At 35.5% G+C, this 72089-nt stretch overlaps 4 protein-coding genes across 5 annotated transcripts; 2 read left to right on the top strand and 2 right to left on the bottom strand.

The window, feature by feature from the left end:
- Window positions 1-12291: 12291 nt before the first annotated feature.
- Window positions 12292-20741, top strand: LOC131625733 (F-box/FBD/LRR-repeat protein At1g13570-like). 2 transcript variants are annotated; one of them, XM_058896573.1, is made up of 4 exons: window positions 12292-12556; window positions 19253-19994; window positions 20102-20257; window positions 20337-20741. In XM_058896573.1, the coding sequence occupies exons 2-4, from the start codon at window positions 19260-19262 to the stop codon at window positions 20631-20633; spliced, it is 1188 nt and encodes a 395-aa protein (XP_058752556.1). In that variant the 5' UTR covers window positions 12292-12556; window positions 19253-19259; the 3' UTR covers window positions 20634-20741. The 2 variants fall into 2 exon arrangements, with proteins under 2 accessions (XP_058752556.1, XP_058752555.1); XM_058896572.1 differs by lacking the exon at window positions 12292-12556 and adding an exon at window positions 18849-19170.
- Window positions 20742-27895: 7154 nt separating this feature from the next.
- LOC131625734 (haloacid dehalogenase-like hydrolase domain-containing protein At2g33255) lies at window positions 27896-30252 on the top strand. The gene is made up of 4 exons (XM_058896574.1): window positions 27896-28355; window positions 28436-28539; window positions 29111-29245; window positions 29746-30252. The coding sequence occupies exons 1-4, from the start codon at window positions 28046-28048 to the stop codon at window positions 29908-29910; spliced, it is 714 nt and encodes a 237-aa protein (XP_058752557.1). The 5' UTR covers window positions 27896-28045; the 3' UTR covers window positions 29911-30252.
- A 6555-nt stretch (window positions 30253-36807) lies between these two features.
- Window positions 36808-39115, bottom strand: LOC131625735 (pentatricopeptide repeat-containing protein At3g12770-like). Its single transcript, XM_058896575.1, has one exon. It carries the CDS (start codon window positions 39003-39005, stop codon window positions 37125-37127), a length of 1881 nt encoding a protein of 626 aa, XP_058752558.1. The 5' UTR covers window positions 39006-39115; the 3' UTR covers window positions 36808-37124.
- A 17440-nt stretch (window positions 39116-56555) lies between these two features.
- On the bottom strand, window positions 56556-57871 carry LOC131625736 (myb-related protein 305-like). The gene is made up of 3 exons (XM_058896576.1): window positions 57646-57871; window positions 57352-57481; window positions 56556-57231 (listed from the first exon to the last, which is right to left on the bottom strand). The coding sequence occupies exons 1-3, from the start codon at window positions 57800-57802 to the stop codon at window positions 56733-56735; spliced, it is 786 nt and encodes a 261-aa protein (XP_058752559.1). The 5' UTR covers window positions 57803-57871; the 3' UTR covers window positions 56556-56732.
- Window positions 57872-72089: the final 14218 nt, after the last annotated feature.

Below are 72089 nucleotides of genomic sequence, written 5' to 3' on the forward strand. Positions count from 1 at the left end.
GAATACCATAACGGGTCATACATTAGACCATATATGATAGAGGACGTCAGAACGAGTCATGCTTTAAACCATATCTGCAGGAGAATATTAGATCGTATTTGTTGGAGGGTGTCAGAACGAGTCATGCATTAGACCATATCTGATGAAGGATGTCAGAACGAGTTATTCATTAAACCATATCTGAAGGATAATGCCAGAACGAGTCATACATTTAACCATATCTGACTGAGAATACCGGAACGGGTCATACATTAGACCATATCTGATGAAGGATGTCAGAACGAGTTATTCATTAAACCATATCTGAAGGATAATGCCAGAACGAGTCATACATTTAACCATATCTGACTGAGAATACCGGAACGGGTCATACATTAGACCATATCTGATGAAGGATGTCAGAACGAGTTATTCATTAAACCATATCTGACTGAGAATGCTTGTACGTTGCCGTTGATAAGTTATTTTGATGAAGTTTTGGAATATAAAAAAGGCTTGTCAGAACGAATCTTCATCTCGATTATATTTGAAAGGAATGTTTGTCGAGGCGGAACCTGAAAACAAAGTTAGAAATATGCAATGTCATGATGCATGTATTGTATGACGAGTTTCTCCTGTATGTTTATCATAAAATAATGTATGCAAAGTATGAATATGTATGTGATGTATATGATGTATGACTGATGTTGTTCTGAGAAAACAAATCTATGTATCCCTGTGGATTGGATATTTGATCTTGTTTTGAAGATGTGTAGCTGGGGATTTATGATTTCTGCTTGGGGATGATCAGTAACTTGATGTACCCTGACTGGGGATAAAAGATATTAGTAAGCCATGTTGGAGAAGAACAAAGTGTCGGTGGTGTTGAAGATGTCAACTCTGTTGGGGATGTGATTTTATGAACCTGGCTCTGCGGGGATGTGATTTTATGAACCTGGCTCTGCGGGGGGACATGGGTGTCTTGAGAGTTGCCCCCAGTATTATAGCACTTGTCATTCCTGGATCTGTGTTGATTAGAACGTGCCAATGAGTGTTGATCGAAGATGTCAAACTGGACTTGCATAGATTTGCCCCAGTTAGCAGGAACTTTGGTAAGATTCGCCTCGCGAGGACTTTATGAAAGGTACACTATGGGTGATATGCTCCCAGCGCTCATAGGCTCAAGACAATGTCCCATGTTGATTGGGGGGTATCTTTAGATATACTTGGATGCGTGCCCCTGATTGCTCGAGTATCCATAAGAGATTCTCGGAATCTTGACTGATTGCCCCAGATTGATCGTGACATAGTTCGAAACCCTCTTGCGATGTATGCCTCTTGACTTTTTGGCATTTGAGAGATTCTTGGAATCTTGACTTGATTGCCCCAGATTGATTGGGCAAAACATGTCATGCCCCTTGTATACGTAAGAGACATGGCTTCTTGGAGTGATTTTGTTTTGTCGGGATAACTTTCAGTCATTAGTTGTACTCCGTGCAAATTTATTCTGATGCTAACATTTGAAATTACGTAGCAGAATATGTTTAATAATGAATTCATGAGATGCAATGCATACGTTTGTCTTGAGTTTTAAAAAAACATTAAAACAAGAGATGTAAAAGCATGATATTTGTAAAACATGCTATTTTTTGTAGAAGTGAAATATCCACTCAGCATTTTAGTAAACCTTAAGGAGTCGGGATACCTTTTGTTGTGACAGTATGCTTTCGAACTAACCATGCTTCAATTAGGACTTTCAAGGGTTGTAACGTGGCTTGGTTCAAGGTTTAAGAAACAAAGGATAAAGGCTCAAAATTTGATTGTACCCACCCCTCTTCGTGATGATCTTCAATCCTAAGCTCAGTTGATTCGACTTATGCATTCAGGTTCCAAGAGACTTTTGGATTTGTACCTTTGATAATGATGATGGTTCGCAAACAAAGAGAACTTTTGAGATGGCAGTCACTTCTTCCTTTTGGCAGTCACAACTTTGAGTTGTTCAAGAATTTATTGACTTCCTTTTTTTTCATCTTTTTGATATCCCTAACTTTTTCCTGAACTATCTCTTTTGAGTTAACAGTCAGCGGGACGCCTTGATTTTTGCCTAAGTCTTCTTTTTGATTTTTGATTTAGCAGGCTTTTCTTTGTATATATGTTTTTTTCATTTTTTTCCTTTTGAAAGATATTGACTGCGTTGCTTAATGATTGATGAACCGTCATTGTCTTTTGATTGACATCTCCAACACTTCTTTGATGTGTTGTGCGGATGAACGCTTGTGATTGAAACTTTTGTTGAAAGGTGTACTGAATGATTCTCTTAAAATAGACTGCACAACCAAATTAACTGAGAACTACCCTGCCCCAGGTTATGATCAAGGGTTTTAATTAATACAAGAAAGAAACTTCTACTTCTTAGGCTCAAGGGGGTTGACGAGGGATTAACATCCTTATATCTCCACTGTTTAGGAATTGAAACAATGCCTGTACATCGTCAGCATAGTCTGTTCAAAAGCATACTATATGAGGTTGCGGTATCGTCTTCGTCATCCTCCCTCAAAAGGCTTACAGCTTAGCAAGAGTTGAATAAACATAAAACATATGCAAAGTAAATACGCAATTTAAAATGAGCGATAACGAAATAACGTACTCAAGACAATCATATGCAATGCACTGATGATAATTATTAAAACAGATAATGTCTATCATAATTCGAATGTTTAAACAAACAGAATAGAAATTGCAAATGAAAGTAAATCTAATGATCTAAAAAGTTCATCCTTCTAGCCATCCATAGCATTAGCAATCTTGTTGTGATTAGGCATGGGAGCAGTGATCACATTAGGAGTTGCAGGGGTGTCGAACTCAATTTCGCCAGCGTCGATCATATCTTGGATCTTGTTCTTCAACGGCCAACAATTCTCTGTGTCATGCCCAATACTATCAGAGTGATAAGCGCATCTTGCATTAGGATTATATTGATGAGATAAGGTGTTGGGCTTCAGAGGAGGATCCTTTAAAGTAATCAACCCTGTTTTAAGCAACTGTTGTAACGCTTCGGCCAAAGTTATGTTGATCTTTGTGAATTGCCTTTTAGATGCACCTTGTTTACGTTGGTTGCCCCTTTGTTGTGTCGGCACTTGATTGGAGGCTAGGACCGTCCCCACAGTATTAGATTCATTCCTCTCATTGTGCGCTTTCTTTGAGGTATTAGCATACGTAGCCACTTGAATTTTACCGCTTCGAATACCGCTTTCAACACGTTCCCCAGTCAGTATGAGGTCAGTGAATCTAGATGACGAATTTCCCAGCAAATGACTATAGAAGGGGCCAGTCAGTGTATTCATGAACATATCTACCATCTCTCTGTCGGCCAAGGAAGGTTTGACTCTTCCAGCTAGATCTCTCCATTTCTGCGCATACTCCTTGAAACTTTCCTTAGGTCCCATAGACATGCTTTGTAGTTGCATGCGAGTTGGTGCGAGATCGGAATTATATTGGTATTGCTTATAGAAGGCAACAACTAAATCCTCCCAGGTATGGATGTTGGTACTTTCTAGTTGATAGTACCATTCGAGTTGAGTTCCAGATAAGCTTTCCTGAAAGAAATGGATCCAGAGCCTCTTATCAGCAGTGTGAGGCTGAATCTTCCTTACATAAGACCTCAAGTGTAGTTTAGGACAAGAGACTCCATCATACTTAGCAAAGGCGGGAGTTTTGAATTTTGGAGGAATAACGACCCCAGGCACAAGTCCAAGCTCTTCAAAATCCAGCCCAGGTACCTTCTGAATTTCCACACTTCTCAGACGCTCTTCTAACATCTTGTATTTGTCATCAGGATGTTCATCCTCATGGTGATAGTCCTCTTCTTCTTCAGAGGGTTTGGCAGAATCAGGGTTACTTTTTGCATCGGTTTTGATACTAACATCATCATCTTGCTCATCCTCATCACTATCTTCAGAGGGTTCAGCATCCCTGAGTTGCAAGATTGGTCTAAGCTTTTTTACTCGAGTCTTCTTACCCTTTTTCTTCTTCTTTCTAGTCAACATGGCTTTCAGCTCTTCTTGCCCTTTGGACAAATTCAGAATCAAGGCTTGGAACTCGGTGTTTTGAGCTTGAAGATCCTTAACTGATTGTTCGAGATTCATGATGCTGAAATAAACAGCGAGGAAGGATGAGAAACCCATCATAGGAAACCTGTTATGCAATGTTATGAATGCAAATGAAATGTTTTCAAGGATCTTTAAGGAATTTAGTTAGCAACTTTAGGAATTTAATCAGTCACAGCTTCGTCTGAAGAACCTTGGCTTTCATTTTTAAGCGTCCTTCTTTAAGAATCAAGCTCACCATATCGAGTGGGTCATCGCCTCTGATTCGGGATACTTCTGAATTTGAACATGCATGGCTAGAGGAAAATAAATCCTCTTGCCCCTTGATTGGTACTGTGTCTTTGAATTGGAAGGTACGTGGCCAGAGGGAAATAAATCCTCTTGCCCCTTGATGGGAGATCAGTCTTTGATAAGAGCACCTGAAATTGTGCGCCCTAAATTCCTAAGATCCTTGAAAGGGTTAGTTAAATCATGTTATGCTTATGATGTCATGATGTCATGGATGTTATGTGAATGCGGTTCATTAGGCATAGTGTGGGGTAGTAAGGACAAACAAGTCCTTTTAACAAAACCTGCAAGGAAACGAAGGTTAGTAGCAAACACCAACAAGTCACGCAAGTCACACAAGTCACACAGTTTTGCCTTATGGTTAGGCTTGCACGTGGTCCAGAGGTATGTACCCTTCTTCCTTTCGTTTAGTTGGTTCATCCTGTCCTAAAAAGTAACCAGGTTCTATGGTGCTCATATCCCTGATCTTTCTCGTGGGCATTGTCTCAACATGACACTCGATCGGCCAGCCAAAAGCATCCCTAGAGTCCAATCTCAATGAGTGTAGCATCGAGTATCAACCGGCTTCAGTCAGGAACCCCAAAGCCAGCTATCTCGCTACTTCCTATAGGCCAAAGTCAAGTTCAACTAAGGTTCTAAGGGCGAATTAGTGCTTATGACACCACGCGGTAGCCAAATGTCTCCTCGATCAAATTCAAGGGCCATCAGGACAAACCAAAGTGTCACACTAACGGTGGCCACCAGCTCAACCATAACGATACATGTCGTACAGTCTCCCTGATCTCATGCCACATACCTAAGGTACTCAGATCCGGGTTAGGATCTTTCACACAACAGAATACCCAAAACAGCCCTGCAAAAGTAAAGCAAGCAAAACAAACAATAGAAAACATTTAAGTGAATCCTAAACTTTTAAGGTAACCCCTCTTAATCGAAAAATCCCCAGCAGAGTCGCCAGTTCTGTAATACGGTGAACTGACTTTTTATTAATCGGAATGTCGCGGTAAGCAAGAGTCGCCACCGACTTTTATTTTATCCAAACAATATTCGGAAAGGCAAAAAGAAACAGAAAAAAACCTTTAAAGAAAATCTAAGTTCGGGGGGTAATTTATGCAAAGGGAAGGTGTAAGGCACCCTTTGCATCCATGGTTTTCCATGGGCTCTTAATTGCTTTGCTTGCTCGTTTGTCTTTAGAAAAAGTAGATGAAAGAAAAAAGTGGACTTTAGCTCGTAAATGAGCGTAGCCAGTTTTCGAAGAATTGTGAGAAAGAATATTAAAGATGAGCATTGCAAGGCAATTAGGGGCAATTACCTTAAACTCAGATAATAGGTCTCTTTTTAGCCTTTCAGAATGAAAGGGTCTATCCTTGCCATAAGAGGGCAGGAAGCCTTTCGTTTGGAGGTAGAAGGGTCGTCGAAGCATCCTTTGCCATAAGACTGTCCCATGCCATAGAAGGGCAGGTAATCTAAGGCAAGGATCAGAATAAGCCATTTTCGTTAGGCAACCAGAAGATACCTCAGCCTTTTTCCGTAGGCAACTTCCGAGGGTCGAGGTCATTTGTGTATCGAAGGCAGCATCATTTAGGGTCGTGACCTTTTTATCGAGGCAACATGGCTGAGGTATCCTCGTATTCGAGGGACTTGGCTTATTCTGCAAAAAAAACACAAGGCAACAGGCAACAAGGCAACAGGCAACAAGGCAACAGAGAGGTTACCCAAAAGCGTGCGTGTGTGCACCAATCACGTGATTATATTCAATTATATTATCTTGTAAATTAGTGATTCTAGGTTAATTACAATCTTGCACTCCCTAAATTACTAACCACACAATAATATAAAGCAATAAAGGGGGTGGGAAATTGTAACCAGCGGATCCCTTATCAGGGTTTGACACAAGTAATAATAATAAAAAGCATAAATAAAATGAGATTTAGGGTTACCAACAACGTAGCTTTGGCAATTGACAAACCCTGAAAAGGAAAGAGACAAGACAGAAAACATATAGTGAGTGCATTATCAAATTCGTAGGCAAACCTCATTAACTACAAAAGAAAATAGGATAATAAATTAAAAATAGAATAGGGAGAAGGTACTTAGCTTGGCATTTGCATGACAGGGTTGAGGGCAAGGGTTTGCCAGAAGCATCGACTCTGACCATTAGGAATGAGCAAAGAAACAAATAAGGCGTGAGTGTATAGGCAGTTCATTGATATTTAATTTTATCTCTAATTTATTAAGGAAACAGAATAAAATAAAATAAAAAAGAACGATTATTTGAATTAGATACGAGATAATACTTAGCTTTTGAATTTGATTTGATATGGTTGCTAAGGTGCCTTTAGGGTTGATCCTGAAAAAGGCAAGGCAGAAGGGATGAAAGCAAAACAAACCCTAATATCAAAATAATCTAGATATAATTTAAATTAAATTAGAATTAAATTACTTAACTTCGGGTTTTCTGAAGGTGCGTGATCGGGATTAATCATGTTGCTAACCCTGAAAGGCATAGAACAGAACCAAATATTTTTCAGTGTATTATCAATCCTGGTTAAGATTCAAATAGAGTATAATGATAAATCGATTTAATTAATTATTGGTCTCGCGACCTAATTAATTAAATCAGGTTCAGAAAATTAAATCGAGAGTAAAACAATTTTTATGAAATTTTTGGGATTTAAATAAAATAATTAGGATTTTTTAAAGATCTAAAAATAAATAGATAAGGTTTTTAAATAAATATAAAAGGAAAACAAGTATATATGAATTAATTTAAAATAGTATATTAAATAATAAAATAAACATGTAAAATATTTTTATAAAATTTTTTATATAATTTTTATATAGCTTTTATATATTAAAAATGAATTTCATTAAAAAAACAAAGTGTATATATAAATAAAAAACAAAGGCTGTATAATTAAAAATAATAAAAAAAATTGCAAAATACTTAGCTTTTATTCCAGTGTGGACGCGCGCGTGAGAACATAGTGGACCGGCAGGATCTGGCGCATTAGATCTGCAGCTTGATGAGGTGGACGATTGAGATGGTGAGGGCGCATGGTACGCTCGTGTGTCTTAAAGCGCAAAATCATCCTGGGGGCCCAAAATCTTTCGCGCGCGAGGCCATTTGAATCTGGCCAATCAGACTGCGCCACGCAGTCGTCTTCTTCACAAGGCCAACCTGCAAAACGTTTTTTACAGCGCTTTTTGGCTCGATGCGCTGTAAAAAGCCTTGCACGAAAACTAAAAAAAAATAGCGAATAGGACTAGCCCAACATAAAAATTTGGCGCACCATGACCATTGAACTCGTCTGATCATCACGAACATGGTCATGGTATTGGCTAAGCCTAATTTTACCTGTGTAAGAAAACCCCAATTCGAGAGGTATGAACCCTAACATGGTGATTCCCTCATATCAGCATAAAAATTCGATTAAACATCCAGGATTCATCGCAACATCACACAGGACACAAATATGCAAACGAAAATCATTTATCATGCATGAATCATGGAAAACGAGAGTATGAAAGAATGAGCAAACCGTGATGAATTGTGCGTGATTCTAAGTGTTTCAGCCTTGGCAATTGATCGAGAATCGTCCACTGGTGCTCCTGGAACGTGTAGGGATCCTTAAAACTCTTTGAATCCTTCTGCAAACAATAAATCGAATTGGATTTTTCTTGAGTTTTTGGTGCTCGAGTTTGGTTCTCTTGAGGCTGCAAATTCGTCCCCCTAGGGTTTTGATGAGTTATGTACTTATATGTGAATGATTTAGGGCAACAAATTTGAAGAAAATCCAAGTGAATCTTTGATTGAAAATTTTAGGAAATATGATTGAAATATGTTTCTAAAATTGATCCAAATTCCATATTTTCCAACCAATTTGCCCTTGCACGAATTTGGCAATAATTAAGACATATTTTGATAATTGATTCTAATTAAAATCAACACCAAATCAAATTTTCTTGTATTTCCTTCAATTATATGATTTATATTATATTTTTCATGAATTAAATTCAATAAAAAATCCAATATTAATCAATAAATCGTGGCAAATGAGTTTAGGGCCTTGGGTATCATAAACATGAAGTTTGGGTCAAGAAACATTGGGCCTCTTTGCAAAAAAAAAAAAATTCAATTTGAATCTTTTTTCTTCACACTTTTCCCTCCAAAATGGTCCGACTTTGACAAAGCCTATCTCTCTCAATTTTTGAGGTATGGAAGTGTTCTAAGACATTTTGGAAACCTTAGAGAATCCTCTAACCAATGTCTTTGGTCTCGTATCAAAATCATTTTCCATTCTCCTTTTATGACCTTTTTAAAAAAATGTCTTTTTGTTGTCTTTTGAAAAGGACCTATAATGTATGAAGCCATATCTCTTAAACCATTGACCTATGAGCTCTGTTTCTTGGACCATTGGATAGAGGAATGAATTCCCTTCGAAATGAGCTTTGGTGGGAATTTTTCTGATGAAGTATGAATATTTGGTGAATTTTTCAAAGTTTGGTTGACTTTTTCAGTTCATGCTCAAAATAGTAACTTTTGACTTTTGACTTTTCTGATCTTTCCTTGCATCATCATGATCAACCCTTGATCAAATGATGATTTTTGAACTTTGACTGTATTTTGACTTGAAATGACTGTTGACCTAATCAGGATTTGAGGGACCAAATTTGCTCTGTTTGACTTGAAACTTTACATGGGGATACTTTGGGATGTTTGTGACCCTATGGATTCCACCTTGAGCCATTGATTCAATGATTTTCTTTTGAATGACCTAAACCCTAATTCAGGGCCTTGTATAGGAGAGTGTATTTTGGAGCTTTGTGTTTTGATTTGATTTTGTGCAGGAGAAAATGTATGGGCAAATTTTGGGGTATGACAATACCAAATTAATCAATATAGATTTTTTTTCCTGTTAATTCGTATAAATTAATATATATTTTTTAACAATAATTATATAATATTTATATCAATTTTATGCTACCCGTGTGAACGCACGAATCCTTTACTAGTTTAGAGTAAAAACATTTCATCAGCCTCCATTTTCTTTGATTTTTCCAAGCACCTAATATCGACCTATTTATATATATTTATTTTATCATAAATTCAAATTAATCTCTCAATTGAATTAAATTTTCTAATATGATGCCATATTAAATTTAGGGTTAGAGTTGTCTTCAAGAACCTTTGATTATTTGAGATTTTACAATATTCTTATAATGTAGTAGTAGTATTGGAATAGGTTTTTTATTTAGTGATTATTTAAGTATTAAACTTCATTATAAAATTATTGAAAAAGAAGATTAAGCGAAAAAAAAAAAGTGTATAGATGATTATTTTTAAATAGTTGAATATTCTTAGATCATCTCCGCAGAATCAGAGTTATGGGCGGCGCCATGGCCTCTCGTCTCATCTCCGCCGGTTACACTCTCACTTTCTACGCTCGCAAACTCAAGCGACGTTGTTTTCACAATGCTCGCCCATCCCTCCCACGAAAACGCCTTCGTTTCATCCTGAAACCCTAATACTAAAGGCTATAAATATAGGATGTGTGAGATGTTCTAAACCCTAAATTTCTATACTCCTCCATTATCATCCCCTGAATTTCTAGTCTCAACCCAACTGTAATACTTATTTCACTATTAGTATTATATTCACTCTTTTTCTTGAATTTGCAGGTCAGTTATGTCTCAACCCAACAAGAAGGCCAATTATGGCGATAGAATTAGCGACTTACCTGGTTTAATGAAAACCCTAAGGAGGAATCGCCTCCTTCTCTCATTCCAGCCACTCTGATTCTCCCTCACTTGTTTTTGCGCTCTCTTCTCTCTCACACCGAACTCTCTTATGATACAACAACAAACAAAACCGCAGCAACAAAGAAATCTCTCGTCTCACATTTCAACTCGGTTCTCTTAATATCGATTTCAGTTCTCTCTTCAGTTTCAAGCCGAAATACAAAAAAAAAAATATTTCATCCGATACGGATAACAACAACAAAGCACAGTTCAATTCAAAATTCAAACAGTCAGGCAACGGAAAACAAGTTTTCAAGTTATAAACATTACAAGTCCAATAGGAGATACACTAAATTGAGGTTAGAGGTTACCAATCCGAAAGTTACGGAGAAAGAAAGTCCAATGAATCTTTATGTTTAGCTCAGCTTCTCCTTCTATTGTGCTTCTGGATAGTACTCGATTGAAACTATTCAAGGTTGAGCGTGAATCCGTTGGGCTTGGTGGATATTTGTTGAAGGTGTGAAGTTAAGAGAAACTTGGGGTGTGAGGTAAGAGTATATGGTTTAAAGCTTTGAAGGTGAATCAGGGATTGGTGAAGGTTTTAATCTTTGAGGAATATTTTTTAAGGATCCAAATCATCATCATATGGATATTGAAGACATTTGATCAAATAAAATTCAAAGAATTCATCAAGAATAAAAAAGTCAACAAAAAGTCAAACTAGGATTTTTAAGTGTATTTTGACCTAATTCATGGATCTCCAAATTTTGCTTACACACTCAAATATATCCATACATGGAAGTTGTAGATCTTGGAAAAATAAACAACTTATCACATTGAAATTTTTTGCAAAAAATGATTATTTTGAGAGATATGGAATTAAAAAGATAATTTTCAAAAGACTTTAAGACATTTTCAAGTGTTTTACTTGGATTTTTTTCTTAACTTTATGGCCATTTTTCTCAATGATCCAAGAAGAGTTTGAGGAAACTTTCAACAAGTGAATTGAAGTATGTATCAAGGGCTTTCCAAAGAGATAAGTAGCATGAAAATCCATGCATCCATCCATGAGATATGATTTTGTGAAGAAGGCACCATGAACACTTGAAAAATGGAGATGAACATGAAGAACAAGTTTGAATTTGGTTCAAATCTGAAGGAATCTTCAAAGTACATCCACTCTAACTTGTTTAAAACACCATAATCATAAGATTACACACTCTTTAGGGCTATGATCCAAGTGCTTAATCCATTAACCATTGAATCATTCCATTTCAAGCATAAAGGTTACACTTCCATTCTTGTAAAGTGACTTTAATCACCAACAACTCTTGCATTGAGCTCCCAACTTGTTTCTACTGAGCCAAAAGCAATTTGAATTCAGCAAGCAAGCCTCCATGATCAAATCAAAACTTTGCAAGCATGCTTAAAGCTTTGTACCTCACCATGGGAACCATAACTTTCTCATTTCTTCACAAACAAGCAAACTGCTTAAAGTGTAAAAAATCCATTTATTCTAGCCATGAGAGGAAGAGAATGAAGATGCAAAGTGAGAGGAAGTGAATGAAGATGCAAAGTTTTGAAGTTTGACATTGCAATTAGGGCTTTCATCTTAATTGCAATTTAACTGTCAAATTCAATGTGTAAATGAGCAAAGGTTCAACATAATGTTAGCATTATTTTATGACTATTAATTTGTTTTCTTTTAAATGGATCATGTTTGTTCAATTAAACCAAATATTTGTCTGCACGATTTTTTTTATTGAAGGTTTTTATGTTGAAAGATTCATGGTTGTTGTTGTACAGATAGTAGAGAGAGTACCATTTAAAATAGAGAAAGAACATGAATCTAGTGTGGCATTTTTTAATGAGATCATGTGGATTTGTTTTAATCTAATGGTTAAATTAAATGATACATGGTGAGGGACTTAATTGATGCCTCACCATAGAAGCTACCTCTAATAATAATTAAATATAGGACTTATTTTTAGGCTAATTATTTGAGGTTGAACAATATATTATTATATTGTACTAGTAGTATTGGAATAGATTTTTTATTTAGTGATTATTAAACTTCATGATAAAATTATTGAAAAAGAAGATTAAGCGATAAAAAAAGTGTATACATGATTATTTTTAAAGAAATAGATGAATATTCTAAAACTCTCGCGAGCTTAGAGCATCTCCGCGGAATCAGAGTTATGGGCGGTGCCATGGCCTCTCGTCTCATCTCTGCCGGTCACACTCTCACTTTCTACGCTCGCGGACTCAAGCGACGTCGTTTTCACAATGCTCGCCCATCCCTCCGAAGAAAACGCGGTCGTTTCATCCTGAAACCCTAATACTAAAGGCTATAAATATAGGATGTGTGAGATGTTCTAAACCCTAAATTTCTATACTCCTCCATTATCATCCCCTGAATTTCTAGTCTCAACCCAACTGTAAGCTTGAGCAATTCTTTCATCTACTCTTGTTCCTTATTCCACTATTATATTCACTCTTCTAAGAATGTACAATTGGAAAGAAATTCTAAGTTAACTTGTGCTCTTTGTTTTTACATAATAAACTTCTATTTTTATTGTCAAGGCACAGTGTTGTGTGTTTCTCAAAATCTTCAGCTTCTTTTATAGATTTCTATCAAAGATTTGTTGTAAAGAACTTCAAGCATAAAAGATTCATTAAAGAGAGATATCAACAAATTTGTTGCAAAGCTTTCTCAAGTGGTTAATAACGTTGCAAACTCATTTGAAATTTCTTTGCTACAAAAGGAATTATCAGGTCTAAACCTTCAGGCTTCAACAACTTTCTAGTGAGTTATGACATGACCAAAACAAGACAAATTGACCCCAGAGTCTGATAGCGACGTGTTAGAAAATCTTCGGTTCTTAAGCTTTGACTGGGTTCTGGTTTTGATCCTTCAAAATCCGAATTTTAGCTTTTGATCCTTCAGACTCTGATTCTTTAGAGGTTGGCTTGTCCAGAGTCTGAAGATTTTAGGTTATGATTATCTTGATTATAAGTTTATCCTTCAAAGTCTGATCTTCAGAATCTGCCTCTTAAGAGCTTCTCTTTCAATGTTCAGTGCATTTTATGAACTGACTTTCAATCAGTATATTGATCGTTATACCCACACATTTGAACATACATTAGTCTACCTAATTTTTCTTTAAATACTTTGTTATCATCAAAACCTAAGGGATAAAGTATAAACCGTTTTTGTTCCAACAGTCTTACATTTCATTGCAACCAAAAACTGCTTCAACATTCCACCAAATAGATAATAATTCTTTTGAATTTCACCGTCACTCTAAAATAGGTTTTGCATTGTTCCATCCGCAGCCACCGTGTGTGCATCAAACATCAATGGATTCTTTAACACCGAGATTTATAAGATGCCTAACATCAACTTTAGTACTATAAGACATCTCTTTTCATTGTCTTAAAATTTGATTATGTACGTCCCTCTTCAAAAATCCTACCTTATCATACCCCCAACAGCATTTGCAAATGCACCAATCATTTGAGTTACTTTGATTCCAGCATTGCCAAAATTCTTAATTTGTATCTTATCTGACTTACTAAGCTTCATATTAGCTGCCAACAACCTACAATGCTTCTCCTTTAACATTTCATGATTGCGCACAAAGGTAAAAATTATGTTATACCAACTATGTGAAACTATGTCAATATGCACTCGAAATTCCGCGCTACATCCACAATAGGTTTCATGCTTTAGACCATGCTTGCGTTGCTCTACTTTGTGTTGTCTAAACTCTTCAAGGTTACAAACATATGTTTGTTGAATAACATCTCCATACGTATTTTTAATAACTCGACCTTTACGGACTACAAAACCGTCCATCTTTGCATACCAACAGTAAAATGAATAAGCAACCTCTATATTGCAACTTCAAAACATCATCATTTTACAAGTTAAACATGTACATCTTTAAAATATCATCAACAACAAGAATTTGATATGAAAATATTAATTCATTCAAACTATTTGAACTTCATTCCAAACCTTACCCATCGATTCCATCGTTGTTTGCATTTGTATTTCAAGATTCGTGTCCATCCACATCACCAAAACTGTCTCATCATTGTATTTTTCTCCATCAAATTCATCGTATTCACCTCCATCAAATTCACCATCTTCATATGCACCTTCATCATCGTATTCACCTCCATCAAATTCACCATCTTCATATGCACCTTCATCATTGTATTCACCTCATTCAAACTCAGAATCTTCATCAACAACTACATTAACAAGTTCAACAATATCCAAGTATCCATCACTAATAATATCCAATTCACCATCAACGTTAACACGACCATTTTTATGTATAATCTCATTGAGTGCTTCCTGGCAAAAAATATAAATAACTAAATCAAGAAACCATTAACCAAATGGGTTACAACAACAAACTAAGAATGTTTGAAAATTTCATTTACATAGTAAACTTGTATTACTTCATGCCCATCGACATCACCACCATCCAACTTCGAATCGAGCTTTAGATTCGAATCCAACTAAAAGAGGAAGATTGATAGATTGAGAATGAAGGAATGATGATCGAAAAAACCCTAAATGAGAAGAAATCAACACATAAGAAGCTAAAAAGGGAAAATGAGGAAATGGGGAAGAAAATTAAGGCTGAAAAAGAAAATGGAAAATGAGAAATTGGGGAAGAAACGAGAAAAAGCAAAGAATTGGGGAAGAAAATGTAGGTCGATTGTTGTTTGATACACGTGTTCATGAGTGTTTTATTGGGTGTTGTTGCACCCCAATTTTTTACCACTGAGATCCCACCATAGCTTAAACATTAGGATCATCATTGTCATCATAATCATCATGCATTTATCATTTATTAACCCAAAAATACAAACATTGTTGTTTGTTGCTTGTGTCCCAAAACAGGAGACTGATCAAGGGGAAGCTAAGCAAGTTAGGGTTTTGAGACCCACAAGGAAATTCAACATCCTTCTATGATTCAAAGGACTCTCCAATCAAAATCAAAGCCCAAATATGTTTCAATACAAGATCAATCACCTTCAAGTTCATCAAAAGCCTCAAATTAGGGTTTTTGACCTAATTTCACTAGAGGGTTGACTTTTAATCAGGAGATGGTTCCAAGACTCAAAATATGTTTCAAGGGCATCCAAATCAACATTATATTCCATCCATATCATTCATTTGAAAAGGAGAGCTTGATTCATTTGGAAATCACAAAATTGCAGTTCATCTAGAAAAAGTCAACTGTGCAAGTCAACCTTTGACTTTTTAGAAAAATAGTCAACTACAAACTTTTAAGGATCCAAATCATCATCATATGGATATTGAAGACATTTGATCATAAGGGTGCCTAACACCTTCCCTTGACCTGATTATAATAACTTACCCAGATTCTCTAAAACTTCGTAGGGTTTCCTATTCGCCCTGGCAGAATAGGTGGCGACTCTAAATTCTTTAATTTTTAAAGCAGGTTGCTACACCAGTACACCTGCACATCGGCCAGAGCATCCTCCTTGGCGCCCAATCGAGCCTTCACATCCGCCAGCTCCTGGCCTCGATCCTTCAGCTCTCCCTGTACCTCCTCCAGAGCAATTTCCGTGTTCTTGACATCCTCCTCAAGCCTCCTCGCAGCCTCCGCAGATAAAGGCGCCGAGCGGGCATACAGAGCATCCAGATCAAGGACCCTAACCACAGCAGCCGCATCCTGCACTAGGAACCTCTGACGAACAGACGGTTCTAGGCCTTCAATGTGAAGAGACTCCGCTCGAGGGATGGTCAAAGAAGGCCCACCTTCAAAAAACTGGTGCTGAAGAAAGCATGAGGGCAGAGTGAAGAAACCACCAGCCTCGTCCTACGTCAAATCTACGACTTCAACCCTCGGCCTCTTATGACGGACCAAAGTGTTCGGATCCAGTTACTGGCGAAGGGGGGAAGGATGAACCACAACGGGCCTCAGCGATTCCCCTTGGTCAGTAGCCCATAGCGGGGATCCAACAACCACCGGAGAGGAAGAGGAAGTGCCCGAACCAGTTGTCGGAGATTTCTGCACCACAACTAGCCGAGGGCCAACACCCTTCTTGAGGACCACCTTGGCCTTACTCGCCTGCTTGAGCATCCTGTCGTGGCGCGCCCGATCCATGGAGTATGAAAAACAAAACAAACACACAAGAATCAACCCGTCATAATAAACAGGGTTAGACACGTAAAGCAAAAGCGGAAAGGGCAGATACCAAGGTAAGCTACAGCGCCCTCATCTGTCCCACTCGCCAACAGATCCTTTATACTAATAAAGCAAGGCTCCGTAATGGGCTCCCCACCATCATTGACTATAGGCCTCCCCGATCGGTCCAGCTTCGCGATCGAAGGGAAGCCCTGCACAAATTTCTGAAGAATAACATAATCAGCCCGGGCATCCTCGTCCAGATCTGCGACCCTGGTAAGATATTGGTCGATGCCATACGTGAAGTGGTCCCGCGTCCAGAAAAACCTGAACTTCCTAAAGACCACTTCATACATTGGGATCAGATCGAGGGCATACACGTCGCACACCCGGTCCTCTTCTCCGGGGATAAGCACGGACTACCCATTCTTAGTCACGTGCCCCGCGGGATCCATATGACCCCCGATCTCTAGAAAAACATTTGAACTGTCCTCGACAAAATAGCTTTCGATATCAAGCGCCTCCTGCAACACCCAAGAGTCCAAGGGCACCCCCCGCTAATCCGGGGGCGTCGCTGACGACGAGCCCGAAGTAGAAGGGCGTCCTGGATCGACCATAATCACCTGAAAAACAGGGGAGAATAATGAATTCGACAGTACAATCAAATCCACCCTTCCACCAATGTTCAAAGTGAAAGGGCGTGCAAATGATCCAGGGGCGAAAGAAATCCCTGACCATGCCCCTTCCCGAGGAATCGCCCGTCGAGCAGAGAGTCACTCACATCAAGTTAAACTGAACATGCATACTGCACCGAAGGGATACATTCTCAAAAGAAAACCTAAAAATGCACTAGATATAGCTTGAAACCTCTAAAAACAATCAGGGAAGCATAAACTAAATTCGGGGCCAACGATCTAATGATCCGTAACCGTCAGCGGCGGAGAAACCAACTGTCTCCACCATCTATCACCAACAAACCTTCAAACTCACTTCCTAAATCGTTCTAAAAAATCCTATCCTAACCACATTCGTACAATCTCTAAGCAATTAAAGCATAAGAAACTGAAAACGAAGGGAAAAAGTAAACTTACGAGTGAGATTCTGAGAAGGAAGACGAAGGTTGATGGTGAAAGGTCACGGCGGAGTATGCGGTCGGCGACGGAGGGAAAAAATGCAGAGAAAGAATTTGAAAAGTTTGGGAAGAATGACAGCCCCGAGTATTTATAGACGCCTAGAGTCGTCACGTGCGCCGCACGCGACCTCTGGGAATGGGATAGTCATCATTAACCCTAGTGGCCTACGAATAGACTAGCCATCATCACGCATTAAATGCGACACGTCTCCCAAACTGACAACTCTGAAGCGACACGCTTCCTAGCTCCCGGCCTGACCTTCCCTCTCCCTGTAGTATTGGGGCAAATTTTCCTCAGAGTCGTCAGACCCGCGTCCCCGGCAGAACTCCTCTGCCCAGCATCCTCAAAGTCGTCACTCCCACGGACGGAAGCAACGACTTGGAGGGCTCCTGTTCTGGACCGGTCCAATTACTCCAATTGGGCCAACCCACTCTTTGGCCCAAGACATGCTGGTCTGCACACGCGACAACATTCCCTGGCCCGCTCTGGGAAAACACAAGACATAACCAAGCACGCTGAAGTCTCGTGCTCGGCAACAGCCAACTCGCGTGTTTCCTGGCCTGAAGCTTCGCATGGGTCCTCAAAAAGTGGAGTCCTTTCCGCATAGAACAACCTTATAAATGGCCCTATGACCCTAGAGGGCAAGATAATCTTTTTCTTACTAAAAATCTCTCACTTTGTTGTACCTTGTTGTCCGAACACTTACTTTGGCATCAGAGAGCCTTGCAGGTACAACCACCTTTTTTCTCCCCTCCAACCGTTCCAGATTTCAAACTTCATCGTTGTTGGCCGTCTGTTCTGCTCGAAAAGATCAAATTATAAATCTATACCTATTTTTTTATTCCATAACCTCATAAATTAAACATAAACTCTTTTTTAGAGTAAGAACATTTCATCATTTTCTATTTTTATTTGATTTTTACAAGCATCTAATAATATATTAGATACAAATGAGTTTTATGAGATTTTCCAATTCTCAGTGAGACTTTCATAAACATAAAAGTAGATATGTGTCTTTTTGTTCCATAACATTAAAAAAATTCTAATATTTTTACATGTTTAGTGATTTTTTCATGTATAACTCTCTAAAATTTAGTCACATTACATTCTAAAATAATACCGACACTCTTTTTTAGAGTAAAAACATTTCATCAGCCTCCATTTTCTTTGATTTTTCCAAGCACCTAATATCGACCTATTTATATATGTTTACTTTATCATAAATTCAAATTAATCACTTGGATTAAATTTTCTGACGCCATATTGAATTTAGGGTTTGGGTTGTGGATTTATATTAAGTAAATACATTGATTATTTGAGGTTTTACAATATTCTTATAATGTAGTAGTAGTATTGGAATAGGTTTTTTATTTAGTGATTATTTAAGTATTAAACTTCATGATAAAATTATTGAAAAAGAAGATTAAGCGATAAAAAAAAAAGTGTATAGTTGAATATTCTAAAACTCTCGCGAGCTTAGAGCATCTCCGCGGAATCAGAGTTATGGGCGGCGCCATGGCCTCTCGTCTCATCTCCGCCGGTTACACTCTCACTTTCTACGCTCGCAAACTCAAGCGACGTCGTTTTCACAATGCTCGCCCATTCCTCCCACGAAAACAGCAACGTTTCATCCTGAAACCCTAATACTAAAGGCTATAAATATAGGATGTGTGAGATGTTCTAAACCCTAAATTTTTATACTCCTCCATTATCATCCCCTGAATTTCTAGTCTCAACTCAACTGTAAGCTTGAGAAATTCTTTCATCTACTCTTTTCTTGTTCCTTATTCCACTATTATATTCACTCTTTTTCTTGAATTTGCAGGTCAGTTATGTCTCAACCCAACAAGAAGGCCAATTATGGCGATCCAATTAGCGACTTACCTGGTAACGTGATTGATTGCATCCTACAACACTTGTTCGTCAAGGACCTAATTAGGACCAGTATTTTGTCTACAAAGTGGAGGTATATGTGGACTTCCGTCCCACGACTTAAGTTTAATGATGAATTTTACTGTATGTTTGACAATCTTAATGACCCTGCCTCTGAGTTTTCTAGAATTATCACTGAAATTCTTTTCCTCCACAATGGCCCAATACTTGAGTTTATTCTTCAAGTCCCCTGGGCTTCCGACTCCAAGGATAAAATCACATATGAATATCTTAATAAGTGGATTCTGTTTTTGTCAAGGAAAGGTCTTAAACATATTAAGCTTACGAGCGATGAGAGGGATCTTGTTCAAGTTCCATCTCATCTCTTCTCTTGTCGGGGATTAACTTACTTACAATTGGACACATGTAACTTGTCAATTCCCTCTAGTTTCTATGGCTTTAAGACTTTGCTTCACCTTTGCTTAGAATTTATGACATTTGAGTTGGGTGCACTTGAGACTCTTCTTTCTGGGTGTCCATTACTTGAAAAGCTCGACATTGAGTACTGTTCTGGTTGTGAATGTATTGATCTTTCTTCTTCTTCTGCTCTAATTGATCTCACACTCTCACTTCCACAAAAATGTGCATTTGGTTTGAATAAAATTCAGAGGCTAACTTTGGTATTACTTAGAAAGGTCGGTTAGTTTGGTCCATTCATATATTTTACCTTTAAAGTTGTCTTATTTCTACTTGAAATGTTACAAATATTTCTCATAGTTTTTTTGTTGTTGTTGTTGCATAGACGCTGCTGTGTACCGATGTCTTTCCTTTGTCTCAGCTGATAACGAGCTTAAAGTATCTTCGTTTAGATGAAGTGAATTTGGATGAAAGAGAAGAACTTTTATACATTGTTAGCGTACTAAAAAATGCTTCTAACCTTGTCGAACTTCATATAGTGGTAACACCCTATGCATCTTAGCTAATAAGTTATCTTGTCTTTTTATCGTCATATCTTGACTCTTTTTCTTATAATGTAGACTTATGAAGCCAATGATTATAAGGTACAAGTGCCGGCCCCTTCAGAAAAGTTAGAGTTCAGTGGTTGTTGCCTTAGTGAACTTCAAAAGGTGAACATCAGAGTTGGAACCAGCACTAAACATGCAATGAGTTTGGCACGGTTCATTCTTGCAACTTCCCTAGCGTTAAAAACTCTTACTTTTGATTTTAGATTTTGTATGAAACCAGATGCGTCTATACTATTAAGCATTTCACAAGACTTGTTATGGATGGAACGAGCCTCGCAAAGGGCACACGTTGAATTCATTCATCAATAGATAGATATTCAATTGTGAAATGCATTTGATTTTAGCTTTCAATACATGTCTTTGCTTTATTGTGTAACTTCAACATTGATTTTATTTTTCAGAATATGATTTATTATATGTTGGCTTAAGGAATGGTTTAGAAGTTACACAAGTTATATATTTCATTGCAAACTTATATATTCTTATCTAGTTATAATTTTATTTCAATGCTGGATTTACTTATCGTTGCATCTTTTAATATCAACTCTGTAGTGTAAAAATTGGATTGAATGAATTTGGTGTGAGTTTTGCAAGAGATTAGGCACTTTAGAATTACTAGTGTCAAGTGTGATTATGTCTTAAATTCCATGAAAATATTAGTGAGAGATCTGTTTATTGTTCCTAGAGCATGAGTGCATATTGACTTGATTGAATACCCTATCAATTGCTATAGTGTGTTCTGGTTGGATTTAGATTTATTCTACGTGGTTTGGTTATAATGCGGCCGCCTTGCCTTTCAAGATCGGGTGGCTGATGAATGCATCATACAGGGAGTTGTAGGTTCAAGGTGTTGATTTTGCACTTGATTGTTTTTTTACTCAATTGGGGTTGCAGCAGGGGTTGCTGTTGATGTCTATTAGAGTTGCAGCAGGGGTTGCTGTTGATGTATATTAGAGTTTTTTTTTTTATAGTTTTTACTGTGTTTCACTTTTAACGTGGCACTGGTTCGGTGGCTTCAGGAGTGGTGTGATACTGTCATGGTAATTTTTGTTATCCTCATTTTGCAGCATGACTTGTGCTTCCCGAATGAGTTAGTGATAAATACTTTTTTGCTTTTCCAAAAAAAAAAAACTTGTTTTGATTTATTCATGTGTTAGTATGAAAGTTTCTGTATTCTTGTATCAAAATCTTCCAAGGGTTTTTGTTTTTCTTATAATTCAAATTTTTTATTGTGAAGTCTTTGTATTATGATTCAAGTATTTTATAGTCAATGAGAAACTTGCTTTTCAAGAATGCCGGAAAACCTAATTTATAAACTTGGATATGTTTGGATTGACGGTGAACAGAATTGATTCTACCATAATTGAGTTTGGTAGAATTGATTTTAACATAATTGAGTTTATCAGAATTGATTTATGTTTGGATACATTTATAGAAAAATGAGTTGAACAATAAATTTCAGTGTAAAAATTACCCAGAATCAATTCTGGAGATAGAAGCTACAAATTCTAGCTTCTAGTAGAATCAATTCTGGAGACAGAATCAATTCTACTTTTGATAAAACAAACACCTCAAAATCACCCAAAATCAATTCTACACCTCTAGAATTGATTATGAGTCTTCCAAAAGTCAATCCAAACATACTATTAAGCATTTTTGTGATATTCAAACATGTAATAGTCCGAAGCATGCCTTATAGTTATAAACACATGGGTTATGTTGAGAACCTTTTTAAGGGCTATGTGGATTTTTTTTTTTTTAGAGTCAAAAGTTTTGATCGAGCTAGATGCTACTGTTTCGAGATCGGTCTATGATATTATCAATATGTTACAATGTCCACCTGAATATTGAAGTGTAATGTTTGATTTATGTTAAAATTCCTTATGTATTATTGATTTTATGATATCAATGGTATTTTCATTTTGTCAAGTTTTTGTTTTTCCATTCTGTTTTTTTTCTACTTCGTAACATTCTGAAAATTTTACGTAAATACGTTTTCAGAATAATTGATGTTTCAATATACATTTGATACATCTGAAAATACATCTTCGAAATTTAGAGGCATTAAAGTATTTTTGCACGGTACATTTGAAAGATTATAGGGTGCATTATGTAAAGGGGAATAAAGAGGCAAGTATGACTAGGGGTGTTCGTGGTGCGGTTTTGACGTAAAAAATATCCGAATCGCAAGAGAATAAAGTGTGAGGTTCGATTTGATTCGGTTGGCTTTTAGAAATAAAACCGAACCAAACAAATGCAGTTTGGATTGGTTCGTTTTTTTTATAAAAATTATTGAGCCATACATACACATATAGACGACAACATAACTTTGTATTTAGTCATTTATGCGTTATCAAATAATAACAAAACTCATCATATTTGGACAATAACTTTTTATTTAATATGCAAAAATAAGATTAGATAAAAGTGGAATAAAAAATATAAAATAAGTGCATAAAATAATATAAAATACATTATAATAAAATAGAAAAAAAGAAGTGAAAGATTAGAGAAGATGAAAAAGAAAGAGTAAAAGAGAGAAGAGATTATAGAATAAGATGAGCATTGAAAACGTAATCGGAAGAGAGAACAATAGAATAAAAATAATAAGATGAACAAGAAAGAACGTAAGATATGAGAAACTAGAGAAGAAGAGGTGATATGTACTTGAAAAAGAAGATGAGAAGAATGCGTGATACTGCTAAGCGATATTTGAGAAGACTTAAATTGAAATCTTAAGTGTGAGGCAGAGTAAATCATTAGTAATTGTAAGGCTAAGGCAATAAGTTCGAGTTTGGGTTAGATGCGAGTTAAGTGAATGTTGGTTGTAGCGTGACGCAGTTTGGTTCGGTTTATTTTGGTTTGTAAATTACAAACCGCAAATCGAACTGAGCTAGACATTTTTGTTTAAAAATGACCCAAACACATCCGAATCAAATGCGATTTTTTGCAGTTTCGATTTGATTCGGTTCAATTTTGCGATTTTGTATTGGGCATATTTGGTTTTGAACACCACTAAGTATGACCCATTTGCCACACCCCGTGAATGAATTTTACATTAATAAATGAATTACAAAAGAATTTAATTGAAATGCACCGACAATGCAATTAATCACAACCGTTGAAAAGTTAGTAATATTTGACTTTTATTTTAATTTTTTAAAAATAATAAAATTGAATGGTCATGATGCAGTGCTGGTGTAAAACTTTTTACACAGACAGTGCTTATCAATTAAACTCATTACAAAAAGAGTTAAAAGGTAGTGCACTAATGATGTAAAATAGTGTTACACTGTCATCCAATAAAAAATCATCAAGCTTCCGTGTCATTAAATTTTTTAAATAAAAAAATGGTTTAATTGGATACATGATGGTAATTGGTTGAAAGTGTAAAAATATTTTACACTGTCAGTGCATTACCCTTTTTCTCTTAAAAAAAATAGGCAAATTAAAATGTAATTTTTAAAACCTTAGAAGGAAATTTTTATCTTTGAAAATTCTATGGTGAAGTCATTAAAATGACTTCTTTGAAGAAGTCACATTCTGACCAATCAGAATTATGCCCTAAGTCTTAAAATGTCACATATGACTGTATTATTTATGTCACTTACTGTGGTAACTTTTTAGTTATGAATATTACAATTAAGTTCCTAACATATTAATATTGTTTTTAAATTGTTATGTTTAAAATGAAAATCAATTAAAATATAATTAATTAGAACAAATTTAATTTAATCTTCCTCACTACATCAACATCATATTCATCTTCACTATCTAACTTGAAACCTTAATTTTGTTTCGTCCTCATTTTTTAACAACCTAAATTTTTTTATCGTATTCGTCCGCCATTTTTTGAACATCGCAAAGTTATTTATCATTCTCATTATCCGTTTCATATTCGTTGCCAACACTGCAGACGAACATCAACACAACATTCATAGTCTTCGTCCTTATTCCTTTGAGACTGTCACATTCAATCGCTCACCAAACATAACACGATCAAAAATCTGACTGTGTTCGTATTGCTAAGGTAAATTCAAAAATATTTGTTATATTTGTTTGAAATTAATGATTAAGATTAACTGATTTCAAATAAAATATAAATGGAAAGGTTAAATTCGATTTCAAATTGGGAATTAGGGTTTATGCATGAATTTGTTTTATTTACATGGATTTAGGGTTTAGGGATTTCGAATTTTTAAATATGGTGGTTACCTTTGAATCAGGTCCGTTGATTTAATTAAGAAATAAGGAATTGAGATTGATGTTAGAGTTTTGTTGTGTTAAAAATAGTGATAATTCATATTTGGTGTTAAATTTGATTTAGATTTTATGAACTAAGGTTTGTGCTTGATTTGAATAGAAAGTAGATATTGTGATTTATGTTGGGTTTTGATGTGTTAACAAATGTGTTAATTCAGGTTTACCATGAAAAACTACGACCATTATAGTTCCAACGACGTTCGTTGTTGTGATACTGATACATTTGATGCGAATCAGAATATGCTCAGGATGACAGCAATTCGGTGTCTAGTATGTTCCAAAGTTCAGATGATGGTGATGGCGATGTTAATAGTCACAACGAAGATTTTATTGAATTATGTAGCTGTAGGTGATAAAAAGGTGAATATTAATGCCCTTACTGCTGATGAAATTCGTGCTATGGAATTCAGTGCAATTGATGAAGCATATGAATTTTATTTTAAGTATGGTAAACGCAAAGGTTTTGCCATTAGGAAAAGTGGTGTTAGAACAAAAGGGACTAAGGGTGCTAAAATAATAGTAATGAGGCAGTTTGTATGCAATAAACAAGGTCTAAAAGAGATGAAACACTTTAGGAGGGTTGATAGGAAAAGAGAACATAAACCTACGACCCACACTAAAGTCCCGCTAGGCTTCGTGTGCATTACAAAGCCGACAAGGACAAATATGTAGTGAGGTTTTTTGAAGAGGCTCACAACCATGAATTAATCCTAACTAGGTTTATACACTTACACCCCATTTATTGTGACATTTCTGAAGCAGATAGTGCTCAGATTAACCGTCTTTAGTCACATGGAATTATAACTTGTCATATAATGGGGTACATGGTTGCTCAGAAGGATGGATACGATCGTGTTGGGTTTACGATCGTGTTGGGTTCACAATAATATAAATATAACAATTTAGATATCTGCAATGATGACATCTGTTTAATGTTTGGTGCATAGTCAATTTGAATTATGGATGATGTGATATTTTAGTCTAAGTTGATATGGATATTGTTACTTAAAAACAGAGATATTATGGTTACTACATACCTCTTTGTGATCTTGATAAGTATAGCTGAATTTAGATCATTTCACACACTCCTCTTAACATGTTGACCTCAAGTATATTCACCATGCTGCATATTTCATTGAGCTATTTCAAATTGCAATACAACTTATGTTAATAATATGTAACAACCCAAAAATTTATCATTATGACAAAATTCGAAAAATACATATTATTGAATTAAGTTATCATATCAGAATTAAGGAGATGTAAAATAAAAAATAAAAATAAATTAATAATGTAATATATATATATATACACATATATATATATATATATATATATATATATATATATATATATATATATATATATATATATATATATATATATATATATATATATATATATATATATATATATATATATATATATATATGGAGCATATCAAGTGAGAGCATTTTTAAATGAGAGATGAGAGGAAGAAATATCAACTATATATATAGGGAGCATATCAAGTGAGAGCATTTTTAATTTTGGAAATCCAAAATTTTTCATCTATTAATCGAAGCATGTTATCTACAAAAATAAATACATACTTGAATTTGAAACCCTGCCAGCATGCCAAATATGACAGAAAAAGACACTGCCTTTAGCATGAAGTAACAACATCAACAATAGGTTTCCATGCTTCAACTTCCTCTTTATTTCAAACACCATTCCGTTATAAGTATATCTGAATTTGGATCATTTCACACACTCCCTCTTCACATGTTGACCTCAAGTATATTCACCACGTTGCATATTCCACAAAGCTATTTCAAATTGCAATACAACTTATGTTAATATCTAACAACGGAAGACTACCTTTGCCAATTAACCAAAAATTGATCATTATGACAAAACTACAGTATAAATTTGAATAATATCACAATCTATTTTCACATTTCAATTCAAATGCTAACAACTCAATAACACAACAGTAAATTATAAACTCGTCGTTCAAGTCAAAGCCTAAAGATTCAATACTAAACTTATTTAACTATCTCCGAATTCAATGCAAATGCAATATCAAAATTTTTGAATACAATAAAATACAATTCCAATCCACAACTACATAATTTCTGGTTAATTCAATTCAATTACATAATTCATTAATTTCATATTAACAAGCCCTAATCCCCAATTACATAATTTCATGGTAGGGATTCCAATCGATTTCAAAAATTTTGAATTTCATAAGATACAAACCTAAATCCCCAAATTGAATTACCTGTGAAAGGAGACGACAACATGTAATCATTTATTTGAACCATATATGTTCAAATACAATCTGATGAAAAACGCAATCAATACGAATTACACGAACATTTTCTCTGAATCCCAAACATCGAACATGAAAAATTACGAAATTGTGTGGGAGGGAAGCAATCAAATATGAATTTCAGATTTACGGAATAGGTCGAAAGTGAGAAAGCGGTGTAGGAGTTCAAAGAAAATGTGAGTGAAATTTAAGGATTTTAGATTTTAGATTGGGAGATTGAAAGAAGAAGAACGAAGAAGAAGAAAAACAAATATGATTTGGGTTTAAAAAAATATTACAATCAAATAAAAGTTATTTTTAATTTGTAAAATATTTTTTTAATAAGCAATTTGTAGCTAGCGAGTTTCAAACCTGAGAGCTCAAGACCCAAACGTTTCACCGCTAGACCACACACACGCACACATTTTGTAAAATATTATTAAGTGAATGGAGACTGATATGCAATAACTATTTTTTTTAGTCTTAAATGCACCTTTGGTCCCTGTAAGTTAGCGAGTTTTTTATTTTCGTCTCTGTAAGTTTTTTTTTCTGGGTCTGAGTCCCTATATTTCACTTTTGCGTTTGTTTTAGTCCCTAAAATCAAAATCCACAGAAAATTTGCAGGAACCTGCAGATTTTCCTGCGGATTTTGGCTTTAGGGACTAAACCGCAAGTAAAAAGTAAGATATAGGGACTCATACCAACAAAAAAGAACCTTACAGGAACGAAAATAAAAAACTCGCTAACTTACGGGACAAGGGTGCATTTAAGTTTTATTTTTTTAAAGTGAATCCACAAGTAAAGTTACCTCCACCGTAAAAGTGACATGGCTTAGAATTTTTTCTATTGGATAATTAAAGCACTTTTTTAGGGAAATTAATTGTATGACTTCTCCCTTTTATTTTAGCAAGTATATTTGCTTTCTAAAGTTTATATAATGGAGTAGATTAGGTGTAATGACGATGGCAGAAAATGACATTGTAGGAAGAACAATAAGAAACAATTGTAAAAGTAAATAAAAAATGTTGAGGACACCAAAACCAGAAATTTGGCAATTGGCATCACCATTCACCACCCATCCACCCAAAAAATCACAAATAATAACAACAAAATATTCTCATTATCCAACCATTCTACTCTACTCTACTTAGATACCAGATAGATGCCATTGCTCTCTTCCACCAAGGCTTTCCTCCTCTTCCCCCGAATGTCACACTCCGCCACCAAAACGCGCCTCAGAGGCGTCGTTTTCGACATGGACGGCACACTCACCGTCCCCGTCATCGATTTCATCTCCATGTACAAAGCCGTCCTCGGCGACGACGAGTATCACCGCATCAAAGCCTCAAACCCTGCCGGAATCGACATCCTGAACCTCATCGGCGACTGGCCTTCGCATCAGCAACGCCAAGCCTATGATACCATCGCCCGTTTCGAACAAGACGCTCTGGATAAGCTCCAAATCATGCCCGGTAGTACCTAATTGCATTTTCAATTCTCTTCATCGTTTGTGTGTTTTATCAATTGGTTAGTTGATTTGATTGTCATGCAGGTGCTGCTGAACTTTGTAACGTTCTTGATTCGAAGAGAATGAGAAGGGGGTTGATCACGCGGAATATGAAGTCTGCGGTTGATTTGTTCCACCAACGCTTTGGGGTAAGTTGCATGAATTCAGAGTTGGATTCAATTTATATTTTACTGTTGAATTGCATGTTTCATGTTAGGGTTCATAAGCTGTTTTTGGCTTATTTTCTTAAGCTCTTCAGGATAGTTTATGAAAACAATTTAGGTCTTATAAAGGAATTTGACTATATTTTATATCTTGTCATGGAAATGACTTATGCATAAGTGATAAACACTGATTTGTTTGGATGCGCTTATTTGAGCTTATCTATGCCATAAGTTTTGTGACACTGTTTGAGAGACTTGATCAAAACAACTTAAGACTATTTTTATATATTTTTTTGAACTTATTTTTATAAATTCTTCAAGATAATTGATGAAGATAACTTATAACATATATAATAATATAAAAAGAATTTAAATTTATTTTTATCCTTTTTTATAGAAATAACTTATGCAAGCTTATTCGTAAGCACTTATTTTGATAAGCACTTATGCTATATGCTGCAAATAAGTTGTTTATCCAAACAGGAATTAAGCAGGGAAATTTGGCCTTTTATAAGTCTTGATCTCTTTCACTATATGTTACGCCTCCTTGTTGCAGATTACATTTTCTCCAGCATTAAGCAGGGAATTTCGGCCTTTTAAACCCGATCCAGCTCCATTACTGCATATTTGTTCTCTTTGGGATGTTCAACCTAATGAAGTAATAATGGTTGGGGATAGCCTTAAAGATGATGTAAGTTGTTTATTTTCTGCTAGCTAACTTGATTGGATATTTATCTATATAGAAACAATGCTTGTTCACCTTTTATTACAAATAAACAATTGCAAAATCAAAGGAAGAAATGCAAAACAATAAATGTTTTCACAACAAAATCCAGAAAGGATAGAAATGTAACAAGCTATTTTGAAATTTTCATGTAAAGTTTGTTACCCAATGCTGGGTACTGACTAGTAGACCTTTTAGTCAGTGCACAAATTTAATCATCACTCTGCAAACATATAGTGTGATTGCTTGTAATAGATGAACCCTACGACTCGGTCCTTTCACTATGCATTGTGGTTTTTCGCATCACTTTGTCCATATCAATTTTATGCCACTTCTAATAACATTTGATTTGCCATAAGGAAAACAGTTCTTCACAAATAAGTGGCATGCACAGGGCAACTTCAAATGTACTTAAAAATTGGATGTTTACTTAATAGACGTTGCTTGTTTTTTATACCATTTTGCAGGTGGTTTGTGGAGGGCGAGCAGGAGCACACACGTGTTTGCTTGATCAAACTGGAAAATATGATTCTCCCGAGTTTGCTAATTTTGATTTCAAACCAGATTTTAAGGTAACTTCTCTTGCTGAAGTTTACTCGATTCTGGAGAGAAACTTTGAGTTGTCACCATGATGCCGAGTATCGTTCGCAGCATTTACTTTGTGGTTTGTGATATAAGATTCTGGAGGAGGTGACATATACATTTGGGGGTAGTTTTATTCCTGACCTCATGTAAGGTCATGAAAAAAAATCTGAGAAAATTTTAGTTGGAGCATTTCATAGGTGAGATTTTTTATAATATTGTTGTAATATATCTTGGACAGTTAATGCCAAGTTTCATAGACTTCTTAAGAAGGGCATCAATGCCACAAAATTGTGGCAACTTCCCAAAATTAATGTATTCTGAATTGTAAGTGATGCTAGTAGAGAAGAAATTGATTCTCAATGCAATTTGATCTACATCTTTAGCAACAACTCACTCTGCCAAGTGGATCAACATCTTCTACAACAAATGAAACTGGTTCACAAAATTTGAAGTGCGTAGTAAGGAGCATCCTTCATTCGTTTCGCATTTTTCATCGGATAAATCAAGGAATAAAAATTACAATAATTAGCATCAATTGATAGAGGAGAAACATATGTAGGTTGGTAAAATAAGAGATATCATCATACTCGTCTGGTTTTTCTTTTTCCGATTGTTACTAGTTTGGATCAGGGCCGACCCAAACAATTTAAATATCTGATTCTAATTTTTAAAATAGGCCCTTAATAACAATATTATTATATATTTACTATAAATAAAATTTAAATTTTAAAAAAATTATTTGTAAAAATTTAATTCATATAAATATGAATTAGTATATTTTTTTTGTATAATTTTTTTAGTTAGAGTTTTTATCTAGATCATTTACAAATTTAAATCATTGTAATTATGTTTTAATTCAAATTATACAAAAAATTTAAACATTTACAAATTCAAAATTTAAAAATAGTTTTACATTAATAAAATCATCAAAATTTAGATACAACATGTTAAACCAACTTAAATAAACTGTATGTACAATTTACAAATATAACTTTTTAATACAAAATATATATTAATGTTGTTCTTTAAAAAATACATAGGAGGAGCTACGCATGAATTATTATAAATTAATAAGAAAGACATGAAAATATACTTAAAGATTTTATTAGGAGCTATGAAAAAGATTTAATTAGAAAGAAAAAAATATAAAATACTATAAACACTATATTAAATTAAATCAAAACAAGTATTTAATAATTTAATTTTTAATTTATTATCAATTTAATCATAGCTATTTAATTAAAAATAAACTAATTTACTATGTTATTCTATAATAAAAAAACAATAATACATTAAAAAATAATATTTTTATAATTGTGTATATTCCACTTGAAGCACGTATCAATGTATGTTTATCTTTACAATTGATTAAAGTGGTAATATTTTATGACAAGTATATCTTACAAAAAGAAAGTCAATTAAGATAAACGTAATGCTTACTGGATACTTGTTGTTGGACTATCACTATGTCAAACAATATATGTTGTATTATCTGCATAAACAATACTTTAACACTGATATATTACTTGTTGTTGGACTATCACTATGTCAAACAATATATGTTGTATTATCTGATATAATACTTGTTGTTGGACTATCACTATGTCAAACAATATATGTTGTATTATCTGCATAAACAATACTTTAACAATGATATAAAAAGACTTTAAAGAAAGTGTTCTGTCATTGTAAAACACTTTTACACGTATAATTAATTAAAATATTTTAATTTGCTATGTAATTTTAGTTTTTTAAAATTAAAAATGAGATTTATTCTGATGTATGTCTCTTATTGGGTGACAGTGTAAAAATACTTTACAATGTCAAGGCATTTTCTTTTTCCCCATATAAAAAAAGGAGGCCCCTACATTTATGAGATCTTGTCACATGCACAGGGTAGGGGCGGAGCCAGGATCAAAATCCAGGGGATTCCCATAATAAAAATAAAATATACAAAAAGTACGAAAAAAATTAATGACATAAAATATGATAATATTACTTAATAAAAATGTATTAGTATTTCAATTACAACTCAAAAATAGTAATCCGCCTCTAACAAGATATTTGACAGCCTCAAGTGATGCTTTTAAACGAACAAGATAATCTACTTCTTCTTTTGAGTTATATTTTGCATACGAAAACTCAATACTCTGCTTTTTCTTCATAAGATCCTCACATGCTTTCACACACTTTTTATGATGACTATTCGGTTTCTCACCAACATGTTTATCCAACTTATGCTTTAGATTCCAACCTCTAAAACCAGTCACCACAAATGCAGAATTACTAGTACCATTGTAACACACATAACAACGCAAACAAAAAACAACATCTTTTTCTACACTATATTCCAACCAGTCATACTCTTCATGCCAACTATATTGAAAAGAACGTTCCCTTCCCCCAATATTTGTGGATTCATATTCAGTTAATTTAATTTTACATGTCACATTCACAAGGTAAGCTCTTCTTACCTCATCTTGATCATTTGGATGATACTCAAGAATTTGACTTCTTTTTCCAGGATCCGTCTCCAAATAAGCACCTTTTTTAAACACCTTATATGAAGAATGAGGTTCTAGTTGTACGTCATTTGAAGAAGGGACTGAAGAAGGTTCTTCGGGATGCCCATTTGAAGGAGCAAGCTTCTCTGGCTCTGGAAATCTCGGTTCGGGTGTAAAGTATTTGAGCAACATTCTACAATCACAATCAAAATCCAATTAATTTTACAATACAAAATTTCAAATCAAAATGATAATTAGAAGTTACAAGGTTTGGACTTTGAATTCAATAAAATTCCCATAGTAGAGAAAAAGAATCAAGAATGGAAGTTATTATTAACATAATAGAGAAACTTGAAAAGCTTGTTATTTACATAATAGAGAATCAAATAGAACTATGGAAGTTGTTAATTACCTAAGCTAAATTGAAAATTTGGAAAAAAAAATGGGAACTTACTGTGTGAGAGAGATAGCTGCGGCTACTAGGAAGTAGAAAGTGAGTTTGTTGTTGTTTTTACTAAACCTAATTCTAATTAAAAAAAAAGGGTTAAAGGGGAGGGTAAATGGGTAAAAGAATTAAAAAATGAAGGGTATTCCAGGGAATACCCTAAACCCCTCTACATCCGCCCCTGGACAGGGCAGGACCTGGTTTGGATCGATGAAACAAAAATGAAATAAAATGAATTAAATATTTTAATTTAGAGTTAAAAAGTAGTGCACTAATAATGTCAAATAGTTTTATACTGTCATCCAATAGAAAACCATCAATCTTCTATGTCATTAAATTTTTTTAAATAAAAAGAGTAATTTAATTAGATACATGATGGTGATTGGTTGACAGTGTAAAAAGTGCATCACCCATTTTATTTATTTTATCGTTTGAATATGGGTTTAATGGATATTTAGGGTGTGTTTGGTTCGAGGTAGATGGAGGGGAGGGGAGGGGAGGGAATATTTTTAATTAAATGTGATTGGTTCAAATTTTATGAGGGGAGGGGAGGGAAGGGGAGGGGAGCAAAACCCCTCCAAAACACATTTTTTGCGTTCCTCCAAATCGGAGGGATTTGGAGGGAAGGGGAGGGAATCTCAACTTTAATATTTTAAAAATTATTATAATTACTATAATATTCTCAGTTTAATTTTAATATTTTAAAATTATTCATTTTCTTTTGTATTATTGTTCTCTTCTGTGTGATTTTTCTCGATTGCTTCTATCAACTTATTATAATTATTCTCCACCTTCAAATTATTTTGAAATTTTTGTCCTTAATATAAATCATAATCATTTCACTTTTTTGATTTTTTTTATAACTCTTTTATGTTTATTTATGTTTTTTTTTTCTAATTTTGTTATGTATCCTATTATATTTTCTTTTATATCAAATTTTAAAATTTTCATTTTTATTTATTTATTTTATTAAAAAATTTAAAACATTTATATTTAATAATAAATTATTTTATGTATTTTATGTGTTAAATAATTCATTACGATTTCAAAGTTGTTATCAACATATAGTTTAATTTGTTTTTGAACATTTTTATTTGAATTAAGGGAACTCAATTTTTTAACGTTATGCAGTAAATTATAACTTTTTAGTCACTCAATATTAGAAATTTTACTAACAAAAAAATATGTATAGATTTTTCACATTTGAATATCATATTGTATCACTTATATAAGATAATAAGGATAAAAATGTAAATTATTAATAAAACCCCTGCCCTCCCCTCCTGAACCAAACATACTTTTAATTAAAATCCCTCCCTTCCCCTCCTCTCCCCTCGTTTGAACCAAACATCCATCTGATTAAAAAAATTCCCTCACCTCCCCTTCCCTTCTCTCCCCTCCATTAAAATCCGTCCCCTCCCCTCCCCCTCATTTGAACCAAACACACCCTTAGTGACAATGTAAAATAGTTTTACACTGCCATCCAATAAAAAATCATCACTTCATTAAAAAAATTTAAAATAAAAGTGATTTAATTGGATACATGGTTGTGATTGATTGACAGTATAAAATTATTTTACACTATAAGTGCATCATCTTTTTTTTCTTTGAATATTTAAATATAAAATTTATTATTAGGACATTTTAAATTGGATGGACTGAAAATTAGAAGATTGAATAAAATAGAAACATAATTTATTATGTTTCATTCTAGTATTCTACTACTTTAGAAGATATAAATAATAAATTTTAATTATTTATTATTATATTTATTTCATTAGCAAAATTGTCATAGGGATTTATTTGATACGATATAAAATGTACTTGTATCTAGATTTAAAATTAATTATTAAATTTAAAATGAACAATGATTATATAAGAGGAAAAACAAACCTGTGAGATTAAAGAAAAAAATATTTAGAGTGAAGACTCATTTTGATCCCTCATAAATATTATACAAGTCAAATTAGTCTCTCACAAAAAATTAGACCTGACCCAAGGTCTTTAAAAGGCATCTTTATGTCTTTACCACTAGACCAATGTACATTCATGACAAATAATTCCCATAATTTCTACTAATATTAACAAATTTTGTACATAAATTTTTACCTACAAGGTCTCAAACTCAAGTCCCTTCATGTTAAATGATTTTCACTTTACAACTAGACAAATCAATTTCTGTAATAAAGTGACTCATTTACAACTAGGCAAATCAATTTCTATTGTTAATAAAGTGATTATCATTTACAATCAGACAAATCAATTTAAAAATAAGGATTTTATCTTTTAAATTAAGGTAATTGTTGATTAAAATAAAACAAGTATTGTGCTGATAGTGTCTCGTAAAATAAAAAAATTATTTGATACAATATAAAATATATTAATATACATAATTTAAAATGAATTAGTTAATTGTAAAAGAAAAAATAATTATATAAACTTAATTATATTAAATAATCACGTAAAAATAAAAAAAAATTACTTGTGAGAAGAAGAAATAAAATGCAATTTTTATTTACGCATTTCGACTAAATGTGCTTATGTCCGGACTAAACAAAAATCAGTAATTTCATATTATTACTTAAATGAAATAAGATAGTTGAGAACATGTATATGATACTACAATCCAAAAATAACGTAAAAGTAGGGGTCGGAATAATCCAGACCGACTAAGAGGCTCAGGTCAGGTCAGACTTTTTTTCAAAATTAAAAAGGCCTAGACCTTTTTAAAAGTCTATTTAGTTAAAAATGTTATGTCACAGGCCATACAAGAAACCTTTTAAGCATAGTATAAAATTTATTTATTATTATAATATTGTATTCATACTTTGAATTAAAATACAAAAATCAAGCTTAGTCATTTTGATGAACAATGTGTCTGGTTGATCTTTTAATTTGTTAGTCTATTTAAATATTAGTTAAATTTTTTATTTACAAATGCTCAAACAAAATAGACTTTTATGTAGACTCTTAGGCCACAAGCCAGACTTAGGCTTTGAAATTTTTAACAGGTCAGACTCAAGCTTGACAAAGCCTAACTCGACTCAGCCCATTTCCACCCCTACACAAAAGTTGTTACCCCTACACCCCAATCACATCCCTATAACAAACCATTAGATCTAACGCGCGTTTGAGACAAACACAATGGCAGAGGTAAAGGGGTGAAGGTTGCCCCTTACCTCCCGCTCCTCTTTTGTGTCTGAGTCATATTCAACATTAATTGACTACAAAATTATTTTATGGTGTTGTACAAATGTATCTCTCTCTAGATTTCAATATAGTCTGTTAATCTTGGAATGTTTGACATCCTTCTTCTATTTAACATGTGATAAGCTGAAAATAGACATTTGCATTACCTAAGTAACAGAAGTTGTGTAAAAACTAAATCAGTAATAGAAGAAACACATTAACTAGCAACACTGCATAGCTTAATCTTCTTTGTAGAATATCAGAATCAATAAAACAGTGAAAAAGATGTATACGCTTATCTAAGCAAATGAATAATAAATAGAAAGACCAAGTCCTAAATCAAGAATACAAATATTCATATCTATACTATTCTTCCTAACTGCTACTTCATCCTGTATTTATTTTAACAGAACTATGATTCATTTTGATAGTAATGACAAACTATGCAAGAGAGCATTCAAGCTAAGAATCTAAATAAAAAAAAATTAATAATACAAGAACTTTATCCTGCTGTGGCACTAACAGCTGAATTGACAACCACTAACACATGCAGCCAACATTCTGTTATTACATTTGGAAATGAAGACCCCTCGTATTATCAGGTTGTAAATCAGAATGTGACCTCCATCGAAATCCCTATACTCCTATTATAATGAGTAGCTTGCTTTTGTCACCTATGCAGTAATGAGGCCTGATTAAAAATGAATTGAATTAGAAATGATTCTGGTTCCTACCGTTTCTGAGTTATCAATGCCTATAATTTATCCCCTTCTCCATGATGGTCAGACTATATGTGAATATCCAAGCACCTTCATCTGCACATTGATCAGCTGCTCAGTATCTCAGGGGGGACGGATTGCACTCACCCTGTTCAACAATGCAACAGTGCAGTTACCTCATTAAGTAAATCATATTCATCAAAACCACCGACAGCTACAAGCAAGAGCTTTTCTGCATTTCCTTCTCACTCAAATTATGATTATCATGTGTTATTTTGAGTCCCGATGGATCACCATGCAAGTAGTTTCAGAGTACTCTGAGCTACAGCCTACATGGCTGCCCAGTTTTCAGTATTCACTAGACACTTTAGAAGATGATATTTTTATCACCAATTCCAGGAGATTTAAGTTAGAATATCAATATCAGTACATCCATCTGTCATTATTGATACAAGGTCATCAAGCATTTCATAGATTGAACTAGAACAAGGATGTGCTTTATCAGCTACAGTGAAAGAATGTGTTTTACCACCCATAGTTATCCAACTGATACCTGGAACTTTTCTTAAACCCTTCTCTTTCATCATTGTTCTCACTTCAGTTACAACATCCCATTTTCTATAAGCGGCATACGTATTTGAAAGCGAGATATAATTTGAAGGGTTTTCAGGTTCTAGCTCTAAAAGGCACCTATAAGCCAAGTCTCTTGTCATTGAATTCCCATGTATTACAGAGGCAGTGAAAAGAGATCCCCAAACACTTGGACCAGGATTCATTGGCATTTTTTTAATGAACTCCAGTGCTTGATCGAGCTGGCCCGATCGACCTAACATATCTACTACACAAGCACAGATTTCAACTGTTGGTTTCATTTCATACTTCGTCGTCAAGGAGTTATATATACTAATGCCTTCATCTACCAATCCTGACTTGCTACAAGCAGAAAGAACACTAACCACTGTTATCATGTCTGGTTTGATCCCCTGTTGAAGCATTTCATAATATGTAGTCACAGCTTCCCTTCCTTTGCCATGTAATCCATATGCCGAGATAATCGAACTCCAAGTTATAGCATCTTTAAAATAAGAAACATTATCAAACACCCGTCTTGCGTAATCTAAACTCCCACATTTGGCATACATATCAATCAAAGCATTACCTAGAGAAATATAATCATTCAATTCCATTTTAATTGAAAACGCGTGGACTTGTTTCCCTCCCATTAATCCAGCAAGCAAGCCACAAGCTGGAAGTACGCTAATAAGCGATACTTCATTGGGCTGTATCCGATCCTTCCTTTGCATCTCAAGGAAAAGAATCAATGCATCCTCCGGCGCTCTATTCTGTACACAACCATTAATCATAGCAGTCCATACATATATGTTTCTACTTTTCATTTGGTCAAAAACTCTCCTACTAAGAACAAGCTTATTACTCCTTGAATACATATCTATCAAAGACGACCCGATATGAACATCCGATACCACTTTCAAATCCAATTCATTCTTCACAAGATAACAGTGAAGTTCCCTCCCATAATCCAACTTCCTAACATTATCAGAACACAAAGGCAAAAGACTAGCAACGGTAAAAGCATCCGCCTTAAAGCCTTCATACTGCATTCTTCGAAAAAAATCCCATATATCACCATGTAAAGCAGAAGAAAAATTTCCCAAGGCAGCACATCCAGAAATTAAAACATTAAATGAAGCAACATTCCTCTGAGACATTTCATCAAACACCTTCCCCGCATCACCAAATTCTCCGCATCTAGTGTACATTGACATAACAGAATTGGCAAGAACAATATCCGACACAAACCCAATCCTCATACTCTTCCCATGAATCAATTTCCCTAAAACCAAGTCCTTAACTTCACCGGAAAGTTTGGAAATTGTAGAAAGTGTGTAATCATCAGGCAACAAACTAGTAAGACCCATTTGGCGGAACAATGTAATGGCTTGATCAAATTGATGATTTTTGACATGGGCATTAATTATGGAGTTCCAGAGATAAACGTTCTTGGTTTGAACAGAGTCAAAGACGAGTTTTGACCGGGTTAAGTCTCCAGATGTGGCGTATGCAGAGATGAGTCTGGTGGTGAGGAAAGCGTTTTGGGAAAAGCCGTTTGCGAGGATTTGAGAGTGACATTGTTGGGAAAGTTTGTGGGAATGGAGGTCGATGCTGAGCTGAAGAAGATGAAGGAGACTCTGTGGTGCAAGGAACATAGTGGCGGAAGTGTAGTAGCGAGAGGTTGTTAGGGGAAATGTCTTCCACGGAATCATAAGAGCTATCGGTTGTTTTGAGTTTGGTTATGGCGGGCATGAAAGAACGAGTGAAGCTACAAATTGGTTGATCGCAAATTGAAAATTCAAAAAATTATGTGATTTGTAAAATGTTAGTGTAAATCATGTTACTTATGTTTGAATAAAGTATAGCTAAAGAGAATAGAGATTTCATTCTATTTAGATATTTTATTAGTAAAAATACTTCATTTTATTCTAGTGTGAGCCTTCCAAATTGAGTTGAATAAGAAAAGAAAGGTAGATTGGATAAAATTATATGGAACCAAATAGGTTATATAAAAATGAGATGGAATGGATATTATTAGAATTTACACAATTGCACAAGAGAAAGTTTTGCATTCTGAAATGTATTATTCATCATAGTCACTATTACATTGAGGGCAAGTATATATACACTATGTTATGGAGAGACTACTAGCTCTGTTCCTTATCATTCACACTACACAATATAGAGAGATATTTTGCATATCTCTAACACTCCCCCTCAAGATCAAGGAGGGAACACCTTGAGCTTGCACCTAAGATCCTAAAAAGCAGTCGTCCCAAGTGGTTTTGTAAGTGTGTCTGCCAGTTGTGCAAACATCGGGACATGTTGAATTACCAATTACTTAGCCACAACACGTTCACGAACAAAGTGAATGTCAAGTTCGACGTGTTAGGTGCGAGCATGGAGAGCTGGGTTGTGTGATAACATAACATCACTCATATTGTCACACAATAGGGTAGGCGGATGAAAGGGAATTTGTAGTTCAGTCAACAAGGATTCTATCCAAATCAATTCAGCGGTTGTATGAGCAAGAGCTCTATATTCCGCTTCTGTGCTTGATCTTGCAACAAGCGTTTGTTTCTTGGAACTCCACGCAATCAGATTAGAACCAAGAAAAATACACGAGCCAGACGTGGACCTGCAATCATCAGGGTCACTGGACCAGTCTAAATCACTGTAAGCCCTTAAGGAAAGCTTCTGATTCGTAACAGATGGAGAGAATACAATACCATGAGAGATAGTGCCACTCAAGTACCTGAGAATTCTGCGAACAGCAACCCAATGAGTATCAAGAGGAGCTGACATGAACTGGCAAGCTTGTTTACACTATAGGAGATATCTGGCTTAGTGAGAGTCACATATTGCAGAGCTCCTACAATGGAGTTGTACAAGTGAGGATCAAAGAACCCTGGAGAACCATGTTTACTCAGTTTGCATGTGCTGAGCATTGGAGTTGGTACACCATTGGCTTGAGGCATGTTAGCTCTAGCAAGTAGATCCTTGATGTACTTTCTTTGAGTTAAAATTAGAGAGCCATTCTTCTGAGGGACAAATTCTATGCCCAGGAAGTACTCTAGAGTGCCAAGCTTCTTGAGAGCAAAGGCTTTGTGGAGTTTATCAATGAGGTCCTGTATTAACTTTGCTGAAGAGCCAGTAACCAGAATGTCATCAACATAGACCAACGCATAGAGAAAAATACCTTGCTTGGAATACACAAAGAGGGAATGGTCACACCTGGAGTGAAGAAATCCAAACTTCATGAGAGCTTGAGTCAACTTGTCATACCAAGCCCTAGGGGCCTGTTTAAGTCCATAGAGAGCTTTTTGAAGTTTGCATACCAATTCCTTATTTTGATGAGTAAACCCAGGGGGTTGCACCATGTACACATCCTCTTGAAGTGTTCCATTCAAGAAGGCGTTGATGTCAACTTGCTGTATGTTCCACCTATAATTAAGAGCCAGACTCAAGATAATTCTGATTGTGGTAGGTTTGACCACTGGTGAGAATGTTTTAGTGAAGTCAAAGCCTGGTTGTTTGATGAAAGCCTTTGGCTACCAGCCTGGCTTTGTACTTGTTTACACTTCCATCTGGATTTTCCTTCACTTTGAACACCCATTTACAACCCACAGTCGGTCTATGAGGAGGAAGTTTAGTGAGACTCCAGGTATGATTAGCCATGAGAGCATTATATTCAGTTTTCATGGCTTGCACCCACTCAAGTTTGAACAGGGCTTGTTTGACATTTGTAGGTTCTATATGTGCTGTGAGGGCTTAGGGTTTAGAGTGTCCAGTCTTTGCTCTTGTTTGCATAGGATGAGTATTTTGTGGAGGAGAAACAGGTGGTGGTAGACTGTGAAATGAAGGAGAAAGAGACTGGTCTGAATCTGTTACGGGAATTGTAAAAGAAGGAGAGTTTATGGTGGGAACTTGTGGTGTGTATGGGAATTATTTAATGTTGAAACATTAGTTTGTTCAGCAGGAGTGGTGGAAACAGACTCAACTTGGTTGTTTGAAGGAGTAGTAATGTTATCATTTCTAAGGGGAATAGATGGTGACTGAGATAAAGGTTGTTGTACTGTCTGAGGTAGCATATGTGTTGTACTAGTGGGGCCTTCACTAGTTGTACTAGCTGGGCCAGGATTAGGGGACACATATGATGGACAAGACAAGGACCTATGTACCATACCCTGAGCAGAGACAGACTTATCACCAAATAAAGTGGCGAAGGGAAGACAACTTTCATTAAAGACCATATCTTTAGACACATAGATTCTCCCAGTAGAACTAAGGCATTTATAACCTTTATATTATGGTGTGGGTCCTAAATATACACACTCCGTACTTCTAAGTTCCAATTTGTGTTTATTGTAAGGTCTTAACAAAGGAAAACAAGAGCAACCAAAGATTCTTAAGGACTTGTAGTCAGGTCTCTTGGCATATAGAGCTTGGAAAGGTGAGAGATTATTAGACAAGGCGGTGGTGGGAAGCCTATTCATTAAGTATATGCTTGTCATAAAACTGTGATCCCAGTATTGGAGTGGTGTGTGAGCATGAGCAAGTAATGTTAGACCCATTTCAACTATGGTTCTATGTTTCCTCTCAACAGATCCATTTTGGTGAGAGGTATGTGGACATGTGAGTCTGTGAGTTATGCCAAGATTGGTGAGGTATTTTGTGAAAGGTCTGAACTCACCACTATAGTCAGACTGTGCAACTTTAACAATGGTATGAAACTGTGTGTGCACATATTGAGAAAACATTTTAAAGGCATTCATTGCATCAGATTTTTGCTTGAGTAAATAGAACCAGGTGTACCTGGTATTATCATCCACAAAGGCTATGTAATAATTGAAACCAGAAGAAGTAAATGGGGAAGGACCCTAAAGATCAGTATAAACTAGCTCAAAGGGTTTGCTATAATTTTTCAATGACAAGGGAGAGTGTATTCTATGAGACTTTCCCAAACAGCATGGTTTACAAAATTTATTAGAGGTCTTATTACGTATAGGTATATTACACACTTTGAGAATGCTTTTGACAGTATTAAAATTGACATGACAAAGTCTACAATGCCACAATACATCAGAATTAACTACACTATTTGAATTTGAAACAACAGATGAAAAGCTTTGGCTAATGGAATGAACATCAGACCTGTTCTTATTCAACAGGAGACTTGGGAAGCAATAGAGGCCATTGGATTCCAGAAAACCTTCAAGAAGGACTTCCTTAGAACCCTGGGATTTGACATAACACTTATTAGAGACAAATTCAAACAAGACATGATTATCAATTGAGAACTTTGAGACTGACAACAAGGTTTTGGTAATAGCAGGTACATGTAAAATATCATTTAGCACAATTTTATTCTTAAGATAATATGTGCTTATGGTTTTGATGTATAAACTTTGGCCATTTCCTACATGAACCTGACATTTTCCTGTGTAAGGTTTGCTATTGTGTTAACAAGATGAGAAGGGAGTAAAATGATGGGATGCACCTGAATCGGCAAACCATGCTTGAGAGTCCAAGTCAGATGGTAGTGAGTACTCCTGAGTGTATGCCATTGGTTGTTGTGCAGTCACTGTCATGGCCATTGCTGCAGAGTCTGACTTAGAGGATCCTTCACTTGTGGATTCTTTACTCTTCTGAGCTTCATTCGTTTGAGCCTGAGAGTTATGAGGACTGAACGACTCATCATACCTATGCCAGCAATTCATCACCACATGACCAGGTTTCCCACATAGTTGGCACATAGGTTTATTGCCGTGAGTAAGACGTCCTCTGCCATGACCTTGACCTCTGAAGCCACGGCCTCTGCCTCTTGCTTGGTTGAAACTACCATGAGAACCACCAATGTGTGCTACATTTGCAGATATTTGTGCCATAGCTAGTTCTTGACGAAATTTGTCAAGTTGTGCTTCTTGCACATATAGTAAAGCTTCCACATCACATAAAGAGAGATCTTCAGAACTCTCATACATTTGCATGACGAACGGATTGTATTCTTCTGGTATTCCATTGAGAATGGAATTAAATTGATCCTGCTCTGAAATTGCATCACCAACCGCAAGAAGAGAGTTTGCAATCGCTTTAATTCGGAGCATGAATTCAGTGATTGAATTATTGCCTTTCTTGGAGGATTTGAGTTCCACTCTTAGCTGATGAACCCTAGCTCGCATTCGAGAATTGAAGAACTTGTGAATTTTGTCCCAGATTTCATATGAATGCTTGCAAGAAAGCACTCGCGGGAGCACAAATTCAGAGATTGTTGAGTGAAACCAGATGAACAAGGCTTGATCTTGAACAATCCAAGATTCATACTCAGCAGAAACAATGTTCTGGATATGATCTTGATCAGTCTTGAACTTCACCGGAATCTGAGGATTCACGAAGAACTTGTGCATCTTTTGAGTCAAGATCACACCTTCAAATTGTTGATTCCAGAGCAGATAGTTGTTGTCTTTGAGTTGAATGGAGAGTTTCGGTCCATAGGAGTTGTTGGAATTGGGATTGAAGAAACTTGATTGTGAGTTGCGGGACGAATCTCGAAGACCTGTTGGGGAATCAAAGTCACCCTTGGTTGAGGTGAGAAGAGCTTAGGGTTTTGGTTTGGCAAAGAAGAAGAAGAAGATAAGGGAAAACGTGGTTTAGATCCAAACCACTTCTGATACCATATTAGAATTTACACAATTGCACAAGAGAAAGTTTTGCATTCTGAAATGTATTATCCATCATAGTCACTGTTACATTGAGGGCAAGTATATATACACTATGTTATGGAGAGACTACTAGCTCTATTCCTTTTCATACACACTACACACTGTAGAGAGATATTTTGCACATCTCTAACAGATATGATTTCATGTGTTTCATTCAACTCTTTCCATTATTTGTAAATCTAAATAATGAAATTGATTGATGGAATATTTAGGATTTGAAACTCTAGTAGAGCATGTCAATTTTTTTTTAAAACTCAATGACTAAATAATTTGTTCAAGTTTTAAATTAAGGTAAAATATATATTTTTTGATTTTATGGGTTTATTTTTGTTCTTTAATTTTAAAAAGTTCTATATTAGTCTCTTAACTCTTCAAAATGAATTATGTTGGTCTTTTCATCTAATTAACGACGAAAATACTTAAAAATCGGTGCTAAATCAGTCGCTAAAATGAAAAAAAGGACTAAAATGATACCTTTTGAAGATGTAAGAGACCAATATAAAAATTTTAAAGTTAAAGGACCAAAATGAATCCAGAAGTTAACGTACAGGACCAAAAAAACTATTTTGCCTTAAATTAATTACGTGTGTGATATAGTTATTAGTCAAGTTTCAAAACTTGTGTGAAAGGAAACCAAATTGCTATTGCCATAAAGATGAATACTATAATGACTATGAAGTTTGGAATATCAATCTTTATGGCCGTATGATATGGCCTAAAGGCACTACCCCTCTAAAATAAATGTTTTGCTATCCGAGCTTCAAATTATATGGACTTCCCTCGGTAAATAGGCATTACCTCTCTTGGTAAAGGTTATTATAAGTTGTCATATATCTCAATTGAGGATTTCAGAAGTGTGCAATTAGAGCATTCATGAAACATTAATAATGATTATTTAAAGTTATTCACGTGGAGTCGATGAAATTTTTTCCAGGGTATCCCTATCTCTTTAGGGTGTTTTGTTGTTTGTCCTTATGTTTATTGTTTTGAGAAACGTGATTTGAATTATAGTCTGCCTTGATTTGAACCTTGAGCAAATCTTTTTTGGTTTTTAAATCATTCATGGAAATGTGATTCAAACTATGCTTGAGTATGATTTGAATCACATAACTTGAATCATGATTGAGATCATTTAATGAAACTTTGAGTTCTTCATTTACTTGATTCCCTTTATTCTCTCACTAGATTTGTTTCAGTCTCTATGTTTTTTTACTCGAATCAAATAACCATTTTCACTATTTTTGGGCCTCATCTCTAACACATCTATAAACTTTTCTTTCTCCATTTTTTTCATACTTCCAATATTTATGAAATTAATCATTCATTCACACATTCAATTTTCAAAAGTGAAACTTTGATTTCGTGTGAGAATTTATGAAACTTCATCTTTTACCTCAAACACAAAAACACCATTGTTGAATATGAATGTTTCTCAACTCTATAAGAGAGAGTGAGTTCTTCTTGTGAGGTGATTCATTAGAGATACTAATAATTTTGTGAATATTTTCAAAATAGAAAATCAAGTTTTGGATTTCTTTGAGAATTTTTCATTGAAGAAAAAGAAGAAGTATTCTCTAAAGAGATTTTGGGATTTCTAGCATCTGTCACAAGGTCAAAGACTCAGACAAGGTAAAGCCTGGTAGAATCAAGCGAAGATTGAAGCAAAACAGGATCTTGGAGTGCTTGTGATCGTTGTGAGTGCACTTTTCTATTAGATGTTCTGTATGATGTCAAAACTAGGATACTTTAGTGTTTATGTATATTGGATGGTATCATCTGAGTCATGATGTGGATCTTAGCATTAGGAAGCATAAAAACATTTTAGAAAAGATTCTACATGATTCTACATGGTAAAAATGAGTTTTCATGCAGAAAAAAAAATAAGTCTATGTGTCGACACATACAACCTATGAGTCAACATATGTACATGCATTTTAAAGCCTGTAGGTAATGTAATGCATGTTTCGACACATGCATCTTTCAGGTCGACACATAGAAAAAACGTTTATTCTATGAGTCGAAACATGTGACTGATTTTTAAAGCCCGTAGCTTCTATCCACCATGAGTCGACTCATAACCTACATGTGTCGATACATGGGTAAATATGAGTTGACACATGACTAACATGTGTCGACACATGCTACAAAAATTATAAAAATACGCACTTTTTCTAAACTTCTAGTTTTCTTTTTGCCTCCAACTTGCACACATATAAATACCTCATACATGCATCATTTCAAACTAGATGAAACCATAAACATACAAAGAGTTCTCTTCATCTTCAGTCATCTATGCATACACACAACAATTACACCTAATCATTCTTGTTGGGTGCCATATAGATTCATATTAATAATGTCCAATTTAGGTTGTTGAATTGTAAATTGGGTTGACAATCTTTGGGGGTTTCAATCGAAAAACCAGTTAGGGTTTATGCTCCAAGATCAAGGTGTTAATTTAGGGGTTTTGCACAAGACTTCGCAATTCAGATTCATCAGAGTGAAAGCTTCGAAGAAAGTGGTTCTGTCGAAAGAGTAATGGTAGCCAGAGGATCGTTTGGGAGTTTTGGGTCATGATAATTCACAACTGGATTCAGCCGAAAGTGATAGAAGGATATAATAGTTATTATTTATTAATATTATTATTAGATTTTAATTGTATTTGGGCCTTTATTAGGTGTTGGGTTTTTATGTTTAATATCCATTAAGAGTAGTATATATTGTAGTCTCATAGAGACATTTGGAATCATCAAAAGAAATGAAAAAGTCTTTATTTTATTAGTTTATTTACTTGTCTCTTTTATTGTTCTTTCCCTTTCCTAGTTCAAACCCTAGTTTAGAACCTTGATAGGAATTGCTTCCTATCAATTGGTGCTTTCATTTCGATCTCATTCTCCCAAATTATATGGTTATTCCAGAGTTTTATGGAGAAGAAGAAGATTCCTATTGGTGGGTTCTATGTGTTGAAAAATATTTCAAAGAACAAAGAACACCCGAATATCTCAAGTTGCCGGAAGTTGTGACCGGATTGCAAGGTCCTGCTCGTCAATGGTGGCTTTGGAGGTCTCAGCTTCATCCACTATCTTGTTGGGACACTTTTACTAGTGTGTTTCTCTGGCACTTTAAACCTGAATGGAGAGAAATTTTACCAATTTCAGATGAGGAAGAGGAATTGGTTCAAGAGTTGTCATTCTTGATGGAGCAAAATGCTACACGAGTAATTTTGCTGAAAGACAAAGAGGAGGAGTTAGATCTGAAACCAACTAAACCCGTGACAGAAACTTCTGTTTTTGTTGATTTCACTTAAGACAAATCTACATATCCAATTCATACTACTATTGAGGATATGGATTTAGGCAAATCACAGAATCTATTCAAATGGAAACCAAACCCACAAATTAGGTCTAGTACACATCAGAACCCTTTTTCTTCACCTCTTGTTGAAATAACAAATTTGGTATCAGTAACAACTCATTCTAACACTGAAGATTTTCGAGAAGATGCACCCTTCACTATTCCACCAAAACCACCGGATTCATCACCTATGAGAGTTTTGACGACCACTACTCTATTTCACTCAAAGAAACTTGCGTTTATTCAAAGCGAAATGCAACCGCAACCAATTTCGGATCTGATTGTAACTCAAAACCTCGTTCCGATCTTAACCCCATCCAACTTCGATTCAGAGCTGCTATTCGATAATTTTGATATTGGGAAATCTGAGTTTGAAGGTAACATCATTTTCGATTTATCCTCATCTGTCATAGATCAATTGAAGGATATTGTTTCTAGGGTTTTCATGAATTTCAACTCTGCGAGGTGGGTAGGAGATCGTTCCAACAATGTCTTTTCAAATATCAGAATTCACCGCATTTCTCACCATAATGGTTGTTGCTCTGATCCCTTTCACATCCTCGATGGAGTTACCACCACTATTGGAGAAGCACTATCGTTCAACCCCATCCCTTACGATCCAGGACCACACAAACCTCTGTTTATAGCCACAACAACAATTTCCGCAAGGTATTCTAATTTAAGATTATTTATCCTTTTCACTGAGTCCAATTTAACGCATCTCATAGGGTTTCAGCTAAAGAAGCTTGTTCTGATTTTTGCAAATCAGCTACTAACATTATTTCTGGTTTTTGACCCTGGACCACACCATCTGCGACATTGTCGTGACGCGACATTGACGGAAGACACATTGAACATTACCAATTCAACCTATAGGACCATTGAGGACTTTCTTTTGTTATCTTTTGTTGAAGCTAATCCTAATTGCTCCAAAGTTATGTTGTACATCACTGTTAGAGGTTGCCCAAGGTCACCCATATTGAGAAAGACAACACAAGCAAGGTGGTGGTCTAAGGAAACAATTGTTATGGTTACTGGTGGAAATAGAGGAATTGGATTTGAAATTTCTAGAAAACTAGCAGATCATGAAGTAATTGTAATACTAATATCAAAAGTTGCAAGTGTTAGTGTTGAATCAATTAAGGTCTTACAAAAAGGTGATTTTGTTGTGTCTTGTTATCAACTTGATGCATTAAGTTCTTCATCCATCACCCAATTCTCTGAATGGCTAAAGGAAAATTATGGTGGTATAGATATTCTGGTAAACACTTCACGTGTTAACTTCAATTTCGGGTCGGATAACTCAGTTGAAAAGGCTCTGGAGGTTATTGTTACAAATTATTACATAACCAAACGTATGATTGAAGCTATGATCTTTTTGATGAAGGCAAATGCTGCTGGTGGCCGTATTGTGAATGTGAGCCCGCGTCTAAGTCGACTAAATGGAAAACAAAATAGATTGGAGAATGATGCATTGAGAGAGAAACTAAGTGATGTGGAAAATCTCACAGAGGAACTAATTGATGGTGTTGTGACCATTTTTCTTCAACAAGTAGAAGATGGAAGATGGAAATCGGGAGGATGGCCTCGAACATTTACCGATTATTCTACATCAAAACTAGCTGTTAATGCTTATCCAAGGTTTATGGCAGGAAAACTGTTCGATAGGCCTGAAGGAAATTTTTTTGAGGACTTGGTTCTTGATTCACCTTCAAGGGCTAGTGGTGGTAGTTGTTCATCTCCAACAAATAAAGAGAGACAAGTTAATGATAACAATCAAGTTATGGAACAGTGGACTGAAATATTTAAAAATGATGCCGTTAAGTTATGCGAGCAGAACAATTTCAATACAGGAGTTTTAGAGGGTAGTTATAACAACAATGTTATTGATGCATATGAAATGAAGGCCCAACTTGAACATATTCTTGAGAGAACTGCATTAATATTTGGTGCTACAAAGACTAAGACTCCATGTGTTGTTACAAGTTGTCTGGTGCTGCAAATACTAAGACTCCATGTGTTGTTACAAGTTGTCTCTACATTGGTGGGGCACTGCTGCAATGGGAATTACACATTGTTTTTTTCTGTAGCAGAAGTGTTATATTTGGTCCTTGTTATATAATGCTCATGAAGAAGTATACTTTATCAAAAGCATGGCAAGCAATATTGGACCCATTGATCATGTGATTTTTTCAACAATTAGTTTACAACCTTGAGGACAAGGTTGTCTTGAAGGGGTAAGTAATGATAGAAGGATATAATAGTTATTATTTATTAATATTATTATTAGATTTTAATTGTATTTGGGCCTTTATTAGGTGTTGGATTTTTATGTTTAATATCCATTAAGAGTAGTATATATTGTAGTCTCATAGAGACATTTGGAATCATCAAAAGAAATGAAAAAGTCTTTATTTTATTAGTTTATTTACTTGTCTCTTTTATTGTTCTTTCCCTTTCCTAGTTCAAACCCTAGTTTAGAACCTTGATAGGAATTGCTTCCTATCAGAAAGCTTTGAAGAAAGTGATTCTGTCGAAAAAGTAGCGGTAACCGGAGGATCATTTGGTATTATCGGGTTACTTGATCGAGCTCAAGATCAAGGGAAGAGAAAGAGTTAGGATTAACAACAAACATAGGGTTTGTAGGGTTGGATTGCTATTATTCTCTTGTAAAAGATTTTTGCAAAGTAAGATTGATTATCTCAATTCTTTTAGAATTATGGGCAGATGTAGCCATAGCGAGGACGATTGCTAAACTGCCTAAACAAATCCTTGTGTCTTCTTTCTTTCTTTCTCTCTCTCTCTCTCTCATTAACTTTCAATTGCAAATTGTTAAAATTGTTGATTGTACAATCGATACGATTAGATACACTTGTTATCATTTGAACACTATTTTGTTGAAATAGATTACGATTCATAAGATTGTAATTGAGTTTTAAATCAACAAAACCATAAGAAAAATTCTGATCAACATTGACTGCACCTCAAGTGTTTGACAATTTGCCACTTAGTTTTTGTTACTCTATTTTTAATTGGAAACACATTACTAGTGTAATCATATTCAAACGTGTTGTGTGCTAAAATATATTGCCTATTTTTTGTTCTTTCATTATCATTGCAATTCTTATTGGTTTTTACGCATATTCGAGTTTTCCGATAACGGTTCGGATTAGACAAGTTGATTCGGGCGTTTTCCGCTATCCATAACAAACAATCTTTTAAAACTGATTTTTCACCAAGTATTGTTTAATTGGGGATATATTTACCCCACTCTAGATAAGTTGCCTTAGTCTAAAAAGTTGTATCACGAGCTCCGGTTCATTCTGTGCTTCAAAAACGCTTAATAGATTATGGCTTCCGAACCTAAAAGAGGCATACAATAGAGTGCCTATTTTCACTGGTGAAAACTATGATTATTGGAAAGCTTGTATGCGTATCCATATCAAATCGGTTGATAAAGGAGTATGGAACGCGATTGTCAATGGTCCTAATGAAATAACAATGACTAATGTCGATGGTATTGTCGTACCCAAACCGGAAGCACAATGGAATGATAATGAAAATAGATGGTGGTCTTATGATTGGAAAGCACAAAATATTTTCATATCCGCACTTGGTGTTGATGAATATTATCGTGTTTCTTATTGTGAAATTGCAAAAGGTATTTGGGATGCATTACAAGTTTCCCATGAGGGAACTAATGAAGTTAAACAAGCTATACTCAATACATTAAACCAAGAGTTTGAACTATTTTGCATGAAGCATGGTGAAACGATTGTCGAAATGCAAAAGAGGTTCACTCATTTTATAAACCGTTTGAATCACTTGGAAGCCGGTTTCCAATGAAATTGCTTATAATAAAGTTTTGAGATGTCTTAATAGGCCTAAGGTCACCGTGATCAAGGAAGCAAATGATCTTACGACACTTGACCTTACTACATTATTTGGTAAGCTTGAAGAACATGAGCAAGAACTCACTTGCTTAGAAAAACATGAGAAAAAGCACAAGAAGAAGCTAAAGAAGGAGAAAAGCAAGGATAAGGAGGTGAAAAATAAGTCTATTTCTCTGAAGGCTTCTAGTTCGAGGTCCTCAACAAATGAGCAAAAGTGATAGTGTACTAATGACGACGAGAATTCGAATGATGAAGAAATGAGGCTTTTTGTGAAAAGGTACTATAGGTACATCAAAAGAAATGGTGTAAAGCACTCCGGCAAAAAACTCATCAAATTTAGAAGACAATCAATCTCCTAAAAGGAAAATGATGATAAGAAAGTAAAATCAAAAGGTTTATGTTACAATTGTAGCAAAATCAGTCATTACAAGCCGAATTGTTCATTGTTTGACAAAGATAATGGAGAAGGGTCAACAAAAGAAATATAGAAAGTCTAGAAGAGCTATGTTGCTTGGGAAAGCAATTGCGATTCCTCGAGTGATGACGGCTCAAGTGATAGTGAAGAATCGACAACCATTTATCTCTCAACCCATTATCATGAAAAGAAGAAAAATAATGTAAGTCATTCTAAATATGAACATGTTGATAAATTGTATTATTCCAAATTACAAATAGCTTTTGAAAATTTACATAAAGAAGCCGTAGACACTTTTAAAAAGTTAGCTTCAAACAAAAGGAACTTTTCACACTTAGAAGCTAAAGTTTTAGAAACCGAAAAGAAATTGGAAGCTCTAAAGCAATCTATGGTAGATGTTCAACAAGTTAAGAATGAGGATGAAGAACCATCATGGTTCGAGTGTGAAACTTGTCACATTTGAAAAAAAGAGGTCATTACTCTCAAGGCTAAATTAGACAAGGCATTACAACCAAAAATTACATTTGCTATTGATCCTACAAAGTTTAAAAAGTATTTGAATCCACCATACAAAAAGTATAGTTTTGTTAAAAATGATCCAAATAGAAAATGTCATTCTCCTCATAATTTAACTTGTCACTATTGTTGTATGAAGGGTCATACCATTGTAAAATGCAAATTTAGGAGGTTTTTGGTTCCTAAAGGCGTTTTTCAATGGTTTCCTAAATGCAACCAAAGTTTCACTAATCCTCAAGGACCCAATGAAGATTGGATACCTAGCATTTCTTATTGATCTTGCAGGATAAATGTCTTGGCTATATGAAGAGAATATGGGTTCTCGTTTATGGACACTCAAGATATATGACAGGTGATATTTCCCTATTTCATTGACTTTGTGGCAATGAAGAAGGGCTATGTGACATATGAAGACAACAACAAGTGTTCTTTAATTGGTAAATAATATCTATATGATTTTTTTGGATACTCTCAATCATGAAAAGCCTATAGAGTATATAATAAGAGATTACTTACTGTTGAAGAGTCAGTGCACGTTACTTTTGATAAATCTTATCCGAGAAATGTTGGGAAAACTATTTCTTTTTATGATGCAAGTGTATCTTCAAAAGACATACTCAAAGAGTCCGAAGAAGAAATTAATCAACCTGAAACAGTAAAACCTAAGGAGGAGGAGGAAGATTGTTCTCCACCTTTGACAACAACAAAAACGGAAGATTTAAGTAGTTTCATTAAAAGGAAATGAATATTTAAAAGTTGAAGTAGTTAGCCTAGTGGTAAGGTGTCATTGCACGAGGAAGGCTATGGCTCTGGGTTCAAAATCCATTGGTACCATTTTTAATGTTTTTTCAATGTTCTACAAGGGAGTAAACCGGATCTCACTAACATTGCAGGGGTAACGTATATTTAACCCAAGAAAACAAATCGCAGACGCCTAAATAAGAGCTCTTACTTCGGTTGACTTAATGACTGAGGTAATAACATGTTATATTAGGTGTTTTTTTAGTAGTGTTTTTTAATTTGTATGATTCGAATCAAACAATGCACATGATTCCATTCAAGCAATTTAACACCTTGATTAAAGCGTTATAACTTGTGATTCAAACAACACCTGATGAAAAAAAAACAAAAACTAATTTGCTAGGCTCAAAAGGAACACTAACATGGATCAACACTCTAATTTATTGAATAATGAAGGAACTTAGGGTACAATGCTAAATAGTTGAAACGAACATACTACAATTCAAATGCGAATAAACACGCAAAAATTTAAATAACGAACAAATTACAAATACGCGAATAATCAATAGGATATAGACGCAAACAAAAACATCAAAACTAAAATGCCAGCAATTTCATATATAATTCTTCCTGTTAAGAAGTGTGGTTAGGCCTAACTTAACCCTATAAAACCGGATTGGTGGATTGAGTTAGGCCAAACCACATTTATTAAAATGGTATCAAGAGTCTCGTTTAAAATTTGGTGGGCCACCTTCTATGGTTTCCGCTATCGGGCCAACCACCATTTATTTCCACGCTCCATTTGTCTAGTCCTGGGTGTGAGGGGGTGTGTTAAGAGTCCCACATCGGACAATATATGATTTGAACATGTCCTTATAAGTGGGGGCAATCCTCGCCCTACAAGCCGTTTTTGTAGGGATGAGTTAGGTTCAACCACATTTCTTAACATGATATTAGGGCCACGATTAAGATCCAGTGGGCCACCTATTATGGTTTCCGCTATCGGGCCACCCACCATTTATTTCCATGCTCCAATTGTGTGTTCCTGGGCGTGAGGGGGTGTGTTAAGAGTCTCACATCAGACAATATATGGCCTAAACATGTGCTTATAAGTGGGGGCAATCCTTACCCTACCAACTGATTTCGTAAGGATGAGTTAGGCTCAACCACATTTCTTAACATGGTATCAAGAGCTTTGGTTTAAGATTCGGTGGGCCACCTACTATGGTTTCCGCAATCGGGCCACCCACCATTTATTTCCACGCTCCAGTTGTCTAGTCCTGGGCGTGAGGGGGTGTGTTAAGAGTCCCACATCGAACAATATATGGCCTGAACATGTGTTTATAAGTGGGGCCAATCCTCACCCTACCAGCTGGTTTTGTAGGGTTGAGTTAGGCACACCATATTTCTTAACATGGTATCAAGAGTCTCGTTTAAGATCTGGTGGGCCACCTTCTATGGTTTCCGCTATCGGGCCACTCGCCATTTATTTTCACGCTCCAGTTGTCTAGTCCTGGGCATGAAGGAGTGTGTTAAGAGTCCCATATCGGACAATATATGACCTGAACATGTCCTTATAAGTGGGGGCAATCCCCACCCTACAAGCCGGTTTTGTGGGGTTGAGTTAGGCCAAACCACATTTCTTAACATGGTATCAAGAGCCTCGTTTTAAATCCGGTGGGTCACCTTCTATGGTTTCCGCTATCGGGCCATCCACCATTTATTTCCATGCTCCAGTTGTCTAGTCCTGGGCGTGAGGGGGTGTGTTAAGAGTCCTACATCGGACAATATATGGCCTGAACATGTCCTTATAAGTGGGGGCAATCCTCACCCTACAAGCCGGCTTGGTGGGTTGAGTTAGGCCAAACCATATTTCTTAGCATGGTATCAAGAGCCTCGTTTAAAATCTGGTGGGCCACCTTCTATGGTTTCCGCTATCAGGCCATCCACCATTTATTTCCACGCTCCAATTGTCTAGTCCTGGGCGTGAGGGGGTGTGTTAAGAGTCCTACATCGAACAATATATGGCCTGAACATGTCCTTATAAGTGGGGACAATCCTCACCCTACTAGTCGGTTTTGTAAGGATGAGTTAGGTCCAACCATATTTCTTAACATGGTATCAAGAGCCTTGTTTAAGATCCGGTGGGCCACCTTCTATGGTTTCCGCTATCGGGCCACCCACCATTTATTTCCACGCTCTAGTTGTCTAGTCCTGGATGTGAGAGGGTATGTTAAGAGTCCCACATCGGACAATATATGGCCTGAACATGTCCTTATAAGTGGGGGCAATCCTCACCCTACAAACCGGTGTTGTAGGGATGAGTTAGGCCTAACCACATTTCTTAACATGGTATCAGAGTCTCGATTAAGATCCGGTGGGCCACCTATTATGGTTTCCGCTATCGGGCCACCCACCATTTATTTCCATGCTCTAGTTGTGTGTTCCTAGGCGTGAGGGGGTGTGTTAAGAGTTTCACATCGGACAATATATGGCCTAAACATGTGCTTATAAGTGGGGACAATTCTTACCCTACCAACCAATTTTGTAGGGATGAGTTATGCTCGACCACATTTCTTAACACTTCCCTAAACCACAAACAATTGAAAAATTCGTTCATATATTTTTAACCAAAATTCTCAAAGCTTAAATTCATTATTTAAATAATAATTGTTTCACCATTATTTCTCAAACATCAACAAAAGCAATTTAAACCATACAAATCATAAAGAACGACTTTATTTTTAAGGCAATATCGATCCCTCTTTAATTCTAGATTATAAAATTGTTCATACATGATACTATAGATACTAGCAGAATGTAATGTCCAATCGTTGATAAAAACACTTCGACATACATGTTAAGGGTATAAATAATCCACAAGTAAAAAGATGATATGAGAAATAAAAAATGCTATCATATGAGATATGATAGATTTGAAGAATCCAATTCTATCTTAGTTTAAGTCTAATCCCTATTCCCAAATTTATTCAGTTGACAGATGTGATAAAAATAAAAGAGCATTTGTATTATGTGTTACTTAAATTAGACAAAAGAATATTAGAATATGATGACAAAGATGTCATTGAAGAATTCCACATGGAGTTGTACTATCTAGTACATTAGGTGTCTTTTATTCTATGCTCAAAAAGGGATTTGTTTTTCTTTTTGTAATAATGGCATGATGTTGCTTATGTACATATCTTTCTCATCTTAATGACGCAAAGTATAAGCATTCATGTGTCAAAATTTGAGTGGCTTCAAGCTTTTAGAACTATGGATGTTTTGAGGGCGTCTAAAACAGATTATCGCGCATGTTTCATATTTTTCACACTTAAATTAAAATATGATTTCATAAAATATTTATCATATTTAAGTCTCGACAAAGCTATACAACGTCTTTGAAAGTTTAAGACGACCGTAATAAGAGTATTGCAAATCACATTAGACACTTAAGACAGATTATCGCGCATGTTTCATATTTTTCACACTTAAATTAAAATATGATTTCATAAAATATTTATCATATTTAAGTCTCGACAAAGCTACACAACGTCTTTGAAAGCTTAAAACGACTGTAATAAGATTATTGCAAATCACATTAGACACTTGCTCACATTATCAATTATCTCTTTAAGATTATGAAGAAGTAAAGTTGTGGACTCTTGTTATTATGGAAAAAAGCAAAATCATTGGCTACATTGAGTTCTCAGTCCACAACTTATGCATCAAAATTTGTCTTAACACCAAGCTTTTTAGTACTATTCTTAACATAACTAAAAGCTAAACAAAAAAAAGTTAACAAAAGGGAGTAACTAAATTGTGCACATTGGCTGGTTTTGCTTGTAGCATCATAGGTTGCATTGAACTTCCAAGAACATCATCCATGTTCCAAAGTCCATCCCACAAAATTTCTTCATTTGAAGACTCTTGAGCATAAACATTACCACTACCATTGACCATAGAGTAAGAGTAACCTTGTTGTTCTGGTGTTTCTCCATACATGGTAACCATTTCTTGACTCTCTTGAGAAGTAGAAGGCACACTATAGTAGTCATTTTCATCAAGCAACAAGTCTATAATCCCTTTCATGTCCATATTGTATTGAAATTGTTGCTGCTGCTGAATTTGGTGCTGTTGCAGTTTCAACTGTTGTTGCTGCCTTTTGAAAGAGCGATTTTTTGCCTTTTCAGCAGCATCGAACGGTTTTTTAGTCTTTTTCTTGAAATGTGTTCTCCAATAGTTCTTTATTTCGTTGTCTGTTCTTCCCGGCAAGCTTCTTGCAATTGTTGACCATCTGAAATGTTTATGATTTATCAATCAATTAGACGCATTAACTCGCGTAGCAGCACAACACGGGTCGATTAAATCAAGGAAATATAGAAGTTCAAGAGAATGAATTCAATTTTTTTTTTACCTATTTCCCCATCTAGCATGAAGCTCTAGGATTATGCTTTCTTCTTGTTGTGTTATCTGGCCCTTCTTAAGGTCTGGCCTCAAATAGTTGACCCATCTTAACCTACAACTTTTCCCATTTCTTCTCAATCCTGTCAAAATGAATATATGATCGATGAGACATTGATACAGACACCAACACCAGATACATCGACACAGGTAATAATTTAAAAACATATATAATCACACGTGTTGATGTCAGATAATGTCATGTATCAGACATTTGGTAGGCCAAATAAATAGTTTGGATTGATACCTGTAAGCCTAGCAACAGAGTTCCATCTGCCTTCACCGTGCAGTTTGACATACTCAATGAGCAATTTGTCTTCCTCAGAAGTCCAAGGTCCTTTCCTCCATCTATCTTCTTCTATAACACTCCATTCTGTGTTTCTTTCCATTACTCCTGAATACATATTAATAGAAACTAATATTCTAATTTGGCTCTTAGATAAAAATTGTTTGCTAAATTCTGTTCTGTTTGATTGTTTGTCGCTGGTGTGGTGTGTAATGTCTGTTACATATTTATACTTGTACCTGTGACTCAGCTTGTTTCTATCAGTCAGCTAGTCTTGTTTCTTTTTTGTTTTTTTTTTATTATTATCCCTATCCATTTCGTTGTCTTTTGCAAGGTAATTAAGTGGTGTCACAAAAATATTTATTAAAAAGAGGAAATTATTTAATTTTGTTTCAACTATTTTATGAAGTAAAAATATTGACATCATTTTTGGAGGAGGTTTATTTTATTAAATTATAATTAAAAAATTGAACAAAACATTCTGGTAAGAATCATATTGTGAAAAAAAATTGCACAATGTTCTCCTTAAGTCGTGACCGACAATTCTAAGAAAATATGTGTTCGTGTCAGTATCAGACATTTGTACTGACATTTATGTTTATTTTTAATTTATTTATTTTTTAAAATTATTATCTGTACCGCCGTGTCAATATCAGAGTAATTTTTCGACATGTCTGTGCTTCATAAGTCACGAGACTCTCATAAATAGATTAATCTTTTGAATTGCATTTTTCTCATGGACTTCAAAACGTGAATAAAAGAGATCTACAACATAAAAGATACATTAAATCAAATCAAGGCTCAATATTAAAGGTTTGGTTGCTAGTGCATATAGCCGGTTAGGGGTGTATTCGAGTAGAGTTGAATTGGGTTTGTTTTAATTTGTTATCCAAGCCGTTCATATTTAATGGATTAAATTCATTCCCAACTTGTAATGTTACTGTCAAAATCGAACTAAACAAACCTGATTAAATATTGGTTGAGTTGGATTGAATTCGCAGGTTGTGTATTCATTTTTTATAATTTATTTTTGCATAAATAAAACTTCATTAGTGATATAATAAAGTTTATCAAGAAATAGAAGACAAATGGATAACAAACTGCACCGCTACTCTTTTTTTTGGATGACAAAATCAATCCTCTTAAAAATTACATACATAGATTTAGAAGATACAATATTGTTATTCATTAGTCTTTAGATGCTCTGTAAAAGATCAACTGTTTTTATGCTAAGATATTAAATGTGTCAAAGACAAATGGTATGTAACCATGTTGATTATCAGAACACGTTTTCTAGTGTTTGACCACTTTACTTGAGCGACTTTGAGAGTTGTCTGTCCCACAATAAAACCTTTAGTCCTACTAGTGGGGAAACTTCAATCAACTCCACACAAACATGTTTCTCTTCTACTCTTCCATACACCAGAACATCAACCGGCCTAAGTGTCAATCTCCTCTCATGTGGGTCAATCAAAAAATTCAAAGGCATCTCTTTCTTCATAGGTACTCCACCCGCCAAAATATATCAAATTGGACATCCTTAACAAAGTCATGTCGGTATTTGAAGTCTAGAAGCTCCATACAATGAATCAGGTGTTCCCCAAATGTATCCAAAGACACCTTACGACAAATATGACAAACCTCACCAATAAAAAATAAAAGAATCATAAGGCAGTATCTTAGGATAGTATATGATATTTCACCAGTGACATATATTGGCCTAAACCATCAATAGAAATAGCAAGAAGAAAGTCTTAAGCATGTGCGGCTTGTAAACAAACAAAAAACTGTTTTCTGTCTTTTGATCATGTCAAACTTTACATTCATGTCCTAAACGTTTTTATAAGAAAAAAAATTCATTAAAACATATTGTGCTTAAGGGAGACGGTGTCGTCGATAAACATTTGAATTTAATTTTTATTTAAAATAATAATAATAATAATAAATAAAAAGACATTAACAAATTTACAAGTTAAAATTCTCAAATCATACGAATTATCGAAGGTTAGATACTTGTAAATAAATAAATAAATAAATAAATAAATAAATAAATTTAAGTACAAATAATTAATAGGATAAAGTTAACATGTGCTCTTGGGACACATGTTAAGAAATCTAAATATAAATTTGTATTGAAAAATGTAATAGACATATTAATTATAAACTTTTTATGAAAACAATACACAATTTCTAAATTTTTTTTATATATTTAACTTTTAACAGGTGTTTTTAAGGCACATGTTAGCATGACCCTAATTGATAAACGGACTCGTCTGTAAGCACCTTTATAATCGACTCTGACTACAATCCAACGTTGGATTTTGTTTATTAACTTTAGTTTTACCAAAATATCTATACCCTCAATTATTTACATATGTTTGATGTTACTATAAGAAAAACCCACTTTCTCAAAGCCAATGAAGAGTTGGAATACTGCAACTAATCACATGGAATGAAAGCACAAGGGCATTTTAGAATATTCAAATGTGCTAAGGTGTTAGGTGACATGTTTATTTTTACTTACTATTATTTCTAGTACAACATAGGTGACATGATAAACTAGATGTTAAATTGAACAAATCAAGATTATATTTCTTTAGAAACAAAACAAGACAAAAAAAAAGTGTAATAGAAATGTTGTGGTGTCGACACGTATGAATGAAATATATGTATCTAGACACAAAGTTACAAATTAAGAAAGCATAATAATATATAAAATATTAATGGTGGTGGTGTGCTTTTTCCAAACTGAAAATTACTAGATCCCCAATGAGTATTCCCCAGGTGTGAGATTGCTTACTTCTTTTGGAAGATCAAGACATATTATGTGTGAGATTTGATTAAAATATAGTGAGATTGGATTCCATTTTGGGTATTGGGCAAATTAAATATTAATGTTATGATCGAGTGGATCGTCATGTTAGGGACAGGTGTGCCTTGTAAATATACTTTTGGAAAGGGGTGCTAGCTGGACTGCTGAGCTATGAAACATTCCAAAAAATATGTGTGTATTTTTTGGTTATAGGGCAAGATAATTTGTGTTACAAAGCTAAAATGACAAAGGCATAAAGAAAAATTACAATTTCTTGCAGCTGGAAGAGATTGATGTCGGAGGAAAGAGTAGTATGTTAAAAAAAGCATTAAGTTTGATCATGAATTCAACATCTTGATTACTTTCTTTTTAAGGTGTAATATTTTAATATGTTTGTTCTCACTTAACATATCTATGATGTTCTTGATCAAAACTACACGTTTATGGTAATTAAGAGTTAGCGTTCAATGAGCCTTAAACTCATTGGTGTGTTGAAATAAAAAATAAATAAATAACAATATAAAAAATTAACGTGGAAACTCTAAAATTGGAGAAAAAATCACGGCCGTTGTCAATAGACAGCAGAAAATAACACTAAGGATTTGTTTGTTAAAAATAGCGGTTGACTGATAAGCTAGCCGATAACTTATAACTTATGACTGATGACTGATGGCTGATGACTGATGGCTGATGACTGATGACTGATGGCTTCTAGTTTATAGCGGATGGTTGAGATTGATAGTTTATAAGCTAATTGAAGTGTTTGGTAAAATTAACGGTTCAATTAACTTATAAATGTTAAATGACATAAAAGATATTTAATATATGATTATTATTTTTTAAATTAAAATAAATTATAAAGGTTAAAAATGAATTTTAATTAAAATAATAAGGATAAAAAAGGAAGAAAAAATAATAACCTATAAGACATAAGCTAAAACGCTATTTGAAATAGCGTCTGAAAAATAAGCTATAAGCTAGTAAAATAAGCTATAAGCTCGTGATAAAAAGACCGTTATCAAATGGGTCTAAATTATCATATGAGCTTATAAGACATAAGCTATAAGCTCGAAAACGATGTGTCTTACCAAACAGAGGCTAAGTGAAAATGATTACAACACATAATATACGCTCAAACACCCTAGACCCCAGTACACACACCCTCAAAAACAAATATTTAATTACATCTCACAAACTCTAATACAAGATAATCTAATACAAGATACAAGAGCATAAGAGAACAAAAAAAGTCAAATACAAGCTTAAAGTTCTTTTGACTGGTGGATCTTGTAACGAAGAACTTGAATCCTTTATATAGTCTTAGACTCTCCATTCCTTCACAAAACTAAGCGATGTGAGACTTCTTCAACATATATATTTTCAACCAAACCCAACAATCTCCACCTTGATTGAAAATAATACGTAAACTTTCATTATCTTCACCGACAATCATACTACACCATAAAGAGTACAACATGTATATTTTCAATCAATCTCATCATGGTGAAGGGCGTTATTTCTTCCATTTTTAGTGGTTTTTTCATATCTTTGTGAAAAACTCAAAATGCTTCTCAAATATGGAAATATATTTCTCATAAAAAATCTGGAATTGTAATTTCGCAAATTATTATTTTTAAAAAAACCAGAAACAGATACATAAATAGATGTAAAAAATATAACATAAATTAACATCAATCATTATTATGACATACATTAAAAATGTAACATTATATAGATAATCGTTAACGTAAATCTAATAATATCATCGAGTAATGGTTAAGGACGTTTCAACATCTTTAGAATATCTTCGGTCGATTTTGCAATCTTCGCATCCACCTCGATCAAATCTTTTGTTTCGTAACAGTGAAATATACTCCACATAAAAGTAAAATCTTCATCTGTTTTCAACTCAAACTTATTAAACTGTATCTTTCTTTCGTTATCAATCGAGGGTGAACAATAATAGAGCTTCACAACTCTTCGATTGTTTGAGTACAAATTCTCTAGTATGGATTTTAGATCAACAAGACGAGTGATCTCTATGAATATAAATTCAAGAGGGGGTTTCTTGCCTTTGAAGTAGACAAAACGAGATACGAATATTGAGACATTATCTGTGTATTTGTGCTAACCAGATGAGGGGATCACATATTTATACAAGTATTAGATCAATAAGGACCTTATAAACCCAATCATATCTCAAAGGTATTCTAGAGATGTACTTCCGAATACATCCAATTTCGTTAGTAAAATCAGGGTGTCTACATAAATATAGTTCTAAATAAACCCCTATGAGCATTTTTTTAGAAAATGGGGTGCGTCTGGAAATACATTTCCAAATTCACCCCGAACTGTTCACACATAACCTGATATAGAAACAAAACCTATTTTGAAACATACAAAAATAGAGAAATTTAGAAAATTGAAGTATACATTAAAATGTATGAAAATGTATACAATTTACAAAACATGTGTCACCACCAACACACATTGTTATATAAAAACTAAAATGAATCAAAACTTGTGTCACCACCTAAATCTATATCTATGAGTGGTTCTGCCTTTTATTTTTTCTTATTTGATTTTCTTTCAATCTCGCTTAACTTGGTGAATTCTTGTATTCTATCCAAAAAGTAATTCGACCAAGTTTCAACTTCCTTTTTGGAATGAGATGTCCACTCCGGTGATGTTTGTGGTAAAGGAAATATCGATTTCAAATAAACTTGAACAAAATTTAGTGTTTTTGAAAGCCGCCCAATATAAGTAATACGTCAAGTTGAATTTTGAGATGGGTCACTCCTAAGTAGAAAAGTGTTTCCGAGAATCCATATATTGTCAGATCAATACACATCTTATTATATTCATTTCCTATAAGATGACCTATTTCAAGAAAGCACATCCATCTTTCCTCTTGTGTTGGAACGCTAAGACAAGAAATAAGAGATCCATGAATTCCATCAAAATATTTTTTTCTTCCTGTATAGTGTTGTGTATGATTTTTTATGCTCCTTAAAACTGATATCACATCAATGTATGTCATTTTTGTTAAAGGTGGTGAAGGAGATGGTTTGCTAATGCGAGCACCTTTAAAAACACTTTTTTTGAGATTTTGAAGTTGGAGAATCCAGAAAAACGTTTGTAAACATGTTCGAAATAGGAAGGAAACTGCATCGTAGAATTGTCACTTGGTGTTGGTTTGACCTTTTTACGAGCACCATTTGTTTTTACAGTTGCGTGGGTAGTTTCAAATATTCGGTTTCTAAATAGGAAATCTTTCTCAATTGCTCTTTAAGGCGGTGTTTCATGTTGTCACCGATGTTGCACCCCAAAATTCGCCCTCTTTCTCTGTGCTATGAGTTATTAACGACGTTTATTTCGTCGTTCAAAAATTGGAAAAATTAAAGAGTTTCCTTTATTTCAAGGTCATTAGGTCAAGGGCATGTGGGATGGATTGCAAGATAATGAGTCATGGTACAAGGTTGGACTTAAAGAGAGCATCGTGTTCAAGGCGCCATTATGCTTTCAATTTATTGGGGGTTTATCGTACGAGCTTGAGTTAGATTGATGAATTGAATTGGATTAGAGGTTCATTGAGGTTTGCGAGTGGATCAAAGGTTATTCATTGAAAAATATTCATTCAAGCTTCGATTCTAACATTGTTCATTCAAAGTGAAGATTTTAGAACATTAGGTTGAAGTTCAATATTCAAATTCAAGTGTTAAGTCCAAGTCCATTACAAAAAAATTATACAAAAATCATGTTCAAAATCCAAATATCTTCGTTACATCCCAAACATTCATTACAAAAAGAATACATTGCAAATACCCATTACCAAGTAAATTGAACTACACAGAACTTTACGATAAAAATGGCGGTACAGTAACCCTCTCCCATGGGACTTCAATTTCCATTCTTTTCATTCAAAGTTCAATCAATCATGCTGCTCATCATTCTCAATTCGAGGTCCCCACTCCATCACAGAAAAGAAAATGTTGACGAAGCCCTGCACTTCAAAATCCAGAACCGGTTCAAGAAGTTTCACAAGGGCCAACCTGCAAATAAACCAAACCGGTTTCGGTTCGAACAAAAAGAAACCAGCATCACAATAGAAGGGGAGATGTTCAGAACAGAAATTTCATAACAGAAAAATTACCAAAAGAACGTAACAAACTTTTTCCTCTGGATCTTCATCTTCATTCATTCACAATCTCAGAATTCATCAATCTTCATCCGTAACAAACTTCTTCTTCAAAGCTCATCATCTTCAATCACCATAACCTTTCTCTCTTCATCAACCTTCGATTCTCTATCTTATCTCAGAACCTCTTCCTATTTTCAAGCTTCTCTCTAATTCAACCTCCAAATTGCACTTTCTCACACTCGATAATCTTCACAACAAAAAAAAGCATAACAGAATTTCGGATGAAAAACGGAGAATCGTAACAAACTCTCTCTGAACCTTCATCACCATAACCGCCTCTGAACCTTCATCACCCAACGCTATCTTCAATCTTCAACAAAAAGCCTGCAATAAAACGGCAATAACAATAACTTCAATCGGCCATAGCTTGAACGCCAGCAGTTCATCTCGTTCCTACCTCTCTCCCTGAACCGAACCGCTTCATCATCGTGAATCTTCAATACTCCTGCATAGCAACAACATCACCGAATCGAAGTTCACAAGCAAATCCGTGTAAGAACGCTCAACGCAGGTGTGGTAAACGGATTTCGTACCTGACTTCGAAGATCATTGCAGCTCGTAAACGCAACCTTGCAGCGTACCGAAGCGCGTTTAACATCGCACCTCATCATCATCACGAATCAGAGGCGAGAGATTGAGAAAGACGTCGTAGAAACTGAAACAGAGATGGGGAGAGTTCGGAGATGAGGCTGAGAATTGGAGGCGAGCAAGAGACGGAGTTGAATCGGAAGAGAACTCGAGCCACCGCGCCGTCGTGTCTTGTGCGTGAGGAAAGAGATCGAGAGCGAAGATTAGAGAAGATTGAGACGGAGTCTAATCGGAGTTCTACGGCGCTGCGAATTGCTCGACGGAGATGTCAGCCGGCCGCCGTCTATGCATTCACGAGAAGGAGGTCTGAGCTTCAGGTGAGAAGGTGATTAGCCCAAATGTTAACCCTAATTCCCTTTTGTATTAATCCTTTATCTTAATTGAATGTAAATTGTTTGTCTAATGGATAGTTAATTGAGAATCTGAATGTTTAATGGATTGATTAGCACTAATTGAGATTAACAAAACCTGATGCAAATTGGATCAAATAAAAAGTGGACATAGACTCTGGGCCTTATGCAAATCGCTAGATCTTATCTCCATTTGAGTTCAATATTTCTTTGGCCATAAAAATCTGAGATACAAAGAAACTGAATCCATGGATCAAACCTTGGGCCTTCACACGAATTTGCTATCCATACCACCCCTTGGCCCGTTGCACCATCATTTTTGTCACAGAAAAAACTGAATAAAAACTCTGTTTGGGCCTCATGACTGGGCCCTGCGCCCTCATCATTTCTATGCACATCATATTTTCAGCTTTAAACCCCCTGATCCATTGTTAATTCATGCTAGAACTTAGTTCTTTTTTACATAGTTTTTCTCTATTTCTTTTAGATAATACAAAAACATGTGATCTCCTAATTTTGTTAGTTTTTAAATGGAAGATACCATGAAAAATATTATGTTTGATTAGATTCCTTGCATTGATAAAAAGGAATAATAAAAATATGTAATATTTCTTTGTTAGATTTTAAATGCTTTTGTTACTTAGTTTTGTTCTATTATTTTTTAGATGAAAATGTCATGAAAAACAATTTGATCTTGTTAGACTTTTGTTTAGAATTTACTTAGAATTTAACTTCTATTATTTTCTATGGCGGGTGCGTGTCTCCTTGTTATTACTGATTTGGTTGTTGAGATGTGCGAGGTACTTCGAGAAAGCCTTTGATTGCGATTCGACTTGCTTCGTGTTCTACTTTATTTGTGGGACACAAATTCGCTTCCGGTGCGATTGATTTGCGTCGTGTTCCACTTTATTTGTGGGACACGAACTTATGCCCGAGGCGATTCATCTGATCTCTCATTCATTGAGATGTATATTCCTGCATTGTCTGGCTTGTGTTCTCTTGCAGGTTGCTTATGTGGTTATGCTCGACGCGTGCCACATGTCGCCTGTGATTTATTTTTACGACGACGCTTTCTGACTCGCTTTGCTGGATGTTAGATTACGTGAAGTTTCTTCTTTGCTTACACTGGCTAGTTCATTGCGGATTTGCTATCCGTTTGGTATCGTTCTCTATTCCCTTTTACCTCTTTCTGTACTTTATCGCTTTCTCGCATCATCCCTTAACATGAGAAGTAGGAATTAGACATGCATCTGGCCAAGCCCTCGAAAGAGGCTCTGTTTTTGTTGGTGTGTTTATATTTGTGCTTTGCGGCAGGGAGTCACGGTGTAATAAGTCCTATATGGCACTCCGTTAAGTCCTCATGGAAGGCATGCGGTCAAGGGTTCGTAATCAACCCCCGCCTAGTCTCATCGAGTCTGTTTGGTATGCGCACGCTTTGCGTTGTTTGCTTCCGAACGTGCAAAAGATCTTGTTATCGAGTATGTCAGGTAAAGGGTTCATGCAGTCGGACCCCCGCCTTTCCTATAGCTCATGTCACTCGACGTTGATGCTCGGTGTACGCACGCACCGTTTTCCTTTATGATCCGTGACGGCTTGGTTGCTGAGAGGGGTCCGCCCTCTTGTCTATGGCCCGATCATTTTCACGAGGTCTAATGCTTGGTTGACTTGGGTTGAGCTGCTCCCCTTGGCTATGGCGGGACCGCTTTTCTACCATTCGGTCAGTACCGTTGGTTTGTTTGCTTTACGAGCGGATGCTCGTTTGTGTGCTCATTGTGTGCTTTCGCCTTTTCCCTCGTAGGTTGTTAGTTTAGTTTAGACTTGTACCCTTTGTATGATAACATTAGGTAGCAAGCTTTCCCCCTTAGCTTAGGTCTTCCTCATGCATTGTTTAAAACACAAACCACACTCTTTGATTTTCTTTTCTTAAGAACTTGTTATTTCCGCTCCATTCCCAAGCGTAAGCCTCCAAAGGTCGAGCAGCGGAGTGTGAATGTAACTTGTTCACCTAAAAAATACAAAACAAACAGAAATTAGTTAGCCGAGCTACGGTAGCTCTGATTCTGCAAAACAGATACGTAGGCAGCGGGGTAGGGCCCGTGCGAGCATAATCCTTTCTTTTCCCTACATTCTGCATTCATTTTAGTCCAGATTAGCGTAGATTTGTTACACACCCTTAGTTTTAGACACAAGCGTGGATACCATCGAGTACGATGGGCGCGAGGGGTGCTAGCACCTTCCCCTCGCGTAACCGACTCCCTTACCCTTTTCTCTGGTCGTGGGACCGTTGTTTTGTTTTGTGGTTTGCTGGCATTCCCTTCCTTTTTAGGATAAATATGTTAGTGGCGACTCTGTTAATTTTCGCGCGGTAGCGACAGCTGGCGACTCTGCTGGGGACGTCTTGACCTGTTGCTGGTCCGGACCTAGCGAGTCGATCCTAGCGCTTGTGTGTTTATCATTGGGTGTTTTTATTGCTTTGCATATTTTGCCTGTTTGCATTGCATTCTATGTGCGCTTTTACTTTTCTGCATCGTATTCTGGACTGTCTGGATCTCTGTCTGTTGGGTGGGTGTTTCAAGAGGTAAAAGGCCCAATACCCAGGCTATATGTGAACCATAGGAACCCTAGGATAGAGTGGGAGCATGGTTTGTCTCGAGGTGTACGTCTCGGGATGGATTATGTGAACACGAGCAGAGTAGTGGTTTCAAACGGAGGTATTATCGTCACCCGCTTACGCGCTGTGATGATGCTTACCTTCGGGCGGACCGTATACTGCGTTTCATGACCTTACCTTGGCCTAGATTTTACCCGTGAGTGGGGCGGGAATCAATGATCATATAACAGGTACATTGTTGGTGACCGCTGTTCTTGTTCGTGGGTTACCGCTGTTCTTGTTCGTGGGTGACCGCTGTTCTTGTTCGAGGGTTACTATGGTTCTTGTTCGAGTGGTTTTGTTCTTGTTATGATGACTATGGTTCTGTTTCTATTGATTATGGCCCGTGATCTACGGGGAGTTCTGAATTGGTGCCGAACCTTTGAACCTGGATCGTATAACTTTGAGGATATCCAGACATGTCCGGTGGGAGACATCCAAAATCCCACCACTTTGCATCATTGCATATTTACTTTCCAAAAAATGATGTACAAAAAAAATAACTAGCATACTAGCATGCATGTTCCTTCCATTTTCAAGGAATCATATCTTTAAGCCTCGTGTCAAGCTCTTTCATCTCTTGCTAAAAATCAAAACATGAGAATTCCTTGGAAATCGAATGAACATGGCATTGCATTCATATCATGCATCTCATACATTCCATGCTTAACAGGTATTCAGGACCGAGGATCTATTATTCAGACTTGGTGCTCTCACCAGACTCAGAGACTTGATTTGTTCTTATTGTGTGTTTAAAGATTAGTCATGAAACAAATTTGTGGGGTGACCAAGAGGAAAGTTCAGTTGGGATTATCTATGAAGACTTGTCTTATGCTCATTTGCTTCCATGCTTGCTTTATTTGCAAATGGTTAAGCTCCGTATTGTATGAATGTCTACAGGTTCTCTGCTTGATGATGATGACACTAGGTGTGAATTCCATTCTGGGGCACCTGGTCTTGATGTTAGGATCTGCAAGTCTTTGAAGTTGTTTGGGGCTCCCGCACGAGGGATAAGCAAGACACTGTCTATCTTGAGTATTGCACCATTTGCATTGCTCGAATCCCTAAAGCATTACAAATTCCGTGTGACTTCAACTTAATTTTCTGCCAGACAGTAATCAAGAGTGATCCGCAAGGGAACACCTCTCATTCTCAAGGTTCTGCTTCACATCCTGAGTCATCTCCTCCTAGAGTTTCCTTTTCAGCAACCTTTACTTGTCAACAGAGACGGAAGGTGTATAAGAAATAAGCTGATGTGATCCTAGTGCCATTATGTTCAGTTGCTTCTGTGCTTGATGGAATTTTAGTTGGTTAAAGATTCGTGCTTTGGGTGTTTCTCACCACAAATAGATCTCTTGATTTCAAAGACTATACTCGGTGTTTTCCATTCTGAGGCACCTGATCATAATGTCAAGCCTTACAAGGTGTTGAGGTACAAAGAGTCCAGACTTGCTCGATACAGAGATGTTTGAGTTTATTCATAATGGTTTCTACTGGTCAATCTCATTTCATCTGCTGCAACTAGAATGTTTGTTCTTCCTCAAGGAAGTAACTCATGAGAATCACTTGCAATCTCTAACTCCAGAGGCTTCCTTCCCAACAACCATTGTGTGTTCCAAGTAACGACTTTGATGGCCAGACGGCAGAGGTTATGGTTGTTCACCAATAGTAATACAAAGTTTCTCCATTCATAATGGTGTTTTCTGTTTCAGCAACTATATTTAGGGCTCCCGACTGAGGGATAAGCAAGACTCCGTGTTCTTGAGTTCGCATCGTTGGCAGCTCAAATCCCTAAAGCGTTCTACAAACTCCAGTCGCTATATTTGGGGCTCCCGACCGAGGGATAAGCAAGACGCCTTGTATCTTGAGTTTGTGCACTACTTGCACAGCTCAAATCCCTAAAGTTGAGCACTTGCAACTTCTGTATGACCTTGCCGAAATCTTCTTCCAGGAAGTGATGTAAAGTGTTCTGATGTAGTGCTTGGTTTGTTTTCCACTAGGCGGCACTTGGTTATCTGATTGAAGGCTGTTAGTCATTCAGAGACAAGGTTTAAGACCTGATTGATTCAAAGGCTATCACATTTGCACTCGAAGGCCAGAATTGAAGTTCTCCTCCGACTCAGCGGATCATCAGAAGCAATAAGTCCATACGGAGAGGATCTCCTCAACATTGGCAGTTCTTAAATCATCATGCATGTTCATGTTTAAGCTTTCTTGCTTTGTTCAATACTGTTGTATGCAAAACTTGTTTGTTTTTGAACTATAATAATAATGCATTGGATATGTTTGTCTTGAAAAAATCCATTCGCTTTTGCTCTTATATGTTTTATATGCTTTTTGTGATACTCAACTCTTGTTAACAAAGCATGATAACTCCGTAGGGAGAATGATGAACATAATACCAATAACCTCAAATGGTATGCTTTTGAGTAGAACCCTGTTGATGATGTACAGGCATTGTTTCAAATCCCCAAACACTGGAGATATAAGGGAGATAGACCTTCGTTAACCCTTCTGAGCCTTCGAAGTAGGAGTTTCTTTTCTATGCAGAAAAAACCCTTATTTTAACCCTGGGGCAGGGTAGTATTCAGTTAACCTGATCGAGCATTCTAAATTCATCAAGAGCACACATATAAGGATACAACAATGGCTATCTTTCAAAAGGTTGAGGAAAGTCAAATCCACAACGGTTATCCCTCACCTCAGGAGGTTGAGACATCAAGATTATCCCTCACCTCTAGAGGTTGAGACCAACATCAAAGTCGCGGTGGTTATCCCTCATATCATGAGGTCAAAGGATGACGATACCACAATGGTAATTCTCCATCTACCAAGAATACAGGCAGTCACGATCACTTTCAATAAAGTAGAGGTAGTGCGGGATCACACGACTTGTCAGAAAAAAAGGGGGAAAGAAAGAAAGAAAAAAAAAGAAAAAAAGAGAAAGAAAAAAAAAGAAAAGAAAAAAAAGAAAGAAATAAAAAAAAGAAAAAAAAAGAAAGAAAAAAAAAGAGAAAGAAAAAAAAGAAAAAAAAGAAAAAAAAGGAAATAATAATGAAATTGTTAATCAAGGACAAAGTCGTGTGATGTTAAATCAGGGGATCAAGAAAGGTGAAGTGATTGCCATGTCCGAACGCCTCATTGACGCCTCAATCATCTCAAGTTCCTCTTGGAAGATGAATGCTCGTGTCAAGTTAATTGAACTTAGGACTGGAGAACATCATGAAGGGGGTGGGCACCAAATAATTTGAGCCTAAAAATCCTTTTTTCTAAAAACCGTGAACCTGACCACGTTACAACCCTTAATAGTCCTAATTGAAGCAGGGTTAATTCAAAAGCAGACAATACACGAGAATACGGTAAGCTGACTCCTAGGAGATCCGCTAATTACTTGAGTCGGTATCATAACATCTTTCTTTCACAAAAAACGATGTTACGACATCCTTTCATAAAAAGAAGTTTCTTTAAACTTCAAGACAAACATACTCTTTGCATTTAGAATTATATTTCTCATAATAAACATTCTTTGCATATGAACAAATGTTTAACATCAGGAAAGTTTCCATCATGAACTTCAGATGAAAAAAGTTTATTCCTCCCGAAGGGCAAGTTGTCTTTAGAACTCCGTTGAGTTGAAGCAAGAATGTCTCAAACTCTGATCACCTTCAGGGGCACAAAAGCAATTGAATACTCTATCGAGTAAGTTTTCAATCATTCTGAGGCAATCAGGTCAAGATTCGAAGAATCTCTCAAAGTGTTGAACAATCAGGGGCATTCACCCAAGCACACTCGAAGCTACCTCCA

The sequence above is a fragment of the Vicia villosa genome, unplaced genomic scaffold (genome assembly GCF_029867415.1).
Source record: "Vicia villosa cultivar HV-30 ecotype Madison, WI unplaced genomic scaffold, Vvil1.0 ctg.000236F_1_1_1, whole genome shotgun sequence".
Taxonomy (NCBI): domain Eukaryota; kingdom Viridiplantae; phylum Streptophyta; class Magnoliopsida; order Fabales; family Fabaceae; genus Vicia; species Vicia villosa.

Excerpts from the sequence above, each read along its gene's own strand:
- LOC131625733 (XM_058896573.1), top strand. The coding sequence starts at position 19,260 with ATGTCTCAACCCAACAAGAAGGCCAATTATGGCGATCCAATTAGCGAC. Across the intron at positions 19,995-20,101 it reads CTTTGGTATTACTTAGAAAG|ACGCTGCTGTGTACCGATGT; the intron begins GTCGGTTAGTTT and ends GTTGTTGCATAG. Across the intron at positions 20,258-20,336 it reads TTGTCGAACTTCATATAGTG|ACTTATGAAGCCAATGATTA; the intron begins GTAACACCCTAT and ends CTTATAATGTAG.
- LOC131625734 (XM_058896574.1), top strand. The coding sequence starts at position 28,046 with ATGCCATTGCTCTCTTCCACCAAGGCTTTCCTCCTCTTCCCCCGAATG. Across the intron at positions 28,540-29,110 it reads TGTTCCACCAACGCTTTGGG|ATTACATTTTCTCCAGCATT; the intron begins GTAAGTTGCATG and ends TCCTTGTTGCAG. Across the intron at positions 29,246-29,745 it reads GGGATAGCCTTAAAGATGAT|GTGGTTTGTGGAGGGCGAGC; the intron begins GTAAGTTGTTTA and ends ACCATTTTGCAG.
- LOC131625735 (XM_058896575.1), bottom strand. The coding sequence starts at position 39,005 with ATGATTCCGTGGAAGACATTTCCCCTAACAACCTCTCGCTACTACACT.
- LOC131625736 (XM_058896576.1), bottom strand. The coding sequence starts at position 57,802 with ATGTATTCAGGAGTAATGGAAAGAAACACAGAATGGAGTGTTATAGAA. Across the intron at positions 57,482-57,645 it reads CTCTGTTGCTAGGCTTACAG|GATTGAGAAGAAATGGGAAA; the intron begins GTATCAATCCAA and ends TCATTTTGACAG. Across the intron at positions 57,232-57,351 it reads CATGCTAGATGGGGAAATAG|ATGGTCAACAATTGCAAGAA; the intron begins GTAAAAAAAAAA and ends TAAACATTTCAG.